The following is a 72,089-nucleotide window of genomic DNA, read 5'->3' as shown; positions in this document are numbered from 1 at the left end:
GTGTCAGGGTGACGCTGCGTCTCATGAGTGACTTATCATGGTCATCAGTCAGAAATAAGAATAGTTGCATCCACCTCCACGAAGCATGATTTCTATTTGACTAAGTCTTTTCTTTACTTACTCTCAACCATTACTTCGGATGTCATTTCATGCTCTTCAAGATTGTACACCAGTAATTCGAACTATAAAGATTGTGTCCTCGAGATATATCTATTTTAGGACTGATACTTCTGGTGTGACCATAGAACTTGGCTTCATCTGCTTTTGACAACGAGATTTGCGGTGTTCAACACTAGTGCTTTATTTCCGTCTTCTTGGCCTTGAAAAAGTCTCCAAAGAGACGAAACACGTGTCGGCAGGACAAGCTGGAAACAATTTTTAATGATTATGAAATAAAAGATTTGAAGTCTAACAACTGGCTCTGGATCCGTGTTTTGGAAGCCTTTCTCCTAGCAATGAACTGTTGTTTATAAAATTTAGATAAATTACTTGAATGATTACACTTCTTGTGAGGGTGCCTGATCAATGCCTGTTCTTTCTTTGATACTTAATATTAGCAAAATACTTGCTAATTTAACACTCCAGGTGGTGGGTGTTTGACAGGGTAACAGTGCACCTCACATTAGGAACTTTATATAAGTGACAATACAAGTACACGTGCTTAGAGAATTGCATTGCTTATATGTGCGGACCCTTTCTCATTTATGAGAAACACTACCACCACATTCCTGTACTGCACATTCTGTCATCTATTCAGTTTTTCATCCATCATTCAGTTTTTAGGTCTCGCCTGTTGCCGATGCGCATGCGCATCGAGCAAAGCGAGACTATTGCGAGTTATCCACACTTTATCTGCACTGCAAGGAATCGTGGCGATTCCTTGCAGTGCCCGTGAGTTTTAAGGTCAATGCGCATGCGCATTAAGCTTATGCGCATGCGCATTGACCTTAAAACTCACGGGCGCGTGCACGTCCGTCTTTGTTTACCCCTCCGCCCCCTCCCGCCGTGTCGCATTTCTCCTCCCCCTCCCCTCTCTTCCTTCCGTCGTGTCGCACCTCTCACCAGGCTCTTGAAGCACGACGCTTCACCAGCGCTTCCCTCCCACTCGCTCACTACCCTTCTCCCCCACCCCCATCCGACTTGTTAACATTCCACTACTTCAGCACCTCCACGCCCCTATAGAGACCCTACCTAATAACACCACCCTCCCTTCACACCCTTCGGTAACGCTCCGCCTCCGTGATACGGCCCTTAAATGTCCACCTCCCTCCAAAAAGATTATCTGGTACCTTCATGAGTCGTCTCCCGGGCTCACCTCCTCCGCCTTGCCTGAACTCTCCTCCCCTGTCCAGTTGCTTCAAATGTTCATCTTCTCTCCCCCCCAGGCTCCACAGGAAGCCTGCACCCACGTCTCCTAGGCAATGTCCCAGGGCACCCGGAACTTGTATTTCCCATCAGTTTCTGCGTGCGATAACTAGCAAAAGAAGGACTACAATTCCCGACGCCCTTCACAGCAGAGGCCTTGATATGTGAAAATCACTCCATTGTTTACTGATTGCAGAAGCTTTAAGCCTCTCTCTGCTTCAGGAGTGAACGAGGTGTAATTTACTGTGAATAAAACTCTACGGGTGGGACAAGTTATTAGAAGTACATTTCTGCATCACACCAATTGCAGCCTTATAACCCGATGTTCCTATTACCAGCTCAATAGCAACCAGTTTATCACCCTCTAAAGGATGAAAGGCTGAGCCTTCCCTACGAATATTCAGAATTGGTAGAGGTCACACTCGGATGTCGGGTCAACTCAGTGAGTCATCTGGCTTACTGAAGGCCAACAGGTTGTCTGTCTAGAAGTCTTTTATAGTCGTGGTTGAGTTTACTTATATTTATTTCCATGTTTGAAAACATGTTTTGCTTGTGTGTGTAAAAAAGGTACTTTGACGGTTATGGGTGGCATACGGGACGCTCTGTGTGTGAGCTTGTTTAGTTTTACACAATAGACCACGTCTAAGTATACCCCAGGTGTATATTAGTATCAAAGTGTGATTTTTGTTTATAGTAGAGCAGCAATAAGGTGCATGGTTTCAGCTACCAAATAAAACGTATTGAAGAGTACAGCGTTCATACTGATGAGGGGTCATGGAGAACACCCCCTTGCTGTGCTTTGAAAAACGCTCCTTTTCAGGTGGAAGGAATTACCCATAAACACGCGAGCGCATTGCTTGTAGCTGAATGGCGTATGGCAGTTCTTGTGATAACAAGCAGAACCGAAATTACTTTGTCTAATCTCCTAAACAAACATGCTGCGTGACAGCATTTTTTTTCTTTTTCACACACACGGCATTCACGTTTCATTTTTATTTACAATGGGCAGAACAGATGCCGAAACCTCGTTGCCACTCTTCGTGAATGGGAGAAGGGAAAGGATGTGGTTTAACGGCTAGAGTGGTGGACTTTGAGCCAGGGACCCAGCCTTGAGTCTGTCCGGAGGCTCAAACATACTGTGATTCCGGGCAAATCACACTCTCCCCGTGCCTAACAATGAATGTGTCCATCTGTAATGCAACTATTGCTCATGTAAAGCACTGATATCCTAAGATTGATTTCGAGCTATATAAAAATGCAAAAACAGACATGCTACAGCTCCCTCCACTGCCCGCCCCCTCCCGCCGTGTCGCATTTCTCCTCCCCCTCCCCTCTCTTCCTTCCGTCCTGCCGTGTCGCACCTCGCCTGCACGTTTTCGGCAAGGAACTTTGCCAGCGCTTGTTTAGTTAACGCTGCCGCATAAAATAAGGCCTTCCCTGCCTTCCCTTGCACTCGAGTCTGAAGTCAGAAAAGACTTATATAATCCAGGGTGCTGCATGCGTTTTTTTGTTAACAGTGAAGGTGTGCGATTGTGGCATATTCTACTTGGGCTGTTCAGGTTCAAGAGCTTTCTTCTAGCCTTGAGCGTTGGTGTTCAGGATATATCGTTCATTCTTCAAGAATGAGAGTGCAGGGAATACGAGCGTGAGGGTTCTTTTTACTATGGTTCATCATTTTGATCTCTGGATCTATTAACATCATATTCCTTGTATATTGTCCCTTCATTATAGTGCCCATCATCTCCTTTCACCACTCTAAGATGGCGACGGCCTTTGCATTCTTTTCACTTCTGGTCCTTTAAATCGGAACTCCTTTCTCTAACACAACTGTTTATCTAGTCGGCTTAGACCCCTCTAGACCGACTAGCTACACGACCCGGAGCTGGATAGACCAGGCATTATGCCGTGACTAATAGGTAAGCTACCAATTACCTAGATGTCTATCGACTGTCTTAAGATACTCCCGACCGTTTTCCCGTGCACACTCCCCCGACCCCCCTTTTTTTACATTGCACAGATCAAACCGCTAAACTTCCTGACTACGCTAAGAGCCGGGACCATAAGATTGTATCAATACTGGTAAGCCAACCTACAAGTTCCGTCTTTAATCGCCCCATAACCCACTTCATGTGTCCGAGGGATCTCACTTTAATGTCTTTCCAGATATCTTTTTTTTAAATATATTTCACTGTGTAAGTACGCTTAACATACAGCATGCCTCTTTTTTTCTCTTTTTTCCCTCTTCACTGGCGTTTTCCAGCACCCTGTGTTTCTAATTCGTTCCTTCCTCACAAGGACTACTAATTAGGTAGTCACAATTCGAATATAAGAATCACTAATCCTTTTTTTCCTTAAAGTGCACTTTGCAAACTATGCACGATCAGATTATATACTTCACGGGAAGTGTAACAAGGGCTAAACTTCTCCTTCTATTCACACCGGACCATTTATTGCACAGCATTTGCGCTCACAATCTTTAACATATTATCCCGTTATACTAATGACCCTCACAAGGCTTTCCGTTTTTATTATTAGAGTCCATTTCACTGTTCATACAGTTTGAACCAACAAATCTGTTATCAAGTTTCTTACTATTATTCCTTTCTCCTGTTATTCGTTTCAACCATCTTAATCCCCACCATCACTTGGTCTGTTCCGTTGACAACTATTGCTCCACTTGAACCCTGCAATGACCGGACACTCGCAATATGTAACTATTACCAAATAAATTTTCTTTCTCCAATATATCTTCTTATACAAATGTTTACATCGTATATTTAATCATGACACTCTATTGGGCACTACCTTTCTTAAATTTGTACACAAATGGGTTAATACTTATTTACAAACTGATTTTTCACAAATGTCTAAATTCATACTTTATCCTATTGACATTATTTGAATATGCACTTCTGACATGTTATCTTTTTTATTTACCATGTATATTTATATCCCTGTATACCTTTATGATCTGATTATTGTTTTATTTCTTTGGTTAATTCCTGTCGCTCGCCTGTCTGCCATAACCCTTGGTTTTTTTCGATTTTCGGCTGAAATCAATGCCGCACGGTCTATATTATTATGACTCTTATTTTTCCAATGTACCTAATTGCTTGCCACTATTAATGTGCCGCTCATTGCTGAAATGTATATATTCATGGCTTTTTTCCCCCCAATGCATCTCATTGCTTTTCATTTTTAATGTGCCAATTGTGTCAATTGTGCCTCCCGAATTATGTTAATCACAAGTGTGTGCGTGTATAAGTGCGCGTGCATGTGTGTCTGAGTGTACACATTTGCATAGGTATGTAGGAGTCCCTGTGTTTGTGTGTGTGCTTATATATCTGCATGCGTGTGTGTAAATGTATCTGCTCTTGGTAGTGCTGCATATGTATATGCATGCTTGCTATATGCATTTCTATGTGCATGTGTGTGTCTGTGTTTGTATGTGCTCCTGCTTGCAAGCGTATGTGTGCCTGAGAGTGTATATGTATGCTTGTGTGGTTGCATCTATCAATGTATGTGGCTGCAGGTGACTGTGTTTCCAGATGTGTGCATGTCTGTCTGTGCATGCATGTTTCTATATTTCTGTGCTTGCACGTTAGTGTTTCTATCTGTGCATCTATATTGATATTTAAGAGTTTTTTAGGTCGAGCTATTCGATTCGCATGCGCATCGAGCTTGCGAGCATATAGGGCTTTAAACAAACTTTAACTTACCCTCAACCCCTCACTCACCCTCACCCTCACTCACCCTCAACCCCTCACCCTCACTCTCACTCACCCCCTCACCCTCACTCACCCTCAACCCCTCACCCTCACTCACCCTCAACCCCTCACCCTCACTCACCCTCAACCCCTCACCCTCACTCACCCCCTCACCCTCACCTTCACTCACCCTCAACCCCTCACCCTCACTCACCCTCAACGCCTCACCCTCAATCACCCTCAACCCCTCACCCTCACTCACCCTCACTCACACTCACCCTCACTCACCCTCACCCACCCTCAACCCCTCATCCTCACTCACCCTCAACCCCTCACCCTCACTCACCCTCAACCCCTCACCCTCACTCACCCTCAACCCCTCACCCTCACTCACCCTCACTCACCCCCACTCACCCTCAACTCCTCACCCTCACTCACCCTCACTCACTCTCAACCCCTCACCCACCCTCAACCCCTCACCCTCAACCCCTCACCCTCAACCCCTCACCCTCAACCCCTCACCCTCAATCCCTCACCCTCAATCCCTCACCCTCAATCCCTCACCCACACTCACTCACCCACCCTCACCCTCACTCACACTCACCCACCCTCACTCACCCTCACTCACCTTCACCCTCACTCACCCTCAACCCCTCACCCTCACTCACCCCCACTCACCCTCAACCCCTCAACCTCAACCCCTCACCCTCCCTCACCCTCCCTCACCCTCAACCCCTCACCCTCACTCACCCTCAACCCCTCACCCCCTCACCCTCAATCCCTCACCCACACTCACCCACTCACCCCCACTCACTCACTCACCCACCCTCACTCACCCTCACTCACCCTCACTCACCCTCACCCTCACTCACCCTCACCCTCACTCACCCTCACCCTCAACCCCTCACCCTCAACCCCTCACCCACCCTCAACCCCTCACCCTCACTCACCCTCAACCCCTCACCCTCAACCCCTCACTCACCCTCACCCTCAACCCCTCCTCACCCTCAACCCCTCAGCCTCACCCTCACTCACCCTCAACCCCTCACCCTCACTCACCCTCAACCTCATGCTAAAGATTTACAAAAAAACCCATAAACAATTCTAAAAGCACTAACTCTAATGCTGCGAGACCTATTGCATTTCTAATGCTTGTTCACCATTCCGTCTGTCAACCCTTCATATCCAAACCTATCCATCCATCCTTAAACATATCCATTCATCCTTTCACTCATCCATCTCTTTATCCACCCTTTCAATCATCCATCAATTCTTTTGCTCATCTTTCATCAACCCTTTCACTCCTTTATATCATCCACTCAATACCTCCTTTCACTCATCCATCATCCACCCTTTCATCCATCCTCCCTCACTTCCATTTATCCATCCATCCATCCAATCTTTCACTTACACATCCATCATCCACCCTTTTATCCAATCATCCACCCTCTTTCACCCATACATCCATTCACTCATCCATCCATTCACTCATCCATCCATCAATACATCCACCCTAGCTCACTCATCCATCCACTCACTCACCCACCAACATTCCCTACTACGTTATTCATGAACTTTGTCACCTCAGACATGTACACACAACGTGCCACCCATTTTCTTTAAAATACCTCCTGAGCATGCCTTGATTCTCTCTCTCTCTCTCTCGCGCGTTTTCCTTACAAAACCAGTCATACAAATGCAGGCACACTGGGTAATTGAGACATTTTTTTTTAGGAAGGCGGGTTTCTCAGTGCAGAACGCTGTTAGATTAGCACTCAAAGAGCCTCTTCCATCGCATTGTCTGGGCATTAACCCTCTGATCCAGAAAGTACAGGAAGTGTGAGAATCGCCGCCCTTGCCACTGTTAAAATGTATATGTTTAAAGTACTTTTCACTTTCTGAAGTGCTGCGCTTTGAAAATCACACGCGCACACTAGCAGGTAAAATGAATCTCCTCCCTGCTTTGTCTAGCACAGCGTGACCGTGAGCACCTCACATTATTCAAGTGAGCCCTGCCGATTAGCTCAGCAGGGGCTCAGATGGGGGCTACAGAAGTGGCGCCTTGGCTGACAAAAACGTCCCCACCTTCTCATTTGCACTCTCAGCCAGTGACCTCCCTTGTCATGAGTACCGGTACTCTGCTCTGGCAGAAGAGAAGTGCCGGTACTCAGAGTGACAAATCTAAGAAGTGCCGGTACTCCGTACCGGTGAGTACCGGCCCATTTAAAGCACTGGGTTAGCCACTCCAAATATCATTCTCTACCTATGGGCCGCCTTCCTTCAGCAAATGGCTCCACTCTTTAACATCTCTAATCAGCCGGAGAATCTAGAAGGCACAAGAATACCATCAATTTATGAATTATCAATAGGAGTGGAAGCCTGAGGACTCTTACTTAGACAACTGGAACCTAGCTATTACAAAAAAACGAAATTTAAAGTGATCAACAATGCAGGTAAAATATGGGCAAGAATATCGAAATATATGGAAATCCCTAAATTCACTAGATATACGCCTTTATGACGGTCTTCACTTTTACCTAAACAAGTTAATGATGCTGTTGCAAAAAAATGGAAAAATGTGGGAATCATTACAGCTAGAGATTTTCTCGTTGATGAATCCAATACTAGATTTATGAACCTTCAAAAAAACTTTAAAATCTCTAGCTGTGAGGAGGAGCTTCGCGGGCAACCAAGATGGCCGCGTAAGCTCGGAGCTCCACGGACCTTCCGATCCTCCTCATATATCCTGACTGAAATCCTGATCCACGAGGGTGGATTCTTATTGCTGATGGTCTACTGAGGCGGGAGCTGCCTTCCGCCTTCGAATCGGTGGTTCCTACGCTGAGCTACGTCGAGTTGAACTCCGTGCCGGTAGCTGTGCCATTGTCTCTCCGGTCTCCGCCACTCCGCATGATTGGACTGCGTAGTGACTGACTGCTGTCCCTGATGGCGGAGTGCTAGTGCCTACAGTGCGCTCTTTCATCGGTCTGGTCTAGCTGTCTAGCTCGGATTCTCTTCTTGGCTCGCGGGGCTCGAGCTTGGCCGGTGCAGCCCTTTGTCCTCATCGGAACCAACATGTCCGGCAGAGGGGACCCCGACAAGACATCGAACAAAGGCGTCCGCGGAAAAGCTCAGTCACAACAGAGCAGAATTGAGCGTTATGTCCAGCCGAAGACGCCGCCTGCCACGGGACCTTCTGCCAAGAACCTTGCAACTACGGGCTCGCCTGACGGCTCCAAGCCTACCCTGAGCGACATTATGGGGGCCATCACCAGTTTTCGGGCTGACATGCAGCAGCAGCATGAGATCTTGACCCACAAGGTGGACACTATGGCTGTTGATCTGACTCTCATTAGAGCCGACCTGGGCAAAACTAATGATCGAGTGAAGTCACTAGACATTAAGACCTCAAGCCTAACGGCCGACGTCTCGGACCTGCAAACCGAGGTCCGGAACTTGCGGATGACCGCTGACCAATTCTCCAGGAGGCTGGAGGACTTTGGGGGATGTGCCAGGCGACAGAACGTCCGCATTGTTGGTGTCCCGGAGGGGTCGGAGGAGGCGGCGACGGACCTCTTTGTGGAGGACCTGATAAAGACCCATTTGGCACCATCTGGTCTTAGCAACTTTTTCTCTGTGGAGCGTGCCCATCGAATGCCGGGCGGCCCGCCGAAGTCGGGCATGGCGCCTAGACCCATTGTAGCACGGCTACTCAACTTTCGTGACCGAGATGCGGTCCTGCAGGCGTGCAGACGGCATGGACCACTCAAGTACCAGAATGCTGAGATTCACTTTTACCCGGACTTTACCAGGGCTGTTCAACGACAGCGCCAGAGTTATGCGGGACTGCGAGATATGGGGTATAAGTACTCTATGATGTTCCCTGCCAAGCTCCGGGTTGAGCATGAGGGCCGTACCCTGTTCTTTGACTTTGCCGAAAACGTGAGTGAATGGTTGGACACTTTGTCGCCTCGTCGGGACTCTCAAGATGATCAAGATGGAGGTGCAGCTGGTGGCCCGGATCTATGAGACTTGGCTCTACTGTGTGACACTGGCGTTTGGTGACCCCGCTTCGTGAGACTGTCGGTATTGTTTTTTAAGTGACCCTGCTGACTTTCCTGTCTTTACACGGAGGGTGGCGGGAGGTGTTCGTGGAGATTCCTTACTCCTCTGGGACTTTTTGTAGAGTAGTTTATGGGGCGACAGGCACACTGCTGGTTGGGGGGGCTTTTTAGTCTGATGCAGGGGTGCAGGGTGGGGGGTGCAATTATACGAGTTTCTTTGTTTGTTCATTCTTTCTCTCTTCTTTCCTTTAGGCAATGGACCATGTTTGCTACTGTTTTTCACTTGAAGGTTGGGTTGGCTGAGGTTGGGTGGGGCGGGTTGTGGGACGATGGGGGGTAGGAAATTGAAAGTGATCAGTTGGAATGTTAACGGGTTGGGTGATCGAGTTAAGAGAGGGGTGGTGATTCAACTGCTTAAGAGACATATGCCCGACATTGTGCTCCTACAAGAGACGCATTTGATCGGAAACTCTTGCAAGGCTCTTAATCGTAAAGGCTACAAGATGGTGGCCCACTCTGGGTTCTCTTCGGGCTCCCGGGGGGCGGGAATCCTGGTGCGTGCATCCCTCCCCCTTGAGATAGACGCCACTGTGATTGATGAGAGGGGGCGCTTTGCTGCAGTTGCAGGGAGGTGGGAGGGGCGTTCCCTCGCGCTGCTTTCGGTTTATGTTCCCCCAGGCCTACAATCCAGTACTTTCCAGGACCTTGGTGGCGCCATTTTGTCCTTGCCTGATGGTCTATTGATTATGGGGGGTGACTTCAACTCAGTCTGCTCTGGCTCCCTGGACCGCCAACCGCCGAGAGACCTCCGCAGTTCCCAATTATGGTTGCCTTCCTTTCTAGACTCCATGGGTTTGGTGGACAGCTGGAGGCTTCTGCATTCCGCGCTCCGCCATTTCTCCTTCCTTTCGAGTGCCCATGGTAGTCTCTCTCGTATAGACTACGTTTTTACCTTAGCTGCGCATGCGTCTGCAGTGTCAGAAGCCCGTTTTTTGGCGCGGGGCATCTCCGACCACTCCCCGTTGTGGGTCTCGTTTGATTTTAACATCGTCCTCTCTGACCGGCCGGTAGCGGTTAACCCCTGGTACTTCCGTAATCTCAAGACCCGTACACTCCTTGCTAAGGCCATCGACCTTTACTTCTTGGAGAATGTGGGCTCGGTTGGCTCAGCCATTACCTTGTGGGAAGCATTTAAAACTGTGTTAAGGGGTGAGGCTCTTGCTCTTATTGCAGAGGCCAGGCGAGTCAGGGATGCCGCCCTCACGTGTGTTGAAGATGAGGTCTTGCGCCTCGAGTCCCGACTGGGGCCTGAGCCCGATCCCTCTCTCTTGCATGCCCTCTCCCTTAAACAGACGGAATATCATGATCTTGCCACAAATGCTGCCCTTACCCTTGCCAAGGAACAGCAAGGGCGTATTTACGATGTTGGAGATAAGGCTGGGAAACTGCTGGCATGGTTGGACAGACGCGAGATGGCTAGCCGCGTCGTGCCTGAGATCTTGGGCGACGACGGGGTCGCCGTCACGGACCCAAGTGCTATTGCCGAGTCTTTTGCTGATTATTTCCGGGGTGTCTACACTTCCATCTCAGACCGCTCCGAGGCTGACTCGGCTGCGTTCCTCTCAACGATTGACCTTCCCTGTCTTTCTGAAGAGGACCGTGATGATTTAGATCGTGACATATCCGCTGACGAGATCGCCACGGCGATCCGTGCACTAAGGTCGGGAAAGGCGACCGGCCCCAATGGTATTCCGGTCGAGTTATACAAAATCCGACCAGATGTGGTGTCCCCGCACCTGCGGACTATGTTTCTGAAGGCATTGGACGAGGGTTTCCTCCCCTTGGACCAAAGGCTGGCCACCATCGTGGTCATTCACAAAGAGGGAAAACCTAGGGACGTGTGCCGTTCTTATCGTCCTATATCTCTCCTCAATGTGGAGCCTAAGATCCTAGCCAAACTGCTTGCCAATCGATTGGTTGGAGTCATCAGTGATTTGGTGCACCCAGACCAGTCGGGTTTCATTCCCCGTCGTAACACTGCCCTTAACCTGCATCGGCTCCATGGTGTCATGGCCAGAGCTCACACCCTCGAGGAACCGGCGGTGCTTGCTTCTCTTGACGCCACGATGGCTTTTAACTCGCTTGAGTGGGGTTACCTCTGGGCGGTTCTGGCGAAGCTTGGATTTGGACCGGTCTTTGTGAGTTGGGTGCAGCTCCTTTATGCTGGCCCGCTGGCTAATGTCACTGTCAATGGTCGCATGTCGGCGTCCTTTGCCCTACACCGGGGGACCAGGCAGGGTTTCCCTCTGTCACCTCTCCTGTTTGCCCTGGCTCTTGAGCCGCTTGCGGCCATGCTACGTACACACCCGGACCTACATGGTATAATTTGGGCCCCGGGCTTTGAGGATAGAGTTTCCCTGTACGCGGATGACATTCTGCTCTATCTTACTTCCCCCTGCAAGTCGCTCATTGTGGCATGCGACGTGCTCAGGCTTTTTGGCCGTTACTCTGGCCTGGTCATCAACTGGGCCAAGTCTTCTCTGTACGTTCTGAAGGGAGACACACCGCGCCTCCCTAGAGGCTGCAATATCCAGATGGCCGGGCACGGCTTTAAGTACCTGGGAATATACATTTCCGGTAGCTTTAGGGCGCGATACGACCTCAATCTGCTCCCCCCCCGTCCAGCGGTTGCGGAGGGACGTGGATAGTTGGCGCAGGCTTCCGCTCTCTCTCCTGGGTCGGGCAGCATTATTCAAAATGATGTCCTTGCCTAGGTTCCTTTATGCCTTGCAGAACACCCAGGACCCGATCCCGGCCCGTTACTTCCGGGAGATTGAGAGTTTGCAGCGGGCCCTTCTCTGGGATGGTCGACCTCGTGTCGCCATCCAGAAGCTCACGTTACCGTGGTACGACGGAGGCATAGCCTTACCGGATGTACGTCGATACTATTGGTCCTCTCAGCTCACTGCCATCAACCATGGTTTCTATGGCCCTGCTGATAGCCCGGGCTACGCAATGGATAGGTGGCTCTTCCGCGGCAGCAACTATTATCGTGCCCTATACTCTAAGTCCTTTGATCGGCGCCTATCGGGCCCGACCAAAGCAGAGGTTCACATCTGGCGGACGGTCACTAAAGGGCAGGGATGGCAGGACAGACTGACTAGGTTTACCCCACTGTACGATTCGGACATTTTGGGCAGGTTATGGCACACCAAGGGCTTTGACAAATGGGATCTTATAGGCATCTCCAGGGTGGGCGATATGGTAATTAAAGGCGAAGTCAAGACCTTTCCTCAACTTCAGGCCGAATTCCGTTTAGGCGCTTCGGAGTTTCTACGCTACGCCCAGCTTAGACACGCATTGCTCTCTGCCAAGCCACCGGAAGGAGAGATTCCCGAAAGCTCCCCCTTGGAGGACAGGATACTGGATGGCCATATGCCTGACAGTGCTATTACCCTGTCCTATAAGAAATTGATTAATGTTCGGACTGATCTCCTCCTGTGCTTGCGAGACCAATGGACGGTGGACGGCCTGGAGCTTGACGACGAGGACTGGCAGAGTGCAGTGTCCTCCCCTAAGGAGGTTGCGATATCCTCACGTCTCCGACTGGTACAATTCAAAATCCTTCACCGGGTGTATGTCACCGGTCCTCGGCTCATGCATATGGGATTCTCGCCAGATGGCCTTTGTCGTCGAGGTTGTGGTGCTCTAGCAACCTTCTTACATATTCTTTGGGAGTGTCCCGTCATTGCCCCCTACTGGGCGAGAGTGCACCGGATCATGGGGGAGGTGACTGGAGTGGTTTTGGCTGCGGAGGCGAGGAGGTGTCTCCTTAACGTCTGGGAACCGACTGACCACAACACGGCACAGACTCATTGGGTGACATTGGGCAATATGGTTGCTAAGCGTGATATTGCTAAAAAATGGGGTGCTGCTGCAGCCCCCCTTGTGGTGCAGTGGAAGGCCAACATGGATTGGTGTATGCTCCGAGAGAAGACGGTCTATGTAGCCAGGGGGAGGCCTCAGACATGGAATAAAGTGTGGGGGGCATGGAATGCATACAGGGGCGATGTGTGCTTGCCGCCAGAACCTGTCTCTCTGGACGAACACCTATCACCGTAACCTGTGACACCAACTGTTTTATGTTGTTTATATTTCTCCTGTTTCTTCCTTCCCCCCCCCATCACATCCTATCACTCATTCTTTTATTGATTCTCCGCCTGTCCTCCCCTGGCCTTTTGCTGACTCCTTGACGTCTTTATTGCTCCATTGCCACTCTCTTGCGCCTTTTGGCGTTTCTTTTCTTTGTTTAGTTTTCGTTCTTAAAAAACAATAAAACAACCTGCAATGTACTGATGTGAATAACCTTGCACTTTTCTCCTCCTGATTCTATGCTGCCTTGCCTCCGGGATGTTAGGCTGAATAGCTGTGTGCTCTTTTATAATAAAGGTTTTAAAAAATTTAAATTAAAAAAAAAAAAAAAATCTCTAGCTGTGATTTTTTCAAATATATTCAACTCAATACAATTTTGACTCTGAAAAGACCTGTGATTATGTTAGATAAAATTCCTCTCCTAGAAATACTTAAGTTTGACACAACTAGAATTCGAGCTTTTTATAGTATACTTCTAGCGAAGCTTCAAGACGATCTTGACCAAACCAAAGCCACTTGGGTCGATAAACTAGACAACCCTGATGTAGATATAGATATGAGTCTGTTATTATCATCGCAGCTCCTCCTTAGCTGTAATCTCAGGGCTCAGATCTATAAGACTATTTATAACCTTTATTATACTCCCGCTAAACTCTATGCCTGGGGCAAAAGGCTGAATGATAAGTGTCTTAGATGTGGAAGCGGCCCGGCTACATTAATCCATATGTTTTATGAATGTAACAAACTAGCATCGTTTAAGAGGATGCTGTCTGAGTTCTGGGAAGAAGTGTTTGGACATAGAGTTACAGAATCTTCCACATTATATATACTAGGGCAGGACAGCTCTCTAGATTTAAGTGCAGAAGAAGAATCTTGCTTATTTAAAGGAACAGCAGTATATAGAATTATACTAGCAGCCAGGTGGAAAGAGACTGATCCACCCACGTTCCAAATGTGGTTATGTTGTTTCCTAGGTGTGTACAACCAGGAAAAAGCTATATATGCTTCTAGAGGTAGGCGGGCTTGAAGTCGAGGCGCTAGGATCTGGTCCCCTATAGATAGATGGAGTGAGTCTATTATGAATGTTTGAATTAAATCATTTTCATTGTAATTAATTTCTTTTAGCAGGTCTATAATAAGTATATGGAATGTTTCATTTGTTAATATGACTTTATGCAATTCTTTGTTAAATTTAAGATTTGTATTCGTACTGCTTCTTTTTATTTGTTTGTGTCATCAGAGTTGCTTGATAAAAAAAGAAAAAAAGAAGAAAAAAAAAAAAGAAAATTGCAGCACCAGAAAATGCGGTCAAGAATGGCGGCTCAATTTCAAGGCCCATCCAGAGATTGCCTTTATCTTGCTTGTGGCCCCCATTAGAAGACAATGGAAAATGTGTCTCGGATACGTAAATGGACCTTGCCATCACTTGGGCAATGATTACAAGTTTGAGATTTTTAAGATAGACTAGGAGTGGTACAATCCAGATGAATTTATGGTGCATAGAGGTACATTCAGCTTGATGATCTCACACCACAGCAAATGGCTATCGAGATACCATATATATTCCAGCCTTTGATTGCAGGTCTGAAATAGCCCATGGGTCTCACCTGGCATGGCCAGCTGCAGCAGCAATACCTGAGAGAGCAAAAGAGAGGCTGGAGAGGTAAAAACACAATACCAGCAAATACTGCAAAGCCAACTGTCTAGACATTTGTATCGTTTTTATGCAACAATAACATGAAGGCCGATTCACAAAGGGTCTCCGAACTTGTGGCAGAGGCCCAGCAGTCGTGTTGTGGACCTCCCATTCATAGCGTGGACCTCGTCACAGTAAAACTGCAATTAATAACTGCAGAGTGGGGGTCATAACGATACGGGGTCATAACGATACTTAGTAAAAAGTCAAAACTAACACCGGTCAAAACAAAGAGAGACGAAGAGAGAAGGTTACTAGTCACTAGCATGCTCAGAGGGGAGGAGCCTATACATGTGGCAAACATCTATGGACCCAACACAGAGGACAAGGCATTCTGGGAGCAGACAGGCAGGGAACTAGAAGCATTACCTTTAGGAGAACTACTAATAGCAGCTGGCGACATGAACCAGGTACTGGACCCAGCCATAGACAGACACCCACATAGACAGGGCCTAAATACACCGAGGAGCAACCCGCTACGGAACCTCTGCTCAAAACTCAAACTAGCAGACCCCTGGAGGCTGCAAAACCCAGATGAGAGGGAATACACCTTTTATTCAAACCCACACAACTCATACAGCAGGATCGACTATATACTAATTTCAGACACTCATACACACCTCATAGAGCACACGGAGATAGGCCCAAGAGCGATTTCAGACCACTCTCACATCTGCCTAACTATCACGGGCAAACATAACGAGCACCCAACACGAAGATGGAGGTTTGATGACGACCTCCTCAAAAACCCTAGCAGTAGTTCTGAAATAGAACTAGCTCTTAAGGAGTACCTCACAAACAATGACACAGCAGACATAGGCAAAGAGACACTATGGGACGCAATGAAGGCAACTGTAAGAGGCACCATAATCAACATCAAAGGAAGACAGAACAGAGAAAGAAACAAGAGGATAATCGATATAGAAAGCGAAATCAAAAGATTAGAAGCAGGCCACATAAGCAACCTAGGAGACAGGAACACCCTCACAACCCTAACAAAGAAAAAGTATGAGTTAAACAGGATCCTTAGTGAAAGGGCAGGAACCTGGATCAACAAGTACAGAGCAATAAACCTGTGCTCGGCCAATAGAGCGGGCAAAGCACTTGCAGCATATCTCAAGTGCAAGCAGAGGCAGCACACAATAACTGCAATCAAGGACAGCACGAACAAATCACACACATCGAACAAAGAGATACTGGATACTTTCAAAGAGTTTTACGCACAGCTATACAAAAAAGATGAAACGCTAAAGGCAGATGGGGGGAAGGAGCTATTGGAGAGCATCACAACTCCAACATTGTCAGGAACACAGAAGGAAATGCTAGACTCAGAAATAACTGGAGATGAGATAGAGAGGGCGGTCAAAAGCCTTAAAGATAAAAAAGCCCCTGGACCGGACGGGTTTACAGCCAATTTCTACAAACACTACATCACAACACTCAGGCCAGTATTGACATCAGTCTTTGCGATCTGTGTAAACAAAGGCCGCATGACTCCGTCGATGGCTGAAGCTAACATTATAGTGATCCCGAAAGAAGGCAAAGACACACAAGACCCGAAAAACTACAGGCCAATCTCACTTATCCATGTCGACTGTAAAATATACGCCAAGATCCTAGCTACCAGGCTCAACACATACCTTCCATCCCTCATACACTGCTCGCAGGTGGGATACCTGAAGAACAGGATGTCCCAGGACAATACCAGATTCCTATGCCATGTAATCAACCACGCGTCCAAGAGCAACAATGCGGCGGTCAGGATCGCCCTTGATGCAGAAAAAGCATTCAATAGAGTGTCATGGCCCTACTTGGACCAATGTATGCAAAAATTCAGACTAGGCCAGCACTATAGGAAGATGGTAATGGCACTGTACAATGATCCGAAAGCCCGAGTGGTAGTGAATGGAGGCACATCAGATACACTAGATCTCAAAAGAGGAACGAGTCAGGGTTGCCCGCTTTCTCCAGCCCTCTTCCTACTAGCTATTAAACCCCTACTGAACATGATACGTTCAAACACAGACATCAGAGGCATTCCTATAGAGGGGGAATCCTTCAAATTAGCTGCGTATGCGGACGATGTCCTCATTGTAACAGAGGACCCTGAAAGATCCATTGAAGCACTAATGGACACCATAGATCAGTATGCGCAAGTGTCAGGATACAAACTTGATAGAGAGAAATCTGAATGCAAACCACTGAACATACACACCAACAAGTCTGTACTAGGCACCTCGGGCCTAACGTGGCAAAAGAAAGCAATTAAATACCTGGGCCTCCTGTTCGAGAAAGACTTGCGGAACACAGCAGACCAGAATGAACAAGCAATCCTACACAAAATAAGGGAGAGACTAGAGGGTTGGTCACCAAGATTCACTACATGGTGGGGAAGGGTTGAGACCATCAAAATGATGGTCACCCCTATGGTAAATTACACGCTCAACATGCTACCACTTACCAACACACCAGACTTCCATAAAAAACTTGACAAAATACTGAACACGTTTCTATGGAGAGGGAAGAAACCTAGAATCAGCCTTCAGAAACTCAGACTCCCCGAGGCTCTAGGAGGGCTGAACATAACAAACTTTAGAACATTCCAAACAGCCTGCTTGGCAGCGCAGGGGCTACACTGGATATCACCAAAGGGCGACTACACCCCAGCCTGGCTCTCCCTAGAGAGGAGACTACTAGGGGGAATGGAACCCGTGGCACTACTCACAGCGACAAAGCACCCCGCGATCAAACAGAACGCAATCCTTAGGAACACACGACTGGCCCTACTAAAATTAGACAAACTACTAGACATTAGCGTCAGACAAACTCAGCTAGAGTCGCTCTGGCACAACCCTAGAATCAAATATAGGGATAAATCACTGGATATGCACATGTGGTACCGACACGGCATAACAACGGTGAGCCAGCTACAGGAGGAAGGGACTCAAACCACGTTTGACAAGCTCAGACAGCAATACAAGTTCGACACCATAGAGCTCTACAACTTCCTTAAAATAAGAGTAGCAATAGCCAAAGCCAATATAAACATGCTCACCCCATCAATAACACAATACGCTAACAGCCTGAACATCACAGGACACCAGGTAGCACACATATACAAAGCCATGATCCCCAAATCCTCCAAAGTAAATAACAAAACTCTAAGCCAATGGGAAGAAGCGGCAGGGAGAGAGCTAAGCGAGAAGGAAAGGGCAGATCTATGGTCCTCCACATCAAGGAGGAAGGTGACAACGACCCTCGATCAGACAAAGTTCTGGTTAGTACACAGGGCCTACTGGACCCCAGCACGTCTAGCAGCCATGGGTATTAGAGAGACCGACTCCTGCTGGAACTGCGACATGCAGAAAGGAGACCTGGCACACCTCCTTTTCCACTGCACCAAAACAACCAACAGCCAAACAAACTCAGGGAAAAAGAGCGAGATATGGCAATCACTAGACAACTATCTGTCCTCTCATAAGCCACCCTAAACACCCAGACCAGGCAACACTGCATAATCAGACAAGCATCCTACTCAACAACATAAAGCGCCTAGGTCTCTCTCTACTCCTATACCTCTCTTCTTCTGATACTCTATCTCTTCACACCACCAGGGAGACGGAAGATAACCAGACAGGTTGCAAAGGGGCAAGGGGGAAAATGGAAACGTGCAAGTTGGGCGAGAAGAAAATGTAACAAACTGAATAATGGACTATCAAGAGCTAAATTGCTTGACCCCCCCCCCCCCTGTGCTTCTTTCTTTACTTTATCCCCCATGTGATTCACCCTGTACCATGTAAATATGCTTTATTTTTCAATAAAAAATTACAGAAATAAAAAAAAAATAACTGCAGAGTGGAGGTCCCGCCATAAGGGCAGGAACACCAACCCCCCCCCCCCCCTCTGACTGCGGGACCACCACCACTAGTGCGGAGGCCCCTTGTGAATTGGCCCCATGGTGTGTAATTAAAAAATGATCTCAGTCAAATGAGAGAAAAGGCATAAATGAGGGGAGGCCTTAGCAAGAGTATAGAGAGTTATATAATGTGTGGAATAATTTCGTTTGTTGGAGATATGTGTGCGTAGATTCAATTGGGATTTATTTGAGAAAGAGTGTTCCGTTTTTGTGTATGAGCTAGTTCAAGGCCACCTTATGTGTTTGTGTGGTGGGTAAGGTACTTGCTAGTATCTAGCCTAGCCTTCAATCCCTCATTATGCCAAGTATGCATGTACTCTCAGACCCTCAGCTCTAGATAAGAGCATGGAGCCTGCCAACCCTCCTGACAGAGCATCCTCCCACCTCCAAGGTATCTGAGAAATGCTTTGTGACAGGGCCTGGGCTGCAGGCCCTTCAATCCGTGTAACCTCGGCTGACCCGGGGGGCTCATTACAGGGGCAGGCAGCAGGGAGAGGTGAGCATGGCTTCCTCGTTAGTCTTATAGACAGAAGCGGGGTCATTAAAATGGACTAACAGCATTGCACAGAAAAAAAAAGACACACGTCTATACTATAAAATATATTGCTAGAAGCTATTTACCGTAAGGTGATAAAAATCAAATATGAATCACTCTGTGCCACGTGCACAGGGGCTTTGCAGACAATTCCAAACAGGGTCCTGGTCTGCACGCAGCACTCACCAGCTAAGTCCCTCCTGCTTCCCATGTGTGATGTGTCCCTCTTCTCGGTGCTCATGCGGTTTTCTTTCTCGGTAGTTTCTCGTCTCGGTCTGTTTCTCTCTTGATTACCCTGCCTCTCTCTTGCAATCACCTCCTGGTCCAACTTCAATTTCTGAAAGAGAGGGGCCCTAGTCAAAAAGGAAGATCATCCTGGAGTGATTCTGAAGTCATTGGATGGCTTCAGCCAGCCATTCCTGGGGACGTCATCCCAGGCCATCCTGAAGTCTGCCCACAGGGCTGATTATTTAAATGGGATGACTCTTACTGTAATCACAAAAACTACGCTAGGATGGTGTTCTGATGACTATTACTGTAATCACAAAAACTACGCTAGGATGGTGTTCTGATGACTCTTACTGTAATCACAAAAACTACGCTAGGATGGTGTTCCGATGACTTCCACTGACAGGGAGTGATTACCTTTTACAACTCCACGAATACTAACTGACAACATCAGGATGAGTGAGAATGACTCCTGGATGGGCTCTAGACAATTTAAGGATGACTGATGATTATCCCTGGATGATTCTATAACCGCTTCAGGATGGAAGTCAATTACTCTGGGATGATCCCATGACATTTCCAGTACCAGTACTATAATGCAATGTTGTCTGCGAGAGTCTAGTTTAGGTTTTGTAATGGAAGGGTGCCCTTCCATTACCCAAAAAATACTACGTGTACACAAAAGTGAAACTTTTCCCATTTCGGATGTGTTGTACCAAATACCAATTTGCTCTTGTTTGCAAATCCCGAAAATTTTGAATCAGGTCTGCATTATAAACTCAAGCAAACCAGACACAAAACGTCTCTAAATCTGGTCCTAATACTCAGATTATTTGTCCTGCATTGGAAAGATTACTTTTTAAACTCTAAAGTGAGAGGTAGACACTTGTATAAAATACAAGTTGCTATTTTTGGCTATGTTTGTGCTGCAGAAATACCACAAGCACCTTTATATAAAAGAAGTGGCCTGCAGCAATGTTATACCTTTGCATTCAGATCAGCTTAACATGTGCCACTACTCCCATACTCCTGACTCACTGGGATTTGCCTTATTTAGAGGTACAGAGCATTATCGGACGCTGTTTGACATGGTGACCATTTGCAAAACACTAACCAAAATAGTGGTAAAGGAAACAAATTATCAAAAGGGAGGTTTCAATGCAATTTTATTTATCTAAAGCACATATTTGGCCCCACAGGGGCCAGGATACCAAACAAGAGAAAACATCCAGAAAAAAAATAAGATCCGGGGAAGAAAGGCCAGGCTAATGCAACAAGAAGAAATAGCTCAACGAAAACCAGCAACTTCATGGTTTGATTCTAGATGCAGAGATTTTCTTAATCCTCTTCTGGCATTGCAAATTTTTATAGCCAGCTTCCTTCTCATACTTCTGTTGTCCAGTGATGACCAGCCGTTGGCACTGCACACAGACTTCATAAACTCTGGAAAAACAAAATAACATACATCAGTATCATGTTCCCACCATTCTTTATGATTTTTAATACGGCTGGGCTGCCTATCAAAAGTTCCAATTCCATTATTTCATACAGTCTGCCAGATGAGATATGGTTAGGGTTACATGGTTCCTAAGTGAAACATTAAGGCCACTTGGTCAAAGTTTGGCACAGCTTAGAGCAAAGCATTGATGAAGAGGGGGCCAGAAGCTGAAGAAAAAAAAAAGTTCCCTTATGAACTATGAGCCCCAGGTCCACAATGACAGTTCTAGCCCCAAGTAGCAGTGTGTCTTCTCTGGCTCTTTCACCCTTTTGAAATGCTGGGGTACTTGATAAAGACTGTACAAATGTAGATGCATTAAAACAAGCATGGGCCATAGTCCTGTTCACTAGACGCGGGCAAGCTTCCTCTGCAAACAGAAAGTAATCAGTGCCAGATTTCTTTACAAAACCATCATTGAGGCAGCCAGGGTGAGTCTGAACTGTACTTGCAATTATCATATTTGGAAAACAGTCGTCTAAGAAACTAGCATAGTGACCAGAAATCAAAATAGGAGCTTACTACCAAGTGTTAGGACCAGGACCAACTGATCTAATTATTAGGGAGTTGATCCAGTCTAAATAAAAGCTGAGAGCACAGTATATTTTGTTAGTGCAGTTTGCTATCACTCATTCATCCAGTTTGAGAACCTCACACCTGGACCTACAGATTTACAAATGAAATCCCAACTCAAGGCTTTGCGCCAGATTTGCTGCCATTTGTAGCACAAGATCAGCACAAACTGTTAAGAAATTACAAGGCACCCCCATTGCTCTTATTGTTCTTTTGCAGACAGCTGTTAAGCAATGATGGACTCATCGTTCAGTTATGATACAACCTCACATATGCAAACATACAACACAATGTATAATGAATTGTCACAATCCCAGCTCGACTGAATGTTAATTTGAACATTTGTAATATCTTACCAAACAATGCATCAACCTTCTCCTCGTCAAGGACTGCTGTTCCAGCACGAGCCTTCGTTACACCTTTTGCAGATGCAAGTTCTTTAGGAGAAATAAGTACTTCGCTGATGCCATTGAGAAGAAAACCTGCACTGTCCCGCTCTGACTTGGCTTCCTCCAAGAGTTTGTGCAATTTTCTCTTTGGAACTAGTACATCTCTGAACCGTGAAGGATCGTTTGAGTCCTTTACCAACTGCTGCATATCAGTCTGCAAAATAACACAACTATTAACTATTTGTCATTATGTTAGGTTACAATCTCAAAAATATGCATAGATTGCGGGTTTTTGATTTGGCATCTGGTACATGGCTAACAATGTAATATTTGCTATGTTAGCTCCAGGAGTATAAATCAGCCATACTTAAAAACATTGCAAGCAGAAAGATTTCAAAGTCCTCATGCAGGAAATCTACAAGGTTTGTCCTATATAAACTTTAACTGTGTTAAAAGAGTGGCAAAGAAAAGTATACCTTTTGTACAGTGAATGATCGACTGCATGTTTTTGAGGATGTTATATCTGTTACATTCCGTGGATTGGTCAAAGCAGACAGCTGATCTTGCAAATACTGTACAGCCAACTCACTATTGCAAGTGCCTTGCAACTGTGCTATAATCAAATAAATACACTTGTTAAAGGCAGCAGATAATAAATACAATATACACTTAACAAGCATACTTTTTGGCAATGCATGTGTTTGGATGGAAAAAAAAAGGATTATTAATGGGAATTTTTTGCAGTTTACGTGGAAAGGTAGAATATGAAGCACGCACCTTTTAAGTGTTCGTTTTCAGCTTGTAACCGTACACACCCCTGACAGGAACAAGGGCCAACAGAAAAGCTTTTGTTTTCATTAATTATGGACAAGGAGTTATATACCATTTCCTTAGAGAGAAAGCAAATCATAATTAGGTCATACAAGTGGAAATGCCATTTCCTATGTACCTTTAAAAAAAAAAAAAAAATTTACCCCAGTGTAGACTATATATAAGCACATGGACATACTTTAATATTTTTGCCAAGGTAGCATGTGAAAGGTAAGATTATCGCTGCACGGGTTCTAACATTTTTGTTAGACTGATCCTCAATGCATAGCCACCGTTACAGTGGCTTTCACATGACCAAGGGATGGTGCAGGTCAGAAATAAACGTCTTAGACATCTAGAGACAGGAGAGAGATACCATGTGTGTTCTTTTCCAGCTTGGGCAAATGACAAGTTTGGCATTTAACAGCTGACTGATTCAATGTTGGCCCTTTACAGGTGCATGACTATGGCACCGAGGCCCTTTACCACTCATTCAAAGAAATAAGCCTCTGGACATACTATCAGGGTAGAGTGGTAGCTTTCCAGGATCCCAGTCATCTATCTGTTCCATAACTTGCCTTACTGCAACTATTAAATCATTTCAAATTTGTTGAACAAGGATCCACGCTACATCCTCCTTTCAGCATCTAAAAGAAGTAATTCTGAAGTTTGCCATAATCAATTACAGAAAACCTGGTTCACAAAAAACAAGGCCCTAAACACACACCATTAGTGGCATTATATAGAACAAGGCTCAGGCACAGAACTCCATACTCAGACTCAAGGACAGCAGGGTAGGGGCATTGTAAGTCGCACCCTCTCCATTTGCAGACAGGGAGCGGGGTGGAGTGAAGTGTGAATAAATTGGGAAGTCCGGGACAAGAATGTGCTTTGCATAAGTCACAGCTCTGCCTAGCATTTCCTGCACTCCCTGTGTGTTGTTGACTTACTTATTCGGGCCCTGTTGTCCTGCAGTCAGGAATTTGTGGATCCTTGATTGGACACCTCTGACATGTTCCAGCCCTGACACGCGGGTCTTCCTCTCCCAGGTCGTTGATATCTTCTTCCGGGTTCCTTCGCCTCTGTGTTCCCTCGCCAGAGGTACATGCTTGTGTAGCTGTTTCTTCGCACCAGAGGTTCTTCGGACTCTCGTCCTGTACAGAATACAAATGATAGAAGAAAGATATATTTAACCAAAGAATCCTCGTCTATCTGGTATATGGTAGGATGATGGTATACATATTTAGAAGGACATAGGTACTTATCTGATTTATCTGATCCAAGGAGAGTGGAGAAATGGTTATTCTTTTGTTTCTCCTTTTTAACACAGGCTAGCTCTAAAGAGAAAAATGTGGAAACTGCACCAAATCATGTAGCTAGTTACAACCTACGACAGAGATGGCGGCAAAGGCTTTGCTTCTCTTACAGGTTACATTGTATCTCATGAATGCATAAGGCCTCATCAATATTAATGAGGGAAGAGCCAATTGTATGCTGCTCCAGTACTCTTCTGTTGCTGGAAGGCACATGAAAACTTTTTATAATGCTCGTGAAATTTCCAAATTTCGGGTTATATGACATTTGCTACATTCTCTCCATTTTTGTGGCTACAAAATCTCGCAGTTTATACTGACTGAAGCAGAAAACGTCTCGTAGGAGACATTTTCTTGTGTGCAGCTCGAGTGTATCTCATGACTTTTGAACGTGAGCTATGCCCACCCACACATTCAATTTTCATGCAAGATACCAACATAAGTGGATTTCATTAAATTTCATATAATTTTAACTAATTTTCAGAAGGCATACATTTTCACGTTTGCATAGGCCTTATTCTAGAGACCTGGCAAAAGCCAGATAACGGAAGTACGTGCCAGCAGTTCCTGAATTTAGTGCCGAGAACTGACTAGCATCTTTGGCAGGAGGAAAGTCTTTTGTCAACTGCAGTGGCTGTACCCTAGCAAATATTCTCTTTTAAACCGCAACTTCGCCTGCTAAAAGGTGCTCATTTGTTTTAACTTGTGTTATCAATTTTATCACACACTCTAATACCACAAGCCGCGTTTCTACTACATCTCTATTTATACCGATTTGGCCAGAGTCTGTCGTTTCCGCTCTATCGGTATTAGGGGCCATTTTGTTGGCCTTAGTATAGTAGGAGCCTGCAGCCTTCTCAACAGAAATCTGATTGGCAGAAGCGAGGCCTGCATCTCACAGGAGAAGGGAGTGGGTTCTGTGCAAGTCATCCTTCCTATGTTGACGCTCCACCTCCCTGTGTTTTACTGTTCAGAACATATTCTTCGTTTGCACATTTGCTTTATGCAAATAAGCTGCAAATAAAATGTTAGAGAGCGAGTGAGTCAGTCAGAGAGAGCGAGTGAGTCAGTCAGAGAGAGCGAGTGAGTCAGTCAGAGAGAGCGAGTGAGTCAGTCAGAGCGAGCGAGTGAGTCAGTCAGAGCGAGCGAGTCAGTCAGTCAGAGCGAGCGAGTGAGTCAGTCAGAGAGAGCGAGTGAGTCAGTCAGAGAGAGCGAGTGAGTCAGTCAGAGAGAGCGAGTGAGTCAGTCAGAGAGAGCGAGTGAGTCAGTCAGAGAGAGCGAGTGAGTCAGTCAGAGAGAGCGAGTGAGTCAGTCAGGGAGAGCGAGTGGGTCAGTCAGAGAGAGCGAGTGAGTCAGTCAGGGAGACACTCACACACGCAACGCCACTCACACACGCAACTCACACATGCAACGCCACTCACACATGCAACGCCACTCACACACGCAACGCCACTCACACACGCAACGCCACTCACACACGCAACGCCACTCACACACGCAACGCCACTCACACACGCAACGCCACTCACACACACAGTGCCACTCACACACACAGTGCCACTTTCACCCACACTGTGCAGTGCACAATAGGTCTCGCAGTAGGAAAGTTGGAGCTATTGGTTTTGTAAATGAGAAAGCCCTTTATGTTTTTAAAATAAAAACAAAAATAAAAGGCATTGTTATTTGCAATTGTAATAGCTCCAACTTTCCTACTGCGAGACCTATTGGCAACGCCAGTGCTTGTTTATATAGCGCTTGCTACCCCTTGATCTATTCTCACATGCAATGTTAGCCAACTGGGCAAGTCAAACTGTAATTTCTAGTTAAACAAGTTAACCACAAGACCTACCTCTGCATTTATGCTTTGCATAAGGGACAAACAAATCACCAATAGCAATTATCAAAGAACACAAGATGCAAAATACGGAGAAAAGGAATTTGACTTTCATACATAGCAAAACATAAATCTAACCTTGCTTTAAAGACTGTTAATAGTTGCAAAATAAATATGTATCTAGAGGATCATATATCAAATGCAGGAGAAGCTTTGGCAAACTAACACATTGACAGCTTAGCCCGCACAAAAGGTATGCCTGGGAACTGTGCTCTTCCAAACCACAGTTAAAAGCCAGATGAGGCGAGAGTGCCTTAGCACGTGGAGGAACACTCATGGCGGTATTAGTGCGTGTACAAACGAGTTCTGGAGTGGAATCAGCACCTCATCAAACTCTCCTGCTCAGTTAGGACAGAATTGAGAGGAAAAAGTCTGAAGGAGTGTCTTTGGTTTCCAGATAGCCATCGCTTGGTTAGCAGGCACTTTTACTGCCAAATGAAACACTTTCGAGCATCGTGACTAAATCGAAGCAGAAACAGTGAAAAATGGCCCAGCTGGCACAATACGCAACAGACAGGACTGGTCAGTCCAATGCATCAAATGATGGCATATGGCTGCATGGTGTCATGCTGGAAGTGCTCATTCTTGTTGGTCATTCTCCTCTAGGGAGAAGGAGACAAGCCTGCAAGATGAACGAGCGCACATTTTTCTAAAAAACCACCAAAGATGTGCCCTTTAACTGCCCAAGAAAGGTTTGCAAGATGAAAGAGACAAGAGATGTCCAGTGAAGAGAAAAGAGGACATTACAAAAAAGGTTTCTGAAGTGAAGCAATGCAAAAAGCAAAGTCTGTTTGTTCAAGGATCCGTAGTCTACAGAAGAAACAAGTAAACGGATAGTCCACTGCCTAATGGTAACTTAAGAGAGCTTCCTACCTTAAAGTAACCTGCTTTATAAACCCCTTTCCAGTATTTTTTCTAATCTACAATAATGAATCAAAATACTATTCAGACCAAATATATGTTTAAGCGTACTTTCTTTCGGAACCTTTGAGTTTCTGAAAATGTCATAATGACGAAGGGGTATCATTACAGAAGAATTAAGTCTAGAACCCGAAGCTCTGACAGCGTATTCCCATTGCGAGTTGAGTGTACAAGAAAATCTACCGTAAACTAATGAATAAAGGTTTGGATGGCACTATTTGAATGCATCAGGGATAACTAACCAAAAGAAATAGCCTTCATGGCTTCCAGCGATTGCCTTTCTACCTGCTGTAATATGCAGACATCAGGAAACGAAAAGTACCATGGTCTTCCCTGAAGATATGGCAGCCTCATCTGCGATGCTCATTCAGGGGACTGGGCACTTCATAACAAATCAGCACTGAACCGGCTGCAGATTCCGAGACCTGGTTACAGAAACAGCTGAATCTGGTCCGAAGAAAGCGGTCTGTACTTTAGTGCTACTAAAATGTAAGATTACACACTAATACAACCAAATACAATTTAGGGTCCCTGATCAATATTATGCAGTAAATCGCTTCAATCTGCTATCTCCCCTCGCCCCACCTCTGACATAGGTGGGCTCCCCACCAGATACGAGATTACCCCGATTAGCGCTCAGGTGCTGTTCTCAAAACTCGATGGGGTTGCAATCAGTCATGCGGCTCAGTTTTAATTTTCATACAACACACTTTTCCAGAATGCATTCCCCCTCTCTCCTGCGCAGGTAGCGAGCCAACAGACAGCTCCATTGGTGTGCTCTTCTCAGACACTTGCTTGGCCCACACTCTGCAGACAAACCCATTTGCCGCCGTGTCTCAAAGAGCCAAGCACATTCATGCAATCTAAATCTTACGTAGTTGCATTCACACTTTTACAAGATCGACAAAATAATTAAAGCAAAGAGGAGCGCTGGACTCCTGCTTACACCACCTCTCCCAAACAAAGCGCTACATTTTAGCGCCGAATATTAAAGAGTGGCGGGTGGCTTCCCGCCTTTGAAACAAAGGACATTGTTTTCCGATGACCCCAAAGTGCAAAAAGTGGCAAAAATCAAACCCATAGCACTTTGCTGCCTCTTCCCCATGCCCCATAGCTAAAATACCGACATAATATCTCTTCTTTGCCTCTCTAGTACGGTCTCCTCGAATCTGTACACGGTACACAAGAAGAACTTTCTCTGCTTCCAGTCGGTTCCTGCACCTCAACTTCCGCTTCCGGCCACTGAAGAGGAGGCACTACTGTGTAGTTCAGGAAATAGAGAAAGGACTACAAAACAGTATAGTGTGTGTAGTCAACAAGCACTGGCAATGACACCCGATGTCGTAACTTGCCTCATACACTGCAAAGGTAGGCGATCGTACCAATTAATAGCAAGACCAAAGCTACGGGTTGGCTCAAGCTGTAAAAGCGGTGCATGAGCACAATTTAAAAATATTTTGTATGTCAACATACAACAAATATCATGTTACATTAAAATATGGTGTTTAAAGTTCAAGTAAATATATGTTTTAGACGCTGAATCGTGCTAAATCATATTATTTGTTATCTTTTAAAAGTAAAAGTAAACTGAAACAATTCTGGCCCAGATCTGATTACATTTCTGAACTAAATGGCAGTCAGAAGTCATGCGTATCACCAGGGCTTTAAGTGGGATAAAAAAAACAAGCATTAGAAATGCAATAGGTCTCGCAGCATTAGAGTTAGTGCTTTTAGAATTGTTTATGGGTTTTTTTGTAAATCTTTAGCATGAGGTTGAGGGTGAGTGAGGGTGAGGGGTTGAGGGTGAGTGAGGGTGAGGCTGAGGGGTTGAGGGTGAGTGAGGCTGAGGGGTTGAGGGTGAGGGTGAGTGAGGGTGAGGCTGAGGGGTTGAGGGTGAGGGTGAGTGAGGGGTTGAGGGTGAGGGGTTGAGGGTGAGTGAGGGTGAGGGGTTGAGGGTGGGTGAGGGGTTGAGGGTGAGGGGTTGAGGGTGAGGGTGAGTGAGGGTGGGTGAGGGTGAGAGGGTGGGTGAGGGTGAGTGAGGGTGGGTGAGGGTGAGTGAGTGAGGGTGGGTGAGTGTGAGTGAGGGTGGGTGAGTGTGAGTGAGGGTGAGTGGGGGTGAGTGTGGGTGAGTGAGGGTGAGTGGGGGTGAGTGTGGGTGAGTGTGGGTGAGTGTGGGTGAGTGTGGGTGAGGGTGAGGGGTTGAGGGTGAGGGGTTGAGGGTGAGTGAGGGTGAGGGGTTGAGGGTGAGTGAGGGTGAGGGGTTGAGGGTGAGTGAGGGTGAGGGAGGGGTTGAGGTTGAGGGGTTGAGGGTGAGTGGGGGTGAGTGAGGGTGAGGGGTTGAGGGTGAGTGAGGGTGAAGGTGAGTGAGGGTGAGTGAGGGTGAGTGAGGGTGAGTGAGGGTGGGTGAGTGTGAGTGAGGGTGAGGGTGGGTGAGTGTGAGTGAGTGTGGGTGAGGGATTGAGGGTGAGGCGTTGAGGGTGAGGGGGTGAGGGGTTGAGGGTGAGGGGTTGAGGGTGAGGGGTTGAGGGTGAGGGGTTGAGGGGTTGAGGGTGAGGGGTTGAGGGTGAGGGGTTGAGGGTGGGTGAGGGGTTGAGGGTGGGTGAGGGGTTGAGAGTGAGTGTGAGGGGTTGAGAGTGAGTGTGAGGGTGAGTGAGGGTGAGGGGTTGAGGGTGAGTGAGGGTGAGTGAGGGTGAGGGGTTGAGGGTGAGTGGGGGTGAGTGAGGGTGAGTGAGGGTGAGGGGTTGAGGGTGAGTGGGGGTGAGTGAGGGTGAGTGAGGGTGAGGGGTTGAGGGTGAGTGAGGGTGAGGGGTTGAGGGTGAGTGAGGATGAGGGGTTGAGGGTGGGTGAGGGTGAGTGAGGGTGAGTGTGAGTGAGGGTGAGTGAAGGTGGGTGAGGGTGAGGGGTTGAGGGTGATTGAGGGTGAGGCGTTGAGGGTGAGTGAGGGTGAGGGGTTGAGGGTGAGTGAAGGTGAGGGAGGTTGAGGGGTTGAGGGGGAGTGGGGGTGAGTGAGGGTGAGGGGTTGAGGGTGAGTGAGGGTGAAGGTGAGTGAGGGTGGGTGAGTGTGAGTGAGGGTGAGGGTGGGTGAGTGTGAGTGTGGGTGAGGGATTGAGGGTGAGGGGTTGAGGGGTTGAGGGTGAGGGGTTGAGGGTGAGGGGTTGAGGGTGAGGGGTTGAGGGTGAGGGGTTGAGGGTGAGGGGTTGAGGGTGGGTGAGGGGTTGAGGGTGGGTGAGGGGTTGAGGGTGAGTGGGGGTGAGTGAGGGTGAGTGGGGGTGAGTGAGGGTGAGTGAGGGTGAGTGAGGGTGAGTGAGGGTGAGTGAGGGTGAGTGAGGGTGAGGGGTGAGGGTGAGTGAGGGTGAGGGGTGAGGGTGAGGGGTTGAGGGTGAGGGGTTGAGGGTGGGTGAGGGGTTGAGGGTGGGTGAGGGGTTGAGGGTGGGTGAGGGGTTGAGGGTGAGTGAGGGTGAGGGGTTGAGGGTGAGTGGGGGTGGGGTGAGGGGTGTGGGGTTGAGGGTGAGTGGGGGTGAGTGAGGGTGAGGGGTTGAGGGTGAGGGGTTGAGGGTGAGTGAGGGTGAGGGGTTGAGGGTGAGTGAGGATGAGGGGTTGAGGGTGAGTGAGGGTGAGTGTGAGTGAGGGTGAGTGAAGGTGGGTGAGGGTGAGGGGTTGAGGGTGATTGAGGGTGAGGCGTTGAGGGTGAGTGAGGGTGAGGGGTTGAGGTGAGTGAAGGTGAGGGTGAGGGTGAGTGAGGTTGAGGGTGAGTGGGGGTGAGTGAGGGTGAGGGGTTGAGGGTGAGTGAGGGTGAAGGTGAGTGAGGGTGAGTGAGGGTGGGTGAGTGTGAGTGAGGGTGGGTGAGTGTGAGTGAGTGTGGGTGAGGGATTGAGGGTGAGGGGTTGAGGGTGAGGGGTTGAGGGTGAGGGGTTGAGGGTGAGGGTGAGGGGTTGAGGGTGGGTGAGGGGTTGAGGGTGGGTGAGGGGTTGAGGGTGGGTGAGGGGTTGAGGGTGGGTGAGGGTTGAGAGTGAGTGAGGGTGAGGGTGAGTGGTTGAGGGTGAGTGGGGGTGAGTGAGGGTGAGTGAGGGTGAGGGGTTGAGGGTGAGTGAGGGTGAGGGGGTGAGGGTGAGGGGGTGAGGGTGAGGGGGTGAGGGGTTGAGGGTGAGGGTGAGTGAGGGTGAGTGAGGGTGAGTGAGGGTGAGTGAGGGTGAGTGAGAGTGAGTGAGAGTGAGAGTGAGGGTGAGTGAGGGGTTGAGGGTTACACAAGGGAGCATTCGTATTATAGCTGCATTAGTACTGCAGTGAAGGAAGTGATTCTCAGCGTCCTCTGGATAATAGGACCATTTTACTAGATGAGCTGGGTTTCGCCTCAAGAGGAAAGCTGGAGCAGTTGCTGATGTTTCACAGTCAAGTACAGTATTTTATGGGGCGATCTACTGCAATGCTCAACCAAGTCACTCTAGATGTATTTATTTTTTTTAAACCCTTTTGTTCCGGCAAGCATTTTCCTGTTAGAAACTCCTCCTAAATCGAAGTTTTAAAAATGTCGTTAAACCCACAGAAAATCCGGAAGCTGCTCAGCACTGATTGGTAGCGTAATCCTGCTTAATAATTCGACATTCCAAAACAAAAGCAATGCACAACATAGAGGTACAGTATAAAAACATGTGCAGATAAAACAAGGTGCATAATGTTTGCACGATGGTAGCTTCACTCAAGCAGGCACTTCAGTCTGTTAAAACAATCATTACTACACAGAACTCTGCAAATCTTTAAGGAAGGCAAGAACATACATAATATTTATGTAAGTAAGTGGACTATCAGGACTAGAAAGTTCCGCCTACTGACTACTGCATCTCCTCATTTCAAAACTTAAATTCTGAAACATTAAATAACTGTTAAACATTTAGTTAGTTTTGTTAAGGAGCGGCTATGAAAACAGTTTAGATTTGTTGTGGCATTAACTAGTTTCACTTTTCCAAAGCCTTAGGAATACAAATGCGTGAGTCTACAATATATGAGACTAGTTGTCTAACACTTAGCAGGCCTCGAGTGACTAACTCAGACACTGCAAAGACTAACGCGAGCTACCATATTCTTGGTACTTCTTTAAGGATCACGTAATGTCGGCAGTAAAATAGTTCTTTGGGGATGAGAGATGTCCTTGAAAATAACAGGAACGCCGCTCAAATAGTTTTACTCCCGTTAATCTATGGGCGGGCTCAACATTTCGTCTGCAAGACAGTGGCATGATGCTAGAGTAAAAATAGACGCTGACTCACTCGTGGGGACAAGACTGACCAGCATATTTACCGGCTCTGCACAGGGCAATGATCTGCTACCGGTCCCGAGTAAGAATTGCACAAAGACCCTAGAAGATTGTGGCAACTAGTTGGTCAAGCCATTCACGCCACCGGTAGCAGAAGCCGTCGTGCAGCTTGGTCACAAGCTAGTTACAAAACTATATATCGGTACCTGAAATAAAGTAAGCTATATTAAAAGTTAACAAGCAATTGAGGCTTGACTTACCGTAATACAGGCTACACGTTGAGAGGTGCGCACGCCTACAAATCTTCAGGGCTGAAGGCGGTAAACTGTTGAGGAGGGGGGAGGAGAGATGCGACACGGCGGGAGGGGGCGGTGCGGCTCAAATCAACAAACAAGCCGGAGGGAAGAGAGGGGAGGGGGGAGGAGAAATGCGACACGGCGGGAAGGGGAGGGGGCGGAACAGGGGAGGGGGCGGAGAGGGGACATGCACGCGCCCGTGACTTTTAAGGTCAATGCGCATGCGCATAAGCTTAATGCGCATGCGCATTGACCTTAAAACTCACGGGCACTGCAAGGAATCGCCACGATTCCTTGCAGTGCAGATAAAGTGTGGATAACTCGTAATAGTCTCGCTTTGCTCGATGCGCATGCGCATCGGCAACAGGCGAGACCTAAAAACTGGGGGGGGGTCTCTCAAAGGGCCGTGGCCGTGATAATTAAGGGCGTGGCTTAAAACACATAAATTCGAAATATCGACTTAGCATTATGTGCCACCTGACTGGTATTTTGCTGCTTCCTTCTGTCTTTGCATCGAGATATACATAATACAACAAGTAACATTACACCTACCACAAGCCAAGACTATTGGCTTTTTCAATAGGTGTTAGTTGCATAAGGTAAGTAAGCAACAACAATGGCATCTTTATATAAAATAGTTAAAATGCTTCAGTTCGGAAAAGATGAGACTGAAAGAACTGTTTGAGTCCCTTTAAAGATACATCAAAAGCAGTGAAGGGAAGTACTGCTGCCAAGGTAAGATTATATTTTTTTCACTCAGACGCTGAGAGTAAGGATAGAGAGCCCTAAAGGGACCTGTCTCAGCACCTGCTTATTAGAACTGCTGGCAACTGAAGCATCCTCAAATCATCAAGAATCATCTCATCTTGAGAAGTCATCAACTGCTCATCCTCTGATTATCAGTAACAATCACATCTTGTGGCGTCATCAGATACTCATTTTCAAGTCATCCTCAGGTCATCAGGCTCACTTTTCTAAGCTCTGCTGATGACCTCAAGATCTTGATGATGTCTGATGATGTCAAAATGACTTCTAGAGTAGTTGGAGGATCATTCAATCACTCTGGGATGGCTTCTAAAGTAATCCTGTTTGACCTGGGGGGGCTTCTGCATCAGGAATGAGCTAAGGAAGGTATTATATTAATGAGCTAGTGTAGGCTAAACTCCCGGGCCTCCGCAATAGGCATTAAAGCACTGCATTATGCTGGATTGCAGAAGACGCTGTCCCTCGGGCCGGGCAGATTCCCTTTTATGATACAGGTTGCCCAAAGTAACTACACTCCTGGAGGAGATGTCCGTTTTGTTTAACTTCCTGATCAAGAGCTCTTGTGTCTGTCAGTGCGAGCGAGGCAGCGGCCGGCCCGGGTGAAGGTCCTTGAATGTAACCGGTAATGCGCCTCTTTGCCGGTCCCGGAAACGCTCCCAGAAGCAAAATGTGTCGAATTCGTAGCACCACTGAATGTGACGCTGCAAAAATGAATGGTCAGTCCACTTGGAAAAATCACGTCTTCGAACGTCTGGTTCACGTTTAGCATTCCATCCCTCACTTTTTAGGTCTCGCCTGGAAATCGCATCCGAAGGATGCGTCCAGGTTGGAGACTTATAGCTAGCTGACACAGGGGAATGAAGGACAAGAAACTGTCACGAGCTTCTCTCCGGCTGGATTCAGCTGCGTGCACGCGCACCCACACTCACGCATGCGCACATCACAGCCACACGCATACACAGCACTCACGCATGCGCACATACACATGCATACACAGGCACACCCCCCGTCGCCGCCGCACCTACACGCATACACAGGGACCCCTCCACACACACCAGCCCCTCTCCTCCCGGCTCCACTCACCGGTGTCTGGCGGGCGCTCCCCGGGTCTCCAGGCTCCTTCCCTTCCTCCGCAGCTGCAGGCTCTACCCACATCACGGGGGCCCGCTGCTGGACAGAAGGCTTCTCTGTGGCCGGGCGGCGGTAGCGCTCGGCGGGACTCTCTCCACATGGGAGCCCCGCCTCCTCAGTGCGCCCGCTTCGCCCCGCGGGTCTTCACCCGGTCCCCCATCTCGGGACCGGGACTTTAAGGGAAACAGTATCCAGGGCTACTTCCTGGTCACGGGAGCCCCGGGGCCGCAATGCTCACGCCACTTCCTGCTGCCGGCTCCTCTTCCTGGTTGCACGTCAGGTCCCGGGCCAGCAGCCAATCAGAGCGCGGCCCGGGAATGACGTCACAGAGGTGTCCCGCAGTACCGCCCCCGGCCTGCCTGACTTCCTGGTCGCAGGAGAATTCTACTGCTGAACTGGGTGTTATAACGCAGTCTCCACATGTAACTGTCTGCAAAGGTAATGCAACACTTTTCAGTTCTCAATTACTTTATTCAGGCACTGAAGTGGGGAAAAAATGTAATTAGATTAAGTTGGCAGCCCTAAAAGATGTACTTGTTCTTTAGATTTACGTGATTCGTTCACGTCTATTACACAGCTTTTCATTTTATGTAACGTAGTCTTTCCTATGGAGACCTACAACCGGAACCTGGGGCTCGAATCAGGAGTTAGGGGAAGAATTAGTCTGGTGTACACCGGAAGTCGCTTGTTTGAGAGCGGCGATCTAAACTCAGTGCATTGAAAGAAGGTTTACGGGCAGCCTCGGAAGCGAATTGATCGGGACGGGTGGTGGAGCCCTTCGGACGCGTAGAATGTTTTCCGGGCTGCAGGACCTGGGTGTAGCTAACGGAGACGATCTTAAAGACACCCTATCCAATTGCACAGAGCCGCTCAAGACCATCAAGCAGTTTCAGGTACGGGACTTCGGGATAGCGGACATCCAAGTGTATTAACCAGCGTGTGAAGTCGTTGTGTACACTGGTGACTGGACAGCTGATAGTAAATTTGCTACCTTTAGTTTTAGATGCTCTTTTGGGAATGAGAACTGAAGGTATACAGAATCACTTTTTAAGCGAAGTTGTGAACATTGTATTATTTGTAAACTGGCACATGTTCTGCTTGTTAATTATTGGGTTTCAATTGTTAATTCTAATTGTTGCCAACACCGCTCTCTAAAATGTAAACATCCGGAAATGGTAACCACCTATGCTATATAGCCGTGTGCGCTGCTAGTCTTTTTGCATCCCCCAATATTTTCAGTAATGAGGCCAAAATCGCATGTATGAATCTTCTTCCATTTATTTAGTCCCTAAAGCACGCCTCAGAAGGCAGTGTGCATTTAAAATAGAGAACATCTGTTGAATTGCAGTTCATATCGGTAGTGCCACGAATTGATATCATATTTGTAGCAGAATTTCACAGTACAATAATTTGCCGGATTAAACACTGGATTCCGAGATAATAGGGTTGCACGTAGGCCACTGGTATGAATCTCAGCATAGCCGATTCAACCATTCCCCCTTGTGAGGTTGATAAAAGTAGTATCATTCAGTTGAATAGTAATCACAGTGTAATTGTGAGAGAAAAGGATACTTGCACTCTGTAAGAATGATCAGGTCATCAAAATGTTAAGTAGCGTTCTATTTCCTGAGGAGGGTATTGGGGAGGTTTGTGTTGCTGAAGAGTTTCTACTTTTGCGATTGTTGGTTTGCGTTTGTCCCCTTCAAAGCCTGCATTATTAGCACCCCCCTCAATGTTAATTACCCAGCACCACTTACACCGACCCCCCACTCTACTCCCAAACCCCCTACACTCCATGTTGTTTATTTTTGCGCGTGTACGTGCCGCTCCTCAGATCCGTCCTTTACACAGCGTATCCCATGCGTGTCCAAAAAACACAACCCGAAAAATGGCCCGCTCCCGTGGGACCTCTGGGACAGCAAGACAAAGCAGCAGCTGTTTGGCAACACGTCTCACCCCAAAACAGCAACTGTGATGTGACTTGTAGGAAGGTGGCTACCTGACTATGGTTACCCCAGATTTTTTGCCTTGTGTTTAGCTGGTTTTCGACTTAGTTGGCCTGGTTCCCTGCTAATCAGGGCCCCAGGCTATCTGCTCTCTCTGTAAAATGGATTCCATGTACCCTAGGTGCATAACTAGATTGGCTTGGGTCACCTTATCAGCCCCTGTACAGAGCACTATAGGTGCCCAGGGCATAGGTGCATCCAAGGCCTACCAGGGGCTGCAGCATATCTTTTGCCACCCCTGGCTGGCTATCTAAAATTGACACAACTGGCTGATCACTCAGCTGGGGCAAGTGGGTGTAATCACCCCTTGCTTAGATATAGTATACCTATATCTAAACCTATATCTGGACACATATATAGCCTGTAAGCCACTCCTATGGAAGGCCTCATCAATCCTGGAGGCAGAGTGCGTGGTTTTATGTGAGATGGTGCTCTGGCGTGAGCTGAGCCTGTCTGCAGCTGTCGGGAACAACTCCCTAAGCTGATCCGGGATAATGCCATACCATATACTCTTAAGCGCATTATAATCCTCGCGGTTATATAGCAACTTTGGTTTGGCTTTATCAAAACATGTCGTGTAAGGTGTCATACGAATTGGAATACTATCCCCTCGCCAGTTCTGGCGACGGGGATAGCATTCCACCCTTCTAGAGGGAGAAGACATGTTACTTTACTGAAACGCGGTTGATTTAAAATGAGCCTCAGATCCACAAAATGGATGCCCCTGCCACAGACACGGGTCTGACCTCCTGCTGCTGACCGAAACCCGGCAGAGGAGGCCTGGACAAAGAGTTTCCTGTCACAGGGCGGTGTCAAACCACCCCAGACAGGAGATAGTGGATTGGAGTAGGGAGGTTTCAATGAAACCAGACACTGCCTGGGGAGCACAAGGCTGCCCCTTGCAGGATCCGGCCAAACCGGTTCTGGGGCCTCCCAGCCCCTGTCCCAGCGCGGCCAGGATCAAAGGAGAGGGGTGTAACCACCCCCTTCCTGGGTCCCACCCATAGGAGGGGACCTAGCAGGATGTCCAACCCCCTAGATTCGAATAAGAGGGGGAGCAGTCCCAACGGACCTGAGATCATCCTGAAGAAACATAAGAAACGAAATCTGGACCCTTCGACTTTCTACACGACGTGAGAAGACTGAAGAATCTCCCTTGTGGTCAAGGAGTGACCACCCTGTGCAAACAGGCACCATCCAGCCCTCGACCCTTGCTTTGTTGCAGTTCCCGCCGGAACTCGAGCGACAGAGATCGACGAGATCAAGCTTGCCTGCCTTCTACCTGCCCGATCCACAGTCCCTGCAGAGCTGAGACCCGTGGAGGCGACCGGAAGCGTGGGGCACGCCATCTTGAAAAGGCCACGAGACGCTGACCGTGCGGCCCACGAGTGACCCTCGAAGCTGTACACCGGGGTTTGAGAAGCCCCAGCCCCGAGCTCCACTTGCACCAAAGCTCACCCCTCCACACTCGCTGAGTGCTGCGTGGGGCCCTTCTGCTTGTGTGCGCTCGACGCGTTGGCCCGGTCACTTGCCAGCTGGCTTGTGGCCCCTGTGCCGACGAACTTCGACATACGACTTGCTTTTCTGGTTGCTCCAGATCTGCACCAGCTCCTGTGAAAAGGAGCACCCACTCTGACCCTCCTGGTTCGAGTGATAAGCAATCTCCCGGTTCCGCGTGGATTGCTTTTGCCAAGTGCTGTTTGCTACAATCTTCAAGCCGACGGTGCTGACGGCGAGAGCCTACGTGGGACAGATCGTGACCTGCTCCTGGACGTCGCAGATGCCCCAGAGCCCACGTGACAGCGGAGAGAAGCCTATCGACAACCGCCTGATTGCGCCCGACATTGCCTGGTTCCGTCCTGGTTCCACCCTGGTCACTGCTGAGTGACCCAGACTCTGTCCCCTCTGCTTTCAGGTACTTTTCTACATCGATCCACCCTTGGATCGCACCGGACACTTCTGCTTCACAGCGCCTGCAGCTGCAACAGCTCCAAGCACCCAGAACCTGCGTGACAGAACCCGACGCCACTTCGACCCTGTGCACCCACGGCCTGTGGGTGAGGTAACTTTGCAACGCCGGTGTCTTTACACTGGTACACACCTCTAGGGTCTGTGTCTAAAGTTTTGTGTTCCTAGGTTCAGCGGAAGTATCTTTTTATTCACTTTAACTGACTTTTACGCACCATTGACAGTGCATTGGTGCGCGCTGCACTTTCCGTGCTGCATCCGTCTCCTGTGGGCTACTCCCGACTTCTTCATTGCTTGTCCTGACTGCTCCCAGCGAATCTCTAGGCCCTAGGCCTAACCATTGTTCGTAAAGTGTTACTTATACCACTTTTTTGATATATGGTCTGAGTGGCCCCCCGCCCTCAGCCATAATTGTGCCAACTTTCTATGTGTAACAGTGCTTTTGATTTAACGCTTGTGCCCCTTTCCTCATAAAGAGTACTGGGGAGTAATTTAGTAATAAATACATATATTTTTATAATATATACTTGTGTGGTGTCCTTTCATTTGATTACAGGATTGTATGTGGTAAAACAAGCTCGCTTAACACGACCTCTTAAGTTAAGCCTTTAAGGCTGCTTAGTCCATGCTACCCCTAGGATAGCTTGTCTACAAGGTTGACTTACAACCTGACATCTTTGGGGTTTGTTTGGACTGATAACCAGTGGTTCCAGAATTGGAAACACTACCTATCAGGCCAACTTCTCACATTGGTGTGCAGCGGTGCGGATTTGAGCTTGCTGTTTGTTTTACCATTGCAATCTTTATCAAATTGAAAGATCACATCAAGTACCTCTAGGTACATATAAATCAAAAGCTTAACATATTAAGTTCTACTGAACTTAGTAGTTGTAGATTAAAGGGATTAGCACACCCTGACTACAACTCACTAGCAAGGTACAGTAGGAAACCACTTAGTGTAGGTAAGTGCACCACTTACACCTCACTAGCAGTCATGTCTGATACAGGTAGAGCCTCAGGCTCTGCTCCTGTAGAAGTTGATCCTATAGGGACAACATCCAGATATGACAACCTTAGCCACAAAGACCTGAGTGCCTTGTGCACAGCCAGGGGGCTAAAAAAGGGCAGAGGCCCTACCATTCCTTCCCTAATAGCTCTCCTAGAAAAGGATGACCTAGACAAGGCGATTCAGACTCCCTTAGAAACAGAGGAAGGGATAAACTCCCCTGAGAATGAGGATCTTCAAGATGATGTAGTGGAGGAGGAAGAAGAAGAGGAAGGCTCTGATGTAGATGAGCCTGAAGATCAGGATCAGGTGGGAAACCAGGTACAGGTTGCCAGGCTTAACCAGGCCAACTTGGACCTACATGGGAATGGAGGGGGCCAGCACCACTCCAGATCTCATAACCAAATTCTCCCAGGTAATAGAAGGGAGAGATCTCTGTCAAGGGATTCTCACCTTTCTAGTGCCTCAAGAGAATCTCAAAGAGGAATGACTTCCTCCCAGAGAAAAGAGCATAGGGCCAGGATGAGGGCTGTCCAACTCCAAATAGAAAGGGAAGAGGTAGCCTTGGCTCAAGCTAAACTTGCTTTAGCAAGAGAGAAAAAATTGTGTGGCTTAGATGCCACTGGTGGCAGCAAAATTCCTAAAGAGAAACCCAGGTCCTATGATAGTAGAAACCTGACAAAGATTGTGCCCCCCTATCAGGAAGGGGATGACATCCACAAATGGATGACTGCTCTGGAGAGAGCCTGCATGGTACAGCAGGTTCCTGAGGAACAGTGGGCAGCAATCTTATGGTACTCCTTTTCAGAGAAAGGGAGGGATAGGCTCCTCACTGTCAGACATGAGGATGCCAGCAATTACAAAGTCCTGAAGAGTGTTCTGATAGATGGGTTTGGCTTAACCACTGAACAGTACAGGTTAAAGTTCAGAGATACCCAGAAGACACAGACTCAGGACTGGACTGATTTTGTTGATTGTGCAACTAAGGCTCTGGAGGGTTGGCTGAATGGCAGCAAAGTACATGACTTCACAGGATTGTATAATTTGATTATGAGGGAGCAGATCCTTAGTAATTGTCAGAACCAGCTCTTACACCAGCACCTGGTGGACTCAGATTTGACCTCTCCCCAAGAATTGGGAAAGAGGGCAGATAAGTGGGTCAGAACCAGGATTAGGCCTAAGAATCAGGACAATAACCAGAAGAAGGAGTCTACCAAGCCTCAAGATAAGGGTGGGGATAAAAGTAAAGAAAACACTTCCCCAGGGCCCCAAAACTCCAAGAAGGGGGGTGGGTCCCAAGACACTTCTTCAACAGAGAAAAAGCCTTATTGCCATGCCTGTAAACAGGTTGGGCATTACAAAACAGACAGCTGTTGTCCCAAGAATGGCAATAAAGAAAACATACCTCCAAAGCCAGCTCCAACACCTCCTGTTACTGTCAGCAGTAATCCCCCAGGAAGTGGGAGCACACCCAGGAATCTGGGTGGGTTTACTTTTGGAGCCCAAGGGGACCCTGGCCTATCCAGGTCTCCATCCCAAAATAATCTTGTCTATGAGACTGGCATGGGGTTTGCCAACTTCTCTGTTTGCCCAAATACCTTGAGCAAATATAGACAGGAACCCATCATCAATGGTTTGAAAGTTGAAGCTTTTAGAGACACAGGGGCTAGCATCACCATGGTGGCTGACTGTATAGTCCCCTCTAAGCAACTTTTACCAGGTGCCACATACCAGGTAACAAACATTGATGGTATCCAAACAAATCATCCCATGGCAGTAGTAAGTCTCAGCTGGGGAGGTGTCATTGGCCCAAAGAGAGTGGCAGTGTCACCAAACTTGCCTGTAGACTGTCTACTGGGTAATGATTTGGAAATCTCAGCCTGGGCTGAGGTTGAACAGGAAATCCATTCTAGAATGGTAAATTCCAATGGAAAGGTTAGTGGGGCTGTACTGGCTATAGCCCCAATTCAAGATGTCCTTCCTGAAAAGGTTGGTAGGGCTGAGCAACTCTCTGCCCCATCTTTACCAGAAACTCTTCCAAACAAGAATAGCAAAGCTGTTATGATAACAGCAGAAACCCAAACTGAGTCTCCTCCTGAAAAGGTTGGTGGGGCTGTGATGGCCACAGCCCAAACTCAAACAGATATGTGTGTTGTGAAGCCTGAAATGATGGATCACTCCACCCAAACTGAGAGCATGGAGGAGGAAGAGAAATCTCCCCCTCACCAGACAGTAGGACAGGATCAGCCTCCTCAGGGAACTGATCTTACCCCTGATGAAGGAACTGCCCCAGAGGTTGTTAGGCCTGGCCTGACAGAGCCTCTGATGGCAGTGGACCCTTCTCAGGTGGGATCCAGTCTGGAGCAGGTAACCTGCCCCTCTCTACCTTGCCTTAGTCAGCCCAGGGCTGCAGAGGACAAGAAGGACAGTGAGACCCAGAGGGCCCCCTGTCAAATACAGCACCCCCATCAACAGATTAGGGGCACCAAAACTAGTAGGCCTAGTAAGGTGAAAACTTTAAAAACTCCTGAGGGAGCCCCCTTAAAAACAGTTAGGGACCTCCCACAGATGGATTCTGTTGGGCACAGCCAAACCTGGGACCCAAAGGGCCCAAACCTGAACTGTCCCTCCAGCAAGCCAACCAGAGGGACCCAGCCTCCAGCTTTAGGTAGCCAGAGGTTGACCCTGAGAGCTCAGTGCAACTCAGTTGAAGAAAGAAAGGCACATATGGTGGAAGATAATTGGAGGAAGTTGAGCCCAAAAATAGTGGAGCCTCACTTCAATACTCCATATCCAAACCAGCCTTTAACTTTGCATAAACACACCCAAGGTAGTGATTCCCTATGGTGGAGACCCTCTAATACCCCTAGGGTGAGGGACTGCTTAGTGGACCATGAGACAGGGGGTACCCATGCTAGTGCAGGTACTTCCTTATATGGCCACTCAGGCAATAAAGGCTTACCTGGCCAAGGATAGCCTTATCTCCTTTCGTTTGGGGGGGGGTTATGTAGGAAGGTGGCTACCTGACTATGGTTACCCCAGATTTTTTGCCTTGTGTTTAGCTGGTTTTCGACTTAGTTGGCCTGGTTCCCTGCTAATCAGGGCCCCAGGCTATCTGCTCTCTCTGTAAAATGGATTCCATGTACCCTAGGTGCATAACTAGATTGGCTTGGGTCACCTTATCAGCCCCTGTACAGAGCACTATAGGTGCCCAGGGCATAGGTGCATCCAAGGCCTACCAGGGGCTGCAGCATATCTTTTGCCACCCCTGGCTGGCTATCTAAAATTGACACAACTGGCTGATCACTCAGCTGGGGCAAGTGGGTGTAATCACCCCTTGCTTAGATATAGTATACCTATATCTAAACCTATGTCTGGACACATATATAGCCTGTAAGCCACTCCTATGGAAGGCCTCATCAATCCTGGAGGCAGAGTGCGTGGTTTTATGTGAGATGGTGCTCTGGCGTGAGCTGAGCCTGTCTGCAGCTGTCGGGAACAACTCCCTAAGCTGATCCGGGATAATGCCATACCATATACTCTTAAGCGCATTATAATCCTCGCGGTTATATAGCAACTTTGGTTTGGCTTTATCAAAACATGTCGTGTAAGGTGTCATACGAATTGGAATACTATCCCCTCGCCAGTTCTGGCGACGGGGATAGCATTCCACCCTTCTAGAGGGAGAAGACATGTTACTTTACTGAAACGCGGTTGATTTAAAATGAGCCTCAGATCCACAAAATGGATGCCCCTGCCACAGACACGGGTCTGACCTCCTGCTGCTGACCGAAACCCGGCAGAGGAGGCCTGGACAAAGAGTTTCCTGTCACAGGGCGGTGTCAAACCACCCCAGACAGGAGATAGTGGATTGGAGTAGGGAGGTTTCAATGAAACCAGACACTGCCTGGGGAGCACAAGGCTGCCCCTTGCAGGATCCGGCCAAACCGGTTCTGGGGCCTCCCAGCCCCTGTCCCAGCGCGGCCAGGATCAAAGGAGAGGGGTGTAACCACCCCCTTCCTGGGTCCCACCCATAGGAGGGGACCTAGCAGGATGTCCAACCCCCTAGATTCGAATAAGAGGGGGAGCAGTCCCAACGGACCTGAGATCATCCTGAAGAAACATAAGAAACGAAATCTGGACCCTTCGACTTTCTACACGACGTGAGAAGACTGAAGAATCTCCCTTGTGGTCAAGGAGTGACCACCCTGTGCAAACAGGCACCATCCAGCCCTCGACCCTTGCTTTGTTGCAGTTCCCGCCGGAACTCGAGCGACAGAGATCGACGAGATCAAGCTTGCCTGCCTTCTACCTGCCCGATCCACAGTCCCTGCAGAGCTGAGACCCGTGGAGGCGACCGGAAGCGTGGGGCACGCCATCTTGAAAAGGCCACGAGACGCTGACCGTGCGGCCCACGAGTGACCCTCGAAGCTGTACACCGGGGTTTGAGAAGCCCCAGCCCCGAGCTCCACTTGCACCAAAGCTCACCTCTCCACACTCGCTGAGTGCTGCGTGGGGCCCTTCTGCTTGTGTGCGCTCGACGCGTTGGCCCGGTCACTTGCCAGCTGGCTTGTGGCCCCTGTGCCGACGAACTTCGACATACGACTTGCTTTTCTGGTTGCTCCAGATCTGCACCAGCTCCTGTGAAAAGGAGCACCCACTCTGACCCTCCTGGTTCGAGTGATAAGCAATCTCCCGGTTCCGCGTGGATTGCTTTTGCCAAGTGCTGTTTGCTACAATCTTCAAGCCGACGGTGCTGACGGCGAGAGCCTACGTGGGACAGATCGTGACCTGCTCCTGGACGTCGCAGATGCCCCAGAGCCCACGTGACAGCGGAGAGAAGCCTATCGACAACCGCCTGATTGCGCCCGACATTGCCTGGTTCCGTCCTGGTTCCACCCTGGTCACTGCTGAGTGACCCAGACTCTGTCCCCTCTGCTTTCAGGTACTTTTCTACATCGATCCACCCTTGGATCGCACCGGACACTTCTGCTTCACAGCGCCTGCAGCTGCAACAGCTCCAAGCACCCAGAACCTGCGTGACAGAACCCGACGCCACTTCGACCCTGTGCACCCACGGCCTGTGGGTGAGGTAACTTTGCAACGCCGGTGTCTTTACACTGGTACACACCTCTAGGGTCTGTGTCTAAAGTTTTGTGTTCCTAGGTTCAGCGGAAGTATCTTTTTATTCACTTTAACTGACTTTTACGCACCATTGACAGTGCATTGGTGCGCGCTGCACTTTCCGTGCTGCATCCGTCTCCTGTGGGCTACTCCCGACTTCTTCATTGCTTGTCCTGACTGCTCCCAGCGAATCTCTAGGCCCTAGGCCTAACCATTGTTCGTAAAGTGTTACTTATACCACTTTTTTGATATATGGTCTGAGTGGCCCCCCGCCCTCAGCCATAATTGTGCCAACTTTCTATGTGTAACAGTGCTTTTGATTTAACGCTTGTGCCCCTTTCCTCATAAAGAGTACTGGGGAGTAATTTAGTAATAAATACATATATTTTTATAATATATACTTGTGTGGTGTCCTTTCATTTGATTACAGGATTGTATGTGGTAAAACAAGCTCGCTTAACACGACCTCTTAAGTTAAGCCTTTAAGGCTGCTTAGTCCATGCTACCACTAGGATAGCTTGTCTACAAGGTTGACTTACAACCTGACATCTTTGGGGTTTGTTTGGACTGATAACCAGTGGTTCCAGAATTGGAAACACTACCTATCAGGCCAACTTCTCACATGACTGCATTCCACTGAATATGCAGATCTCATTCTGTGGCGGGGAAACAAAAGGTTCGGCTTCCCAGAAGGCTGTGACAGCCACGGCATCGATGTGGGCAAGAAATGCCAGGCTTTTGACATGCCACGTGGGGAACGGAAATATTCTAAAGTGTTGTATTCATCGCTTTATAATATACTGAATCGATAGTATGAGCCGGCACTATATCACTTAAAATCGCATTATATCATAATAGAAATGTGAGTGCAGAGTGACAGTGAGTGCAGAGTGACAGTGAGTGCAGAGTGCGTGCAGAAACAGTGAGTGCAGAGTGCGTGCAGAGTGACAGTGAGTGCAGAGTGACAGTGAGTGCAGAGTGACAGTGAGTGCAGAGTGAGTGCAGAGTGACAGTGAGTGCAGAGTGAGTGCAGAGTGACAGTGAGTGCAGAGTGACAGTGAGTGCAGAGTGACAGTGAGTGCAGAGTGAGTGCAGAGTGACAGTGAGTGCAGAGTGCATGCAGAGTGACAGTGAGTGCAGAGTGACAGTGAGTGCAGAGTGAGTGCAGAGTGACAGTGACTGCAGTGAATGCAGAGTGACAGTGAGTGCACAGTGAGTGGAGAGTGACAGTGAGTGCAGAGTGACAGTGAGTGCAGAGTGAAATTGAGGGCAGAAACAGTGAGTGCAGAGTGCGTGCAGAGTGACAGTGAGTGCAGAGTGCGTGCAGAGTGACAGTGAGTGCAGAGTGCGTGCAGAGTGACAGTGAGTGCAGAGTGAGTGCAGAGTGAGTGCAGAGTGAGTGCAGAGTGAGTGCGGAGTGACAGTGAGTGCGGAGTGACAGTGAGTGCAGAGTGACAGTGAGTGCAAAGTGACAGTGAGTGCAGAGTGCGTGCAGAGTGAGTGCAGAGTGAGTGCAGAGTGAGTGCAGAGTGACAGTGAGTGCAGAGTGACAGTGAGTGCAGAGAGACAGTGAGTGCAGAGAGACAGTGAGTGCAGAGTGACAGTAAGTGCAGAGTGACAGTGAGTACAGAGTGACAGTGAGTGCAGAGTGACAGTGAGTGCAGAGTGACAGTGAGTGCAGAGTGCGTGCAGAAACAGTGAGTGCAGAGTGACAGTGAGTGCAGAGTGCGTGCAGAAACAGTGAGTGCAGAGTGCGTGCAGAGTGACAGTGAGTGCAGGGTGAGTGCAGAGTGACAGTGAGTGCAGAGTGAGTGCAGAGTGACAGTGAGTGCAGAGTGACAGTGAGTGCAGGGTGAGTGCAGAGTGACAGTGAGTGCAGAGTGAGTGCAGAGTGACAGTGAGTGCAGAGTGACAGTGAGTGCAGAGTGAGTGAGTGCAGAGTGACAGTGAGTGCAGAGTGACAGTGAGTGCAGAGTGACAGTGAGTGCAGAGTGAGTGCAGAGTGACAGTGAGTGCAGAGTGCGTGCAGAGTGACAGTGAGTGCAGAGTGCGTGCAGAGTGACAGTGCGTGCAGAGTGGCAGTGAGTGCAGAGTGACAGTGAGTGCAGAGTGACAGTGAGTGCAGAGTGACAGTGAGTGCAGAATGAGTGCAGAGTGACAGTGAGTGCAGAGTGACAGTGAGTGCAGAGTGACAGTGAGTGCAGAGTGACAGTGAGTGCAAAGTGACAGTGAGTGCAGAGTGGGGAGAGCAAATGTTGTTGAATGGCTAAATTACATCAAAACGTTCCTTAATGAAATAGACCGTTCACTCTATTACAATGATCCGCTTTCCATGGCAAATATTTCTAGAAAAGACCTGAAGACACTATGTATGGAATTCCTCAGAAATAGAAGACAGCTTGATGAATCGAATAAAAATACTGTCACTTCTCATCAATTAATTTTAATAAGCGACAAATTACAGCCATACTTAAGTTTATATATGTGTAATTTTGATAGACTACTTTTAACACGTTTTAGAGCTAACATTGTTTTTAGATTATTTACTTTCCCTGTAATGAATACATGGTCCAAAGAACTCCCTTTATGTCCCTGTGATGAAATATCTATGCAATCGAATATACATGTTCTATTTTTTTGTAAATTCTATACGCTGCCTCGTAGAAAACTGATTGTCCCCATTTTAAAGGAAATGAATGTGAACAGATGTCGCCTAGCATATTTAGTACTGCAAAAAATGGACAATGTTTTTACTGTGGCTTCATTAATTGAGTATTTTAAACTGGTTTTTAAATTCAGGAAGTCGCTTCGCTTGAATGAACTGTAATAGTGTAAACACTATGTATTGTTTTTAATATCCTCCTACATTGATGTAATACTGTGCAATGTAAATGAAATATGATTGCTGTTGCTTTTATGGTTATACCTTTTTAGCCGAATAAAGTACTTTTTGACTTTTGAGTGCAGAGTGCGTGCAGAGTGCGTGCAGAGTGCCAGTGAGTGCAGAGTGCGTGCAGAGTGACAGTGAGTGCAGAGTGACAGTGAGTACAGTCACTCAGCACCACCACATTATCACTCAGAACCACCACAGCATCACTCAGAACCACCACAGCACCACTCAGCACCACCACAGCATCACTCAGCACCACCACAGCACCACCACAGCACCACCATTAGCACCACTCAGCACCACCACAGCATCACTCAGCATCACCACAGCCCCATTCAGCACCACCACAGCATCACTCAGCACCACCACAGCACAAATATGTTCTCTCAATGTTTCAAGCTTTATTACAAATGTCACAAAAAGATGTTAATATTTCACTTCTGTTCTTGGATTTCGTTACAATAAAATACACTGAACATAATCTTCACAAAAGTTATTTACAAAAGTTTAAGCTATTGCCATTATAAATTACAATCACTTTTATTAAGTATTAAAAAAAATTAAAAGCCATTGTTATTTGTAATATCAATACATCTAAGTCACGTAAATACAAATGTTGCATTACAAATGCTATAGGTGTCACATTTGCGAAAGTTATAACTATTGGCATTGTAAATGACAAAGCTATTAATTTAGCTATTTTCAAAACCAACACATAAATAAAAATATTGTCATTTACAAGACCAATAGCTCAAACTTTCATAATGCGAGACCTATTGCATTGCAAATGCTTGTTTATTTATAGATAGCGCTAGCCCGTAGGTATCAGAGCGCTTTACATACACAAAGGAAAAGAAAGATTGCATAACCTGGTACTTTCCTTCAGATGAGATGTGGGTGAGCAGGTCGGCCAGATCTGCCTCTTTTGGGTTTGGGCCAATAATGGAAGTTAAAGCACCATCAGGGGTATTGTGTATGTCAGATATCTGAAGTGAAGTTGCTCTGGCTCTGAGGGACAAACACCCCCATTTGAGATCCTTTCCAAGTTCCACACGTTATTGCTGTTTTTTTTGTGCTTGTTATGGCAGAGTTTAAAAGTGCTTCGCCATCGAGAAGCCAGACACATTACTCCGAGCCATCACGCCTCTGTGTCCGAGTGGCAGCATTTCTAGGTTTGCAGCTGCGGGTACAATAGGATGAATTTCCCATTGATCAACTCACTTTCCCTTCTCCCGTCCTCTCTCGGTAACAGATGCAGTGGTGACTATTTTTTTTGTGTGTGTGTCTTTTATGGAACGCATGTAATCCTAAATCCTTATGTTTTGCAACTGGTTCTTATGTAAAGCGCTCTGACACCTTCGGGTAAAGTTCGCGCTATATAAAATCGCATTAAATAAATAAAAAAAATAAAGTGACAGCATATTTGCATGAGATGTAAGCGGGTAGGTGTACGGTTGCCAGGGTCCACGCCCTGGCTGTACTGAGTCGGAGAGTTTAGAGCCAAGACTGCAGGAAAAACACACTAAAAAGCTTTTTTTTCTCGTTCCCTTTTTTGGCGCCATGTACTATTTCCGATCATCTGCCCAGTTTAAGCGCGCAAATTCTAGTTGAGTATGTACAAGCCCCCTCTACGTCACCCCGCCCCGCCCCACCCATATCTGCAGGGACATGAACATTGTGGTACAGTGTGATAATGGCCGTCAGTGGGACAGGGAAGATATGCAGAAGGTTAAAGTGGGCGCCAAAAGGACTGCTTACGAAACTTATTCAGAACAGCCAATGTCTGAATACCGTCAAACCCGCCTTTTTCGCGCCTACTTGTAGGCGCCACATTTATTCTGAATTACAAAGGGCGCCATCACCGAAATCCCCGCCACCGACCCTGCTTAAAATGGTAGAGAGGACCGTAATTTCTACGCTGAGCACCATCATGCATACCTAACTAAGGGGCTTTGTTTTATCCCCAGGATCGCGGCTCATTTCTACTTCAAAGCAAACACCCGACCTGCTCACGGAGGTCGAGATGTCTCATTGACCGAGTGTTGCACACCAGACCTGCTGTTTCACGGATAGCAAGGAGACCACCTTTTGGTGCTTGGCATTCTGGGCACCAAACAGCGCCGCACAGTGCTGTCACCCCATCATATAGCCATGTTTCCAGTTTGCTAATGTGTAACATTACAGCATTTTAAGTGCACTTAAAAGAGACGACTTTCTTGTGCTTTTTCTGCGGCTCTTTGATTGAGGGTAGGGGTAAATGTATTGTTATAATGTATTGTTACTATGTATTTTTATGATGATTTTTAATTGTCGAAATAAAAACTAACTGAACTGAACTGACTCTATCACACAAAATCAAAAAACAATGAAGCTTCTTTAATACGGATATGTTAATAAATTGACCCATTTTGATAACTAGACCTGGGCAACATGTTAATAAAGCAGAGTAGTTTCGGTAATTTCTTGTTACTTTTGTGACTCGAAATCGCAGAAAAGTGCCCAATTATGCCCGCTGGCCTAATTAGAGTAAATGGGGCACAAAGGCCCACTGCAAGAGCACAGGAAGAGAGTGTGCAAGCGTCCCACAGTATAAGCATGCTTCCAATGGGCACCTGGTGTAGAGTTCACACCCTGGTAAAGCTGCTGAGCTGGAAACCCATGGACTAAGAAGGTTTTCAGCTCGGGTGGAAGCTTTGCAATGTCCTAATCCATTGCATGTTTTTGTGTTCTCCCTAGGGTATGCAGCACAGTCGCTGATGCCCTTATCTGCGCACTCGCCATGCGTGGATGTGGCCATAGGTAGCTCATGGAAGCACTGGCACTTGGAATACTGGGCTACATAGGTCACACAGGCAAGGATTTGTGATACAGTGAAGAAGCGTTATTGAGGGAATGAATAGTTTTCAAACATGATGTGTAACATGGTACATGTTTAGGGTGACCAGAATGTTAAAGTAAAAAACCGGGACATTTCCCAAAAATAGAAGAAGGACTACAACTTTACTTCAACCCAGCGCACAGAATCACAGTGCTCCTTAACCGAGAATTACAGAAGAGGCAGTAAGAACATACATGAAATGACATTTTTAAAGCCAATTACATGCCTGTTAATAAAAAAAAGCTGCTAACCCTGCTTTGCAAAACATAAAAAGATACCTCCCACCGTTTTCAGCCTACTCTCTCTAACAAGCATTTACAATGCAACGGTTTCGCCTTCGGAAAAGTTTGAGCCATTGGCATTCTAAATGGCAAACTTTTTATTTATGTGTTGGTTTTGAAAACAGATAAATAAATGGCATTCTCATTTACAATGCCAATACACACACCCACACAAGAGCCCCCCACACACACACACACACAAGAGCCCCCCACACACACCACACAAGAGCCCCCCCCACACACACACAAGAGCCCCCCCCACACACCACACAAGAGCCCCCCACACACACCACACAAGAGCCCCCCACACACACCACACAAGAGCCCCCCACACACACCACACAAGAGCCCCCCACACACACACGCAAGAGCCCCCCACACACACGCAAGAGCCCCCCACACACACGCAAGAGCCCCCCACACACACACGCAAGAGCCCCTCACACACATACGCAAGAGCCCCCACACACACGCAAGAGCCCCCCCCACACACACACGCAAAGAGCCCCACACACGCGCAAAGAGCCCCAAACACACGCAAAGAGCCCCACACACACGCAAAGAGCCCCACACACACGCAAAGAGCCACACACACACGCAAAGAGCCCCACACACATGCAAAGAGCCCCACAATTAAGAGTGGAACTACGGATAGATAGATTTTTTTTTTTTTTAAACGAGATAGAAAATTACTTTCATATGTAAACCTAAGGAGGCATGCAAGACTACTCCCCGGTGACCTACGGTTATACTAACGCCCTGTATATAGAGTCTAAGAAAGGCTAACAAATCAAAGAAGCTGTCTGAAGGAGAACATTTTTTAAAGAAGCAATAAAGCTAAGGATAGAAACATGGTAAATGTTGACTCCATGGCAGGCATGTGGTATTGAAAATAGGTAGGGCAAAGTGTAAAATAATTTGACATGGCAAACATTATCTGCCCTAAATTTATCATACGTAATAAAAAGTAAATCATTAAATACCTGAAGGAAAAACTACACCAGTGTAAAAAAAAATATTTAGATAACAGAAAGCAAGGTTCCAAGTAAACCATCACTAAATGGGTGAACCTATGTGGCACAAATCAAATAAAATTGTTTCAGGAGCACCATTACATATCTCCTTGGCATCCCTTTTATGTACAACTCCCTTAAACATGTATCTACTCCATACATTTAATCACCTTATTATCTACTTAGACTCCTTTGAAACCTCAACCCTCCTGTCTGTTTATCGAAAGCAAAGGTTAAATGGAGGGCAAGGGAATCTACTTTCACTTGCTAGATAGACCTACATCTAATTTGACAAATAGCAGTAGCAAAACGTGGACATTATATTTTGTAGACTCTGGGGGGAGTTAATATCATTGAGGTCATACCAGAGAAAGATCTCCATGTTCAGCACAATTATTTTGGCATTATGGTACCCTCCCTCAAAGGTACTCATCTGCTCCTTGTGCCAGCTCCGATTCTCTTGATCTAACCACGAATGTTTGACAACCCAACTACCTTCACAAAGTAATCACAGCACCAGATAGGTCCTTCTCCTCAACTACTACCTAAGCATCCCTGACATACTTACTGTTATTTTCTTCAGCTTCGTTCTCTGTTCTCATCGGAGATGTTTTAAGGCTGCCTTTTTCTTTAGTCCCTTTAGCGGACTTTTACATAAGTCCATTGACTACCAAAGGATTCTCCACAGGACGGCCTTACTTATATATCCCTCTGTTCTTGCAACCGCTGTAAAATCTTTTCCACTCTTCAAGACCACCGAATCTGTTTCCAGGCTCCTCTACCAACTTCATCATATTCGACGAAAATGTCTCATCGTCAGAGCGCCTCCGAAACTATTCACCTCCTTCTCTTGTGGCACCAATGCTTTATGTCTAGCTCAAGCCCAGCCCACTGCCCTCTGCTCCCCCGTCTCCTCATTTACAATGACCTCTCTTAACCTCCCAAAATGTACATTTCAGTTCACTTCACCTAATCGCCCACCCCTTCCCTCGCACTGTACACCATCAGCTGGCCACTTTTTCTCCATGCTACATTTACACCTTCCCCTGGTGAACTGACGGCCCCACTCCCGCCCCCATCGCCCCACCCTTTTAGAGGTTATCCTAAGCTCTTGGTTATCCTGGACCCTTTCTCCCCTCCATCTATCGCCCCATAGCACCATCACACCCTCCGCCCCATGTGACCTCTCACCTCCTCTTCGCTCTCGCTCCTGAAGCACAGACAGGCCGCGCGTTTCTTGTAGCCGTCCCCATCGTAGGTGCGCGTCTGGTTGGACTTCAGCTTCATCATTCTCTAGCGGCGGGGCACAGGCTGGTGTGAACGTGGAGTCCAAGGGAACACGGGCAGGGCGTTCTAGGGGCGCGGGTTTAAAGAGAAAGGGCCGACAGCAAAGGCAGGAAGGCGGACTGGGGACGAGTAGGCCGTTATAAACAGGACAGGGAGGATGGGTATGGAGCTCCAGGGGCTGAATGGGGCGGTTACAGAAGCAGGCACAAGGTCGGGAAAGGTGGCAACCAAAACAAAAATAAAAATGGGACAGACGCCGGCACTAGATTGGGGTGTGGGGGTCGTAAACCACGTAGAAGGGCAGGGCTGCGATGATTAACGGACGAGGGCAGATTCAGGCCTGGCGCAATGAATGCCGTAATAAGGGTGACAGGTCAGAGGGAGCACGAAGTAGTAACAGGTTAAGGGGGTTTACTGTAGGCAGGGACGGTCCAGTGGGTGGCGACAGGCCGAGGGAGGGGGTAGGAGCAGCCGGGGGAGCACTGGGACCGGACAGGTGGTAGTACCTCACTGGAGCCCCACGGGGAGGCCTGAAGGCCCCGGGGGCGCTAGGTCAGGCTCGGCCCTCCTTGCTGCTCTCTCTCCGGCTTTACCGCTCTTAACGCTGCCTAAGCCGCCGCCTGGTCTCCTCCGCCCGTTCCTCCTCGCTCAAACCCGCCATCTTGGGTCGCGCTACGTAAAACACGCATATGCGGCGAGCCCGCCTCACCAGATACTCCTGGGACTCCTTGTTTACTGATCACGCTCAGCCTCGCAGCCCCGGTGGATTTAGGCGCACCGCGCCTCACAGAGCACACTCGCTCCTTGCCCCGGCCGGTCCCAGCAGCCCTCCGCCCGCTCTCGTTTCCTCGGGGAGCGGCGGAGGACTAGCGCTGCGTTCCAAGCAGGGACAGGCAGGCCAGGGGCAGGGGGCACTCACGGCGCTCCCTCGGCGAGGTCGCGTCGGTCTTCCCCGGCTTCGTCACTCCCACGCAGCTTCCTACCAAGCAGGGCGCCGAGGACCAATCCGGTCGCGGCGTTCACGCCAAGCCTCCACACACGCCCGGGAGTCAGCCAATGACAGCGCGGCTCCCGGGACCTGCCCCTGGATGATGCTGAGCCGGCAGCCAATCAGTGCGCGGCCTCGGCGTTGACGCGGCGGCGCTGGGCCAATCCCAGCGCGGCGTTACTGGAGGGGCTCGTCTTGCTGGGCCAATAGGAGCGCGGCGGCTTCGATCTTTGCTGCTGCAGCTCCTGGTCACGAACGGCCGCTTTGGAGGGTGTTTCTGGCCCCGGGCCGCGACGGTGATTTGGCGGCAATAGATTTTCGGGGCCCCAGGTCGCGGTTAGACCGTTTCTAACCAGCAGATCAACAGGGGGGATCCTGGGCGCAGGGAAACACCGCGGGCCTCGTTTCACCCCTGAATCTGTGCCAGCAGCAAGCACGGCCCGGCCGGACCAGACACGGGGGCGTTCCCGGCGTCGCGTGACGTCGGCAAAAGCCAAAGAATCTCGGGAACGCCCCCGTGTCTGGTCCGGCTTTGACGGACGCCTCTCTGTTCCAATGGCTAGCCTCCATTTATGGAGCTAGCCAATGAAGCAGAGAGGCGTGTTCAAGTCACCCATACTAGAAACTACAGATTTCTCTGGAGGAGGAGCCTAACGGCTCCGCCCCCCAGCGAAACCTAAAAAGCGGGATATGTGCTTAATTTCCCGCAATCTGCCGGGACAGCTGGTGAAAAAAAACAGGACTGTCCGGGCAAATGCGGGACGCCTGGTCACCCTATACATGTTATGATCACAGCTCAGTTCATGCAAGTAAATAAGCTGCCACCAACCTCACACAATGGATCACCCACAGCGCCGACGAACTAGCACCCTTGAAAAACCATCAAATCAAGTAAAGTAGCAAAAAAGCCCCCTGGTTCAACGATGACCTTAAGACATCCAAAAAGTCCTGTCGTACCCTAGAGAAAGCCTGGAGAAGAAACCCAACCACTGACAACCTGACCACCTTCAAGAACGCCACCCGCAAACACCACCATCTGATCCGATCCACCAAGAAATCAGCATTCAAGGATCGACTTGACAACAACGCCCACAACAGAAAGGAACTATTCAACATCGTCAAAGAATTTACCAACCCCACCGCCGGCACCAACGGCATCACCCCATCCGAAGACCTCTGCGACTCCCTAGCCTCTTTCTTCCACAACAAAATCGCCGACATACATAACAGCTTTGAAAACTAGTCCGGAGACCAGTCCACTCCACCAACCCCCGAACCAAATCCCCCCTCTAACAACCTTTGAGCCTGGGACCCAATCACCACTGAAGACACCATTCGCCTGATGAACTCCATCCACTCTGGATCGCCTACCGACCCATGTCACCACCACATCTTCAACAAAGCAGACTCCATCATTGCACCCCATCTCCGAGACGTCATCAACTGCTCCCTCAACTCCGCCACCTTCCCGGAAAGCTGGAAACATGCCAAACTCAGCGCCCTTCTGAAGAAACCCACAGCAGACCCCACTGAACTTAAGAACTACCGCCCCATCTCGCTCCTCCCATTCCCTGCCAAAGTCATTGAGAAAGCCGTCAACAGTCAGCTCGCCACCTTCCTCGAATCCAACATATCCCTCGACCCTTCGCAGTCTGGCTTCCGAGCCAAACACAGCACCAAAACCGCCCTCATCGCAGCAACAGACGACATTCGAACACTACTGGACAACGGAGAAACAGTTGCCCTCACCCTACTTGACCTCTCCGCAGCCTTCGACAAAGTCTGTCATAGCACCCTCATACAACGCCTCAGCAACGTCGGAATACAAGGAAAAGCATTGGACTGGATCATCTCGTTCCTCGCCGGAAGAACCCAGAGAGTCCGCCTTCCCCCTTTCAGATTGGAGCCCACCGAAGTCATCTGCGGCGTACCACAAGGATCTTCACTCAGTCCCACCCTCTTCAACGTATACATGAGGCCCCTCACATCCATCGCGCGCCAACACAACCTCAACATCATCTCCTACGCAGACGACACCCAGCTGATCCTCTCCCTCACCAAAGACCCAAACACCGTCAAAACCAACTTACACGAAGGAATGAAAGATGTTGCAGAGTGGATGAAGAACAGCCGTCTAAAACTGAACTCGGACAAAACGGAAGTCCTCATCTTAGGCTCATCCCCCTCTGCTTGGGACGACTCATGGTGGCCACCGGCCCTGGGAATAGCACTCATACCAACGGACCATGCACGCAACCTGGGCTTCATCATGGACTCCTCCCTCTCGAAGACCAGACAAGTCAACGCCGTTTCTTCATCATGCTTCAACATCCTATGCATGCTCAAAAAAATATTCCGTTGGATCCCCACCAAAACTAGAAAAACGGTCAACCACGCACTGACGCAGCGTCTAAGAGCATCAGCTACTCTAACAGGAGAGCTCTCATAGGATTCAGCATCATTAGGACTCAGACATTCTCACAGGACCCAGCTTCTGTAGGGCCTTGTCGCTCTCACAGGAAGCAGAGTCTAAGAGTTTCAGCTACACTAACAGGAGAGCTCGCAGCATCTGTGGGCTTTGGCAGCTCTCACAGGACACCATTTTTAAAGGGCTTTACTGCTTTCAAATGCCACTTCACAAGTGTTGGAATAGTTCTTAAATTCAGGCTCTTCCCTGTGGTGACAGGATGCAGTGGGCGCACCCCAGAAAGAGCCTTCCTAAGGTTCAACTATAGTGGGGCAGAACCTAGGAAACGCAACTGGCAGCTAAATAGCAACAGAGATTGGTTTGGGTTGTATCCTAGCCAAGTGTCTGTTCTGGCCTCTTCTTGCTCACTGCTCCATTGCTAGTGTCCTACGGTGCAGGTAAGCACAGGTGAGGTCGGGGGAGGGGCGGAAGTGACTGGCGACAGAATAGGAATATCAAATCAAATCAAATCAGGTGTTTGTTAAGCAAGACTACTCACCCGAAGGGTCTCAAGGCTCTGGGGAGGTGTGTGTGTGTGGGGGGTGGGTTCACAGGTTCCAGTCCATCAAGGAGGGGGTCTGTCGAAGAGCCAGGTTTTGAGGTTTCTTGCAAAGATGTGGAGCGATGTTCTCTGTCTGAGGTGGAGCGGAAGGTCGTTCCAGGCTCTGGCCACGCGGAAGGAGAAGGAGCGGCCTCCCGATTTGGTCTTTCTGGTGCGGAGGATAGCTGGCCTGATCGCAGGGTCCTTTGGGGTGCATGGAATTTGAGTCGGCTGTTCAGGTATGCTGGTCCGGTGTCATGGAGGGCCTTGTGAGCGTGGGTTAGCATCTTGAAGGTGACTCTAGCTTTGATGGGGAGCCAGTGGAGTGTGCGCAGGTGATGGGAGATGTGGCAGTGTCTTGGCAGGTTGAGGACCAGTCTTGCGGCAGCGTTTTGGATGTTCTGTAGCTTGCGCTGAGGTTTTGTTTATTCCGGCATAGAGTGCGTTGCCGTAGTCGAGCTTGCTGGTGACCAGGGTGTGAGTGACAATCTTTCTTTGTTCGAGGTGGATCCATTTGAAGGTCTTACGTAGGAGGCGCAGGGTGTGGAAGCAGGAGGACAAGACGGAGTTGATCTGGTGGTCCTTTCTGAGCTCTGAGTCCAGGATGATTTCCAGGTTGCATGCATGGTCCATGGGGGTGGGCAGACTTCCAAAAGCAGGGGGCCACCAGGTGTTGTTCCTGGCGTCTGGGTTTGGGCCCATGATGAGTACTTCTGCTTTGTTGGTGTTTAGTTGTAGGCAGCTGTTTTTCATCTATTTTGCGACGGCTTCCATGCCTTCTTGAAAGTTGTTTCTGGCGGTGTTGGGTTAGTTGGATAGGGAGAGGACGAGTTGGGTATCGTCTGCATATGACACAATGTTGAGTCTGTAGGTTCTGACGATGGGGGCGAGCAGAGCCATGTAGATGTTGAATAGCGTAGTGCTGAGGGAGGACCCCTGCAGGACTCCGCAGGTGGTAGGTGTAGGGTCCGAAGGGAAAGGTAAAATAAATAAATAAAACCACTTGCCACGCGCTTGCTGCATCGCCTCAAGGTAAGAATTAGGTTTTACAATTTTTCTAGCGTAATAAGTAAGGAAAGATTATATATTGTTTCTATATAAATATTTTTTTAGGTCTCGACCTGCCAATGCGCAAGCGCATTGCAGCACGAGACATATAGAGTTGGCTCACGAAAGCTGACCAAGGGGCTTTGGCAGGCGGATTACGCAGAGTGCATGTGCCCGTGCACACGCTTGCCATTTGCTCCCCGAGCCGCCTCGCATCATCGCGTCAGACCCGCCACAGCATCTGAAGCTTCACCAGCGAGCGCTCGGCCTCAGGCATTCAAGCGTGAAGCTTCCTCAGCGCGTGCTGAGCCTCACTTCTCCTCACACATATGCTCATTCCCTCCCACTGACTTCAAAGGAACGCCGCTCCCCTGCTTCCCGTTCCCCCCTAATTCACCCCTGCCGTTGCTGCCCACGGCCGTGCTTTCACTTTCATGGCAGCGAGGCCGTGTCTCTTTCATGGCCAATGCTTGTTTATCTTGGTTACGTTAGGAAACCGTTGCTCTTTTAGAGAAACTCCTCTCCTTCTTTTCATTCAACATAAAACGCTGAAGCAGTGTTTTGAGAAAAGGCGCACTTGCGACGGTGCCGGGCCTATTATTGATCTTATTTCAACCCTATTCCTCAGTGTCTTCCAGTGCCTACTATATCCCTAAATCTGCACCCAAGCGCCTCCATGAGTCGCACTCTTTCCACTGTCAACTCCGATGTCTGATCCCCCTGACGCCGCCACAGTCTTCCAGCCTGAATTATTGAGCCTTCCTGTCTGTCCTCTGGTGCTTCTGTCAGTCTCGCAGTCTCTTTAGTCAATCTCTCTGCAGCGGACTCCTCTGCCCCATGCCGACTCATGGGGTCTGTCTTTCCGTCTCTCAGCCTGCTCTTCTTTCAGCCTGTCCTCTGGTGGTCCCTCGGCCTCACTCAGACGTCCGCCCCCTCTCATTCCTCTGACCTATGTGTCTCCAAGCGCCACGTCTGCCTGATCTCTCCTCAGTCCTAGAGTCTTTGATTCACCCCGACCCTCAGACTCTCCTTACTGTAACCCCCACCACCACCCTCGGGTCACTCGATCGGCCCCACTAGGCTTTACAAACAGGGTCGCTTCAAGGCAATATGTTGCCAACCACAAAATGCTGAAAATGCCCTCAATCCTTCTTTCCAACAAACATGTTTCCGCTTCTGCGTTTTGAACGAAATAGGACTATGGGATCTTAAATTATTCAGGCGTGAATGCATTTCAGTTGGCATTATTAATTTGTAATACCAGTACTCCCTCCATTGAGCTACCAGAGCAGTTCAACGGCGCTCCTGTAAGTATCCGCAAACAGAGGCAAAAGAGCCGCTGCGGACACTTAAAGGAGCTCCTGCAGGCAAGGTCAGGCCAAGGGAACTTACTGGAAGCAGTCGCAAGCAGACACAACGGAGCTCCTGCAGACACCCACGGCCCACCGGAGCTACTGCAAGCATGTGAGCCCCAGCAAGTGGAAGCAACACAGCTCCTTCAGACCCCCAACGAAGCTCCTGCAGACACCAAACGGAGCTCCTCCAGACGTCCAACAGAGCTCCTGCAGACAACCACGGCCCACCGGAACTACAGCAAGCATGTGAGCTCCTGCACGTGAACACAACAAAGCTCCTGCAGATGCCTAATGAAGCTCCTGCAAACACCAAACGGAGCTCCTGCAGACATCCAACAGAGCTCCTGCAGACACCCAACAGAGCTCCTGCAGACACCCACGGCCCACCAGAACTACTACAAACATCTTAACCCCTGCAAGTGGACGCAACACAGCTCATGCAGACACATAATGAAGCTCCTGCAGACATAAAACGGAGCTCCTGCAGACACCCAAGGCCCACCGGAACTACTGCAAACGTGTGAGCTCCTGAAAGTGGCCACAATGCAGCCACAATGCAGCTCCTGCAGACACCCAACTGAGTTACTGGGCACAATGAACAGTGAAACTGTATCCAACGGAGCTACTACAGCAGCTCCTGCAAACACCCACCGGAGTTGCTGAAAACACACAGAGCTACTGCTGGCACGTACCCAACTGAGCTCGAGCAGACATGTAACAATGTTCATGCAGACACCCAAGCTGCAGGCACTTGGACTCCTGAAGAAACACAACAGAGCAACTACAGACACCCTGCAGAGATCCAGCAGAAACGCTCAGGAGCTGCGCTAGATACCCCACAGAGCCCCCGCCCACTCACCCCCAGACAAGCATCGGCGCTCCTGCAGGCATTCGACAGAGCTCCCTTTGACACCGACAGAAGCCACTCGAGACACCCAATTGCGCTTCTGCAGATACTCATCCACCTATTGCAGACACCTGAGCTCCTTCAGAAACACAACAAAGCAGCTATGTGCACTCAGAGGAGCGTGTGCAGACTCCAGCGGAGAAGCAACTGCAGATTATCCAATGGGGTTCCTGCAGGCAACGAGCAGAGCCAGTGCAGACACCCAACAGAACCGCTGTAGGCACGCCCTCTGTACCCTAATCCCCTCTTATAACATTTGAGGCTCCTCGAAAAAGTCGGTCCTGATGCTGCCTTAAACTTTGTATACAGAACTGAGGTGTACATCACCCCAGCGGAGTAACACGGGTCACCTGCAGAGCGGCTGGCGCCACCCTTCAGGGGCCCACTAACCCATCATAAGCCAAAGGACAGTGAGTATCTGTGAGGTATGGGGGTCCTATTAGCATTCTGCGGGGTAGGGGGCATTATTTGCATTACGTCACTGCATATGCCACGTGGAACACCTACAGCTAGTCCTATCTGTTTTGGACAGCACTTTGCATGCTGGGACTCGTATTCTATCACCAGTTTCCACAATAGGTTAAAAACAATCACAACATTCAGTGCAGTTGGTCAAATGACTAGGCTCATTAAGTTTCCCGACGGCTTAAGTTACACCTCCTAGACAAGAGGCGTCTTCTTCAGTAGTCAAGCGCTTCCTCATGCTGATCCTTCACCCCCCCCACAGGCATCATCTCTCTCCCATATGGATCGCCCTTTTCGAGCCTTACCAAAACACCAGCCTTTGTACCAACCTACAGTGAGCCCAACCCTTCTCTCCGAAAAGGTACTCACTAGCTCCCTATCTCGTTCAGAGAACACCCATCGCTCCTCTGGCTTAGGGCACCCTCGGGGATTATCGCCGGATTCCTTTACCAAAGCATCCCGTTCACTCACTCCCCGAGTCCCATCCTTTCCCTGTGTACTCAATCACTGTGTGTCCATTATTTATTTCCCAGTGCACTCACTCACCAAGTATCAATTACTTCCCTGCGTACTCACGCCTCGAGTGTCCATTCCTTCCCTCCTTAGGGCAAACTAGCCCCCTGTGGGATTACCCTCTACTTCCTTTGAAGCGTACCCCCCACCCTTAATGTGATGGACACCTGTGCCACAGCAGGCTCTCTATCTACACCCCTCTCTCTCTACACCCCCTCTTTCTACAACCCCCCTCTCTACACCCCGCTCTCTACACCCCCCTCTCTACACCCCCTTCTCTACACCTCTCTCTACACCCTTCTCTCTCTACACCCTTCTCTCTCTACACCCTCTCTCTCTCTCTACACCCTCTCTCTCTCTACAACCTCTCTCTACAACCCCCTCTCTACACCCCCTCTCTACACCCCCTCTCTACACCCCTCTCTCTCTACACCCCTCTCTCTACACCCCTCTCTACACCCTTCTCTCTACACCCCTCCCTGTACACACCTCTCTCTCCAAACCTCTCTCTCTCCACCCCTCTGACTCTCCACTCCTCTCTCTACACCCCTCTCTCTACACCCCTCTCTCTCTACACCCCTCTCCCTACACCCCTCTCTTTCTACACCCCTCTCTCTCTACACCCCCCTCTCTACATCCCCCTCTCTACACCCCCCTCTCTACACCCCCCTCTCTACACCCCCTATCTACACCCCCTATCTACATGCCCTCTCTCTACACCCCCTCTCTCTACACCCCCTCTCTCTACCCCTCTCTCTCCACACCCCTCTCTCTACACCCCTCTCTCTACACCCCTCTCTCTCTACACCCCTCTCTCTACACCCCTCTCTCTACACCGCTCTCTCTCTCTCTACACACCTCTCTCATTCTCTCTACACCCCTCTCTCTCTCTCCACCCATCTGTACTCCCCTCTCTCTACACCCCCTCTCTACACCCCCCTCTCTACACCTCTCTCTCTCTACACCCCCCTATCTACACCCCCTCTCTACCCCCTCTCTATACCACCCTCTATACACCCCTTCTCTCTACACCTCCTCTCTCTACACCCCTCTCTCTACACCCCTCTCTCTTTACACCCCTCTCTCTCTACACCACTCTCTCTACACCCTTCACTCTACACCCTTCTCTCTACTCCCCCTCTCTCTCTACGCCCCCTCTATCTCTACGCCCCCTCACTCTCTAAGCTTCTCTCTCTCTACACCCCTCTCTCTACACCCCTCTCTCTACACTCCTCTCTCTCTACACTCCTCTTTCTACACTCCTCTCTCTCTACACTTCTCTCTCTCTACACCCCTCTCTCTCTACACTCCTTTCTCTCTACACCCCTTCTCTCTACAACCCTCTCTCTACACCCCTCCCTCTACACCTCACTCTCTACACCCCTATCTCTCTACACCCCTCTCTCTCTACACCCCTCTCTCTTTACACCCCTCTCTCTACACCCCTCTCTATCGCCCTCACTCTATTTATCTGTCTATCTATCTATCTGTCTGTCTAGCTGTCTATCTATCTATCGCCCTCTATCTATCTATCATTCTCACTCAATCGCCCTCACTCTATCTATCGCCCTCACTCAATCTATCGCCTTCACTCTAATTATCTATCGCCCTCACTTTATCTATCTATCACCCTCACTCTATTTATCTATCGCCCTCACTCTACCTATCTATTGCCCTCTATCTATATATCGCCCTCACTCTATCTATCTATCACCCTCACTTTGTCTATCTATCGCCCTCTATCTATCTATCTATCGCCCTCACTCTATCTATCGATCGCCCTCACTCTAACGATCGATCGCCCTCACTCTATCTATCGATCACCCTCACTCTATCTACCTGCCTATCTATCGCCCTCCCTCTATGTGCCTATCGCCCTCCCTCTATATATATCGCATCACCACAGCATCACTCAGCACCACCACAACATCACTATGTGCTACCTCAGCATCACTGAACGCCACAGCATCACTCGTCGCCACCACATCACTCAGCGCCACTACAGCAACAATCTGTGCAACCACAACTGGTTCAAATACATTCTCCCAATGTTTCAAGCTATATTACAAATGTCACAAAAAGATGTTAATATTTCACTTCTGTTCTTGGATTTTCGTCACAATAAAATACACTGAACATAATCTTTAAGCATGGGCGAATTTTGCGAATCTGGCGTTCGCGAATTTGCGTATTTGCGAACTCGCAATCCGCAAAATCCGCGAATTCTCGCAAATTTGCGGATTTTTTTTCTGTTCACAAGGGTTTCTGCCAGTTCGTGAGGGTTTTGTACCAGTTCGCAATTGCGAACTTACTTGTCGGCTCGCAACGGTCGCGACTATGTTGTTTCTACGTCTGGTTCATCATCACAGGTTCCCAGCACCCTCTGTTTCACCACTGCCACCCTCTGTTTCACCCATGCCACCCTCTGGTACATCAATGCCACCCTCTGGTTCATCATCACTGTAGATTATGGGGGGGGAAAGCAAGCAAGCACACCTGCCCTGCTTCAACTGACATGAATTAATTTGGGGTTGATTTATTAATGTGTCACTGTTTTAAAATTCCAGTCTGGCACCTGCTTCCTTATCTGTAATTTGATTTCTGTTGCAGTGCAATTTTTTTTCCAGGACCTTTGTGGCCTACTTGTAGCTATTCTATGAGCCTGCTGTGAGGGTCAGAGCAGGGTCATACAACTGTTGCAACTAGCAACTGAACTCTGGAGGGGCCCCAGTCAGGAAGCACTACAGGGAATGGTTACTAATGATGAGTTTGAACTTTTGCACCTGCTGAGTGCTTTCAGTTTTGCAAAACTCGTTTTTCTGCAATTTCGCGGGATTCGTGGGGCGCGAACGTGCGTGAGATCGAATTCGGAAGCCGCGAATTCGTGCGAATATGCTATTTGTTTTTTTGCGGCGTGTTAGTTCGCAAGGTTTTGTGCGTTTTAGCGAGCTCCTTGCGAAGTTACCCTCACGGTCGTTCACGGGCGCGGCCATCTTGTTTGCATGACGTATTTCCGTTTCCGGGCGCGATGTGTAATCTCGCAAAGTGTGCGGCTCGCTAGTACAATTTCTAAAGTGTTCGCGAGGAAAATCTTGCGCAAACTTACCCACGCGGTCGTGAACGGGCGCAGCCATCTTGCTTCTCATTCATTGCTATGGTTCTGGGCATGCTTTTTCTATCCTCTCTGAATCTCTGCCATCCTTTGCTTGTTTGAAGTTTTTTTTAATCTATTTTACTTATTATCTATCCCTCTATTTTTCTAGCTCTATATTTTTGTGTTTTCTGCTACTTTTGGTTAATTTTAAACTACTTTTTTTAACTCTTTTCTTTTCTTCTTCCCTATTCTATTTTTTTTATTATTTAGCTTCCTTTCTGCCCAGACCATGGTAAAGGGAGCCGGGAAGCATCCCGAGAAGGGGAAGGGTCCCGCACCCCGTGCCCGGCTCCCGTTCGGGCGTTTGAGGGGGGAGCAGGTCGCACCCCGGGAGATCTTCAGCCCGGAGGAGGTGGCCGCACTAGTTTATTATGTTCAGCGCCGCCTCCCCAGGACCATCATTGCAGGCGGCAGGATCGCAAGCGGCTACGGGCTCCGGGAGCGCCGGAAGCGGTGGAAGAAGGTGTGCCGGGCCATGTACCAACACTCTCGGGTCCGGCGCACCTACAACCAGGCCACCCACCATTGGACGGATCTCCTGGACCGGGAACACGATCTGCTCGACCGGCTCGGCCTTGAGATCCCCGGGCTTGGTGAGTAGTAGTAGCTATTTCTTTACTACTCTGTTTTCTCCTGCTCTGTGTGTTATTATATTGCATTTTTTTTTTACCGAGAGCATTAATGCTGCTGATTACATTGTAGGTAAATTATATTTCAAAATGTTCTGTGCATTTCAGGTGCACTGCTCTCCTTCTCAGTAGCGTTACTACTATGCTTATTTGTTTTCGATTTTGTGTTCATTTCATTGGCCTGTGAAATTATGTATGAGTGTAGTTTAAAGAACTGCGTAATGCTAGACACTAAGGGTCAGATTTTTAATTACCGGCGCATCCCTGCAAAGTAGCAGGGATGCTCCAGTAATTGTGCGCCACGCCGCCACCACCCATGGTGCGCCGTATTTACAATGCGGCGCACCATGGTCCCAAAACATCTCCAAAGCGTTATGCATCTGTGCCGTAAAGGCGGCGCATTGCTGGAGTTGCGTCGCAACGATGGCCCAGCTCCAGCAATGCTCTGGGGTGCCCTATCTCTCCAACGCTGCGTCAAGCCGTACGTCTGCTTCAAGCAGGCGCAGGGTTTGAGTCACGCATCATTGTCCTCAAAGTGACTGATTGAAATCTTGTATATTTCCCTCAGCCACTTTTAGGATGCGTTCCTGCGCAGGAACGCCCTCCCTTGCGCCGGAACGCCCCCTGATGGCGCAGGGCTTTACAACGTGATGCATCTCCCATATGCGTCACATTGTTAATATACGCCGCACCATGGCGCTTCTTTTGTTCTGCCGCTGCGTCACAAAAGTCACGCAACAATGGAGCAAAAGAGCCGCAAGGGGCTTCTAAATCAGCCCCTACAGACTCAAGTCCAGTCCTTCCTTTGTACACATGGCGATAAGAAGAAATAGTGGTGGTGGATTGATAGTTTGAGTATTTTAATGACTGGTTAATGTAGTAGGAAACTTTTTAGTGTTGTCGCTGATCTGCAATCACGATGGACTTTGTCTGTCACTTCGCGTGCTGCGGACTGCTGCCTGCCAGTCCTAGGGGAACCTTTTTAGTAGTTTGTTTAGTGAGTTACATAAGAACTTTCCAAGTCGACGGTCCGCAAATCAAGCAATACTAATAACGTAGTAGACCACATGAGATCGGTCAATACATCCCGTGGAATAGATGTCTATTTGCTATTTCGCCAAAATATTTTGCTATTGTTCTTTTGAAATGTTTGATTTGGTTGACAAATATCATCCATGTTTTCTGGTCTTTCTTTCTTTCATGTTGTACATCAGCTCCCCCCAGGGGCAAGAGGACACAGGAGGAGGAGGCTGCTGTTCAACAGGATGCAGGCCAGGATCGGGCAGGCGAGGGCTCCTTTGCTGGCCCCGGTACGTTTTAATTTTAATATAGAGTACCTATTTTTTCCTAGCGTTCCTCATTCGATTTTTTCTAAATCGTCTTTGATCTTCTTGTAGACTGGATCTAAATTCTTATCCTGCCTCGACTATGACTCCCTGTGGTATTACTAGATTATTCTTATTAGTCTATCTGTGTAGCTAACTAAGATTGCACATTTGGCAATTCCATTGGACTCCCATTCTAGTCAGCAATAGCTCTATGCACTGAGTGCAGTCCTCTGGGATTGAATTTTTTATCTCCCACATCCCAATCTTTCTCTTTAAGTTTATCATAAATGCCTGCTGGTAACAAGACCTTCAGTAATTTTACAATGTCTGGGTATGTATAGTCTCCTATACGGAGAAAATCCTTGAGTTCTCGGTGGAACCCTCCTGGATCTTTATCATGGGAGGGCAGTAACTTCTTCATTTCTAGTATTTCCATTTTCGTCAAAGGTGTATAGACATATACCCGCTGGAAAGCACCATCTGCGTCTCTTATAGGGTGGACCTCTCGCAGAGGGTACTGTCCTCTGGGACGAGGGTCTGGTAGCGTTGAAGTGGACAGGAATTGTTCATAACGATGACTCAGGTCCAAAATGATGTTAATCAATTCCGGGCCCTGTGTCATTCATCTGTCTAGTATCACATCTTCCAAGAGTTTGTATAATTTACCAAGGTGGTGATAATGACTCTCATACATAGTGATCAGGTGTTGGACCATGTAAATACTGGCCAGACGTTGTTCTGAAATGGTGAGATTCAGAAACATTTGGGACAGTATGTCAGGATTATATACATATGGTTGAGACATCCACTGGGTAGCGGACCGGGCCAACTCCCTCTCATGTGATGTGAGGGGTGGCTCGTCGTCTATCCAATGGTCTAGTGCTTTTTCTGTTGTTTGGAACAGGTCTTCGCGGGAAAAACCCTGTTCTTTGACTAATCTCTTTTTCTGAGGACGTTGGCACTTTGCACCACTACAGTGCCGTGCCACGCCCTGGAAACACGTTATGCCTTCTGTACTGTTTTCGTCCCCCCCCGGGCGAGTCCTCTTTGGCCTCCTCCTCGGCTTTGCGTATTGCTAATATTCTCTTTCCTTTTTTGGTCACCATATTGTCTGTCTGTCCTACCTTATCATGTCTACCGGCATCTATGTTATCGCTCCATTCTATTAAAGCATCTTCTACATCCCCGTCAACCTGATCGAGTTCCCGGATCAAGCAGTTGATAATAAAACGGAGAATGTGGTTCTTACCGGTAGATGCATCAACGTTTTAATGTGCGATTTCTAATTTGCGAAAAATAAGGAATCGCATATAAAGAATCGCAAATGGCTATGCATCATTTTTTTCGCAAAATTGTAGCGTTTCGGTAAAAATCGCATTTTTCACAAAATCGCATTATTTATGCGATTCCTTAATTGCGAAATCGCTTTTTGCGATATCGCAAAATGCGATTTCACTCACATGATGCATCTCATTTACTGCTCAACTGCCTAAAAGCCAGTACAGCAATTAGGCGCAGCTGCCCCTCAATTTGAAGGTGTGGGAAGGGCATTCACAGTGTGAGCTGTTCGTGGAGGTTGCTGTTGGAGTCTGGGACTTGCCTTTGAAAATGGAAAATGAGAATCCCGTTGCAGAGGGGCCTGCTCGAAAAAGCAAAATAAAGTTCTCTGATCAAGAACTGGAAATACTCATCGAGGAGGTGGCTGCAAGACATGAGCAGCTGTTTGGAAAGCTGTCTCTTAAGGTTCCTGAGCCTGTGAAAAGGAACCTATGGATTGCAATACAATCGAAAGTAAATGCAGTCGGAGTGGCACATCGTGATATCAATAATCTCCAGAAAAGGTGGTATGACCTGCGCAGCCGTGCAAAAGAGAAGCTTGCCAAAAGAATAAAATCTTCAAATCTCACCGGAGGCGGAACACCCAGGGATACTGCAAACACTCCCCTAGAAGAAATGGTGGAAGCCACACTTTTGCCGGAGACTGTAGTCGGAGTTACAAACATCGACACATCGGAGATTCCAACTCCTACTGAAGGTAAGTGAATGCTATGTGGGTTAAGAAGTGTGACTTCAGTCCATGAATTACCAAGTAATGATGTGTGTGCTGAATTTTGATTTAATACTGATGTGCCTGAGTCCCAAAGTCTCTCCCAGTCATGTTCAGAAAGACTTTGGAACAGTGCATTGTGGTAGTTGTAGGTCTTTTGTCGGAGTACACAATGATTAACATTTGCATCACATATAAACATAGCCACATGCAAATAGGAAATAAGACACGACATCATTTATAGTCAATTTCTTCTTACACTTTAATATATATATAGTAATGTTAGTGCAAACCAAAAGTAACAAATGTTTTCCCATTTCGTTGATTCATAGAGCAATTACAAGATCTCATTGAGCATGACTTAAGGGATTTGCACCACCCAGAAGTGCTTGAAAATGAAAATGAAAATGCTCCCAGTACGTCTAATGCAAATTCACTGCCAAGTGAGAGAGAGAGAGTGCGTCAACTGCTCCAGACTGATTCCGAAACAGAGCAGAATGTAAATGTGACACCAAGCCAGCCACAAACCACTCCTGCAGTGTCAAATACAACGATGAGCAGGCGTAGGAGACTGCAACACTTCAGACTGAGTCGAAGTGCAGCGCGTGAAAGTGGTCAGGATGATGATGGAACCTTCACAGGCAATCTTGTGGAGGACAAAGTTTTAAAGGTGCAGCGTCTGCAAGGAAAAGACATTCGGATAATAAAAGGCAAAATGGGTCACATAAGCGAACAAATGGGCACTTTAGCAAGCAGTATGAATGCTATGATCAATGTGATGAAAACTGGCCATGAATCAACAGCATTAAAGCTTGACCGGATTGCAAACTCTTTGGAAATAATGTGCAATTTGATGCAAAAACAACAAAAGATTAGTGCCAAAAAACAGGAGAAACTCTTGAACAGCATGCAGACACATTACAAGGAAATAGCTTCCCTTACTAATTGTACCCGTGCCCTCTGCAAGCAAACACTATCCACACAGGTACTTTTGATGAAAACTTTCAAACACATACAAAAAGGTGTGGGGGCATCCCTAGAGACATCTGCCGAAACACAGTCCAAGGCATCCACTGTAAATGTCATTGAAAATGAGGAGCGGGGTAACACCAGTGCTGAGAGTGGCACATCTCAGCATACCTTGTGTGGCACACGGAGAAGTATAAGGAAGCAGAGTGATGCCACTCATGCCAAAATGCACACTGTGAAAAGTCCTGGGAAGGCATTAGGAGTGCGTGGCCACAAAAAATGACATTTCAAAACATCTTGCAGGGTATGCATGTGTTCCATTTTTGATCAAGTACAGTTGTTCATTTGAACCTGCCTGGTTTTTTGGACCACAATTTAATTTACATTTCATGTTGAGTACAAGTAATGTAGCCATTCATTTTATTTAACCATTAAAATACAAACAATTATCTCTACATAAACTTTTCGGAGTTTTTCTTACCTCTTTTAAAAATAATGCTGTGTGATCTCTGCCCTTCTCCTCCTGCCCTCTGCTGCCTCTGGTCCATGTGCTCTTGGTTGAGGTTGTGGAGGCTGAATTATGTTCGGAGGTAAAACATCGTCCTCATCAAGTTCGATTCCCCTTTCCGTTGCTAGATTATGTAGCATTGCACATGCAGCGACAATTTTGCAACAAATGTCTGGTTGGTACTGCAATGCTCCTCCAGTTTTATGTAGAATCCTGAAGCGTGATTTCATGACTCCAAAGGTACGCTCTATGACATTCCTTGTTGATATGTGTGCCTGGTTGTAGTGTTGCTCTTTCCTTGTAGTTGGGTTTAGGTATGGAGTTAATATGTAAGACCTCACTCCATAGGCACTATCTCCTGAAATGACAAGCAATGTCAATGTAATGTAAGCATACATGTTTCGAATTGAAAACTGAGTGTGTTGAGTATAATGAAATTTTTACCTAGTAGGTATCCATCTCCAAATTCCCCGGAAAGCAATCTCGCATGAATGGCACTATGTCTAAAGATGAATGAGTCATGGGCACTTCCAGGGTAACTAGCAACTAGGTCTGTAACTATGATTTTTGCATTACAGATAGCTTGAATATTAAGGGAATGGAAGCATTTCCTATTGCGATAAATATATTCATTTTCAGAGGGAGGACAGATGGGAACATGTGTACCATCTACACAACCAATTACATGAGGAAATTGTGCCATGTTGTAGAAATCCAGTTTGGTCTTCATTAAATCCTGGGGTGTGGTTGGGAATTGGATATGTAACCTTATTCGTTGTAACATGGCATTTAAAAAGGAATTGAAAAATCTGGATAGGGAACTCTGGGACACGCCACCAGCAATGGCCACTACCCCCTGAAATGACCCAGATGCAAGGAGGTGCAACGAACACAATACCTGCACATGGGTAGGTATAGCTTGTGTCCTGCGTGTTTGCCTCTGCAGGATTGGGTCCAATTCCTGGATTAAATCTAATATTAAAGTGGCATTCAGCCTATATTTCTTGAATATCTCTGCCTCAGTCTGCCCCAATAACGTTATGCGCACTCTGAAGATCCTCTCCTCTATGAGCCTTCTCCTCCAACCTGCAGCTGCTCTCAGCCTCTGTCTGCGTGCCAAAAAGTAAAGTGCAGCCATCTTGAAAGGCTGGGTCATGGTCTGAGAGGTCCTTATATGCAGTACAGGTGATTGACAGATCCAGTTCTGCCACTTGCTGAAATTAGCACCACGTTCAAGTTCTTCTTATTTTTGCAATTCCTAATAGCGAATTTTGACAAAATCGCAAATTGCTAATTTTGATGCATTGCATTTTTTCGCAAATTGACAAGAAATCGCAATTTTAGCGAACTTTTTAGAAAATCGCAATTGAAAATGCGATTCCTAAATATGCGAAACACTGCCAAATAATGATGCATTCCGATGACATGCATTGCATTCGCAAACGGCCGTATATAGCGATTCGCACCGTTTGCGAATGCGAATATCGTTGATGCATCTGGGCACTAATCTTTATTTTTCTACCTTCCATAGCCTGAGCTATAGATTCGGGATTTCGACCAGTTCTGATGAAGTGGTATATATTGTCTAAGAAACCTCTAATGTTAGGTATGTCGTCTAATTCTGCGACAGTTTGTTGTAACCTCCTCGATATGATGAGCATTGTCCCTTTACCCTGTTCGAGGTCGTATCTACACTTAGGGAGTACAATATCATCTTTGTCTTCGTTATCCGCCCCTTCTCCCCCTGCCCCTCCTCCCGCACTCCGGGAAGCCTGTTGGTCCGGAATCAGTTGGTCCTGATCCTCTGGTGATGGTGGCGGGGGAAATGGCGCATCTATGTAAGCTGGGGTGGGGGGGGCTCTACTAGGTAGGCTGAAAGGAACGCCTCTGGTGCTGTGGGTTTAATTTTAAGGGGTACATTTTGGGGAACCTCCTCCGCAATCTCCTCTGAGAATACAGGGTAGATACCAGCAACAAGAGCGTTCCTTTCCCTTTCCATTTGTTCCGCTCAAACCTGTTCACCCTCTTCTAGTAACTCTTTTTCTTTTTCCTGTTCCGACATTCGCCTGCCTTTCTCGGCTTTGTTAAGTTCTTTCAGGGCCCTCCTATTAGCCTCTTTGCACCGTAATTCAATGGCCTCCTTTTGCGAGGGCCTCGATTTCCTTTTCCATAATTGTTCCTCTACTCTCATAATAAATTCCGAATCCCATGTGCCGG

General features: G+C 48.1%; 1 protein-coding gene across 1 annotated transcript; it reads right to left on the bottom strand.

Annotated features, from left to right (window-relative positions):
- Positions 1–20,812: 20,812 nt before the first annotated feature.
- Positions 20,813–52,957, bottom strand: LOC147733878 (uncharacterized). Its single transcript, XM_086952457.1, has 6 exons — positions 52,859–52,957; positions 23,959–24,084; positions 22,898–23,009; positions 22,597–22,733; positions 22,088–22,334; positions 20,813–21,106 (listed from the first exon to the last, which is right to left on the bottom strand). Exons 1-6 carry the CDS (start codon positions 52,955–52,957, stop codon positions 20,952–20,954), a joined length of 876 nt encoding a protein of 291 aa, XP_086808583.1. The 3' UTR covers positions 20,813–20,951.
- Between the last annotated feature and the right edge of the window lie 19,132 nt (positions 52,958–72,089).

The sequence above is a fragment of the Lissotriton vulgaris genome, chromosome 1_2 (assembly GCF_964263255.1).
Source record: "Lissotriton vulgaris chromosome 1_2, aLisVul1.2, whole genome shotgun sequence".
NCBI lineage: Eukaryota > Metazoa > Chordata > Amphibia > Caudata > Salamandridae > Lissotriton > Lissotriton vulgaris.
The sequence above is the reverse complement of the archived record's forward strand: the minus strand, read 5'-3'. Positions and strand labels throughout refer to the sequence as shown.

What these genes read in the sequence shown, in the direction of transcription:
- LOC147733878 (XM_086952457.1), bottom strand. Translation starts at nt 52,957, where the DNA reads ATGATGAAGCTGAAGTCCAACCAGACGCGCACCTACGATGGGGACGGC. An exon ending in TGAAAACGAACACTTAAAAG is followed by an intron (nt 22,734 to 22,897) that starts GTGCGTGCTTCA and finishes ATTTGATTATAG; the next exon opens with CACAGTTGCAAGGCACTTGC. An exon ending in GAAGGTTGATGCATTGTTTG is followed by an intron (nt 21,107 to 22,087) that starts GTAAGATATTAC and finishes TTGTTTTTCCAG; the next exon opens with AGTTTATGAAGTCTGTGTGC.